The sequence below is a fragment of the Phocoena phocoena genome, chromosome 1, assembly GCF_963924675.1.
Source record: "Phocoena phocoena chromosome 1, mPhoPho1.1, whole genome shotgun sequence".
Lineage (NCBI taxonomy): Eukaryota > Metazoa > Chordata > Mammalia > Artiodactyla > Phocoenidae > Phocoena > Phocoena phocoena.
In genome coordinates this window covers 119151128-119223216 of record NC_089219.1, presented here as the reverse complement: position 1 = coordinate 119223216, position 72089 = coordinate 119151128, and the positions used below count along the sequence as shown (strand labels likewise).

At 39.4% G+C, this 72089-nt stretch overlaps 1 protein-coding gene across 1 annotated transcript; it reads left to right on the top strand.

The window, feature by feature from the left end:
* Nucleotides 1-23376: 23376 nt before the first annotated feature.
* Nucleotides 23377-71548, top strand: RGS5 (regulator of G protein signaling 5). Its single transcript, XM_065883469.1, has 5 exons — nucleotides 23377-23483; nucleotides 52124-52234; nucleotides 58732-58793; nucleotides 66793-66959; nucleotides 71131-71548. Exons 1-5 carry the CDS (start codon nucleotides 23440-23442, stop codon nucleotides 71290-71292), a joined length of 546 nt encoding a protein of 181 aa, XP_065739541.1. The 5' UTR covers nucleotides 23377-23439; the 3' UTR covers nucleotides 71293-71548.
* The last annotated feature ends 541 nt before the right edge of the window (nucleotides 71549-72089 follow it).

Genomic DNA, 72089 nt, shown 5'->3' with positions numbered 1-72089 from the left:
TCTAGTTTTTCATATTTATATTTTTGAGTGATACATGTCCATAATTTTCTCTTTTGTTCTGTCTTTATTACATTTAGATATCAATATTAAACATACTTCATATAAGGAATTGGAAAGTTTTCCTTCATTTTCAATGTGCTAGAACAATTTGTAGAGCATTGGGACTGTCTGGTTTTTGAAGATTTGGTTGAATTCCCCTGTGAAATAATCTGAACATTGTGCTTAATAACTTATGCCACATTTTTCTATGGAAATTGGACTGTTTAAGATTTCTAACTTAAATGGGGTTCATTTTAATAATCAGTGTTTCCATTGAAAATTATCCATTTCATCTAGGTTTTTAAGTTTATTTGTACAGAGGTCTAAAAAAGTCTCATTAAAAAAAATTTCTTCTCTTTCATTAGCTCTTTCCTCCTGTCAATTCTTAATTATTCATTTGTGATTTCTCCCTTTTTATTGATTAAGTTTTCTAGTTATTTGTCTTTCTTGTTCATTTGTGTTTTTTTTGTTTGTTTTTGTTTTGTTTTGTTTTGTTTCTGCTGTACGCAGTCCTCTCACCATTGTGGCCTCTCCCGTTGCGGAGCACAGGCTGCGGACATGCAGGCTCAGCGGCCATGGCTCATGGGCTTAGCTGCTCACAGCACGTGGGATCCTCCCAGACTGGGGCACGAACCCATGTCCCTTGCATCGGCAGGTGGACTCCCAACCACTGCGCCACCAGGCAAGCCCTGTTCTTTTGTTTTTAAAGCAGGAGTTTGTTTACAAATTGGGTTTACTACTTTTTCTCTCACCACCCCATTCTTCTGCTTTTATTTTTATTGTTTCCTTTTGAGCTTTTTATTTCTTTTATTGATCCTTTTTGTAGTTTTCTGAGCTGAGTATTTAATTAATTTTTTTCACTTTTTTCATTTTAACCATTAAAAGTATTTGGTGCTGTGATTTTTTCTCTGATCACTACTTTAAATGTATCTCAGTAATTAGAATAAGGTAGTGTTTTCAAATTATTACTTTTTAGACATTCTGTAATTTCAATTTGTGTAATTTCAATTTGTATTTCCCCTTTTCATTCAGAAGTGTTTTAATAGAAGGTTTTTAAATTTCCAGGTGGAAGGCCTGCCTCCTTTTTGTTAGTCACTTCTAATTTTATTTCATTGTGATCACAGTGTTGCAATATTTGTTTCTATTTAATAGAACTTATTAATTTTCTTTGTAAATTACTGTTTGCTTATTTTTTGGTGAAGATTCCATAGGAATTTGAGAAGAAGGAATATTCTCTGTCATCAGGATATAGAGTCTGATATATATTCATAAGAACTACCTTTTGTTTTTGTGGTTTTGGACTTTTATCTCCATATTTATTTTTTGCCCTTTCTTTTGTACTAAGATTAATGTGTTAGTCTCTGATTACTCATGTGTTTCTGTCTATCAGAAAGGTGGTTCCTGTGTTATTTGGTGCAGAAATATTCATATTTTTAAAATTTCCAGTAAGAGTTATGGTTTTTAAGCCTAAAAAGTATATATCTTTGTCATGTTTAATACTTTTTGACTTGAATTCCTTGTCTTATGTCAGAATTACTTCTCTTACTTTCTTGTTTTCATATGTCCATTATCCCCTTGTCCATCTCTTTATTTTTAACCTAAATAACTTTGTTTTAGGTGTGACCCTCATAGATAATATTGGGTCTTACTTTATAAGCCTAATGGGAACTTTTCTTTTAAGTGATGATTAATGCCTATTCACATTTTTGATATGACTTACATGTTTGGTCTCAACTCTATCAGAATATTGTATGATTAAGTGTATTTTGTAATATGTCCTATTTTGTGCTCTGTACACAATCTGTACAAAATCTGTATTCTTTAATCTACAATTTTTCTTTAATTTTGATACTTAGGAGGGTTTGTAGTTTTGTCCTTATGGTTACCTTTATCCTTATATGGTTCTTTTTTTTTTTTTTTTTTAATAAATGTATTTATTTATTTATTTATTTTTAGTTATGTTGGGTCTTTGCTACTGTGAGCGGGCTTTCTCTAGTTGTGACGAGTGGGGGCTGCTCTTCATTGCGGTGCATGGGCTTTAGGCATGCAGGCTTCAGTAGTTGTGGCACGTGAGCTCAATAGTTGTGGTGCACAGGCTTAGTTGCTGTGCAGCATGTGGGATCTTCTCAGACCAGGGCTCGAACCCATGTCCCCTGCATTGACAGATGGATTCTTTATCACTGCACCACCAGGGAATACCTTTATGTGGTTCTTAGTGCCTTTCATCTCCTGTTTCTTTTCTTTTTTTTTAAATAAAAAAAATCACTTTATTGAAGTATGATTGTCATTAAAAAGGACCGTACATAATTAATGTATACAACTTGATAAGTTTGGAGATAACTATACCCCTATGTAATCATTGCCACAATCTATGCCATAAATATATCCATTACCTCCAAAATTTTCTTCCCATCCTCTTCATCTATTATTATTACCATTATCATTCTGACTATCTCATGATGAGAACACTTAACATAAGATCTATCCTCTTAGCTATTTTTTTTTTTTTTTTTTTTTTTGCCGTATGCGGGCCTCTCACTGTTGTGGCCTCTCCCGTTGCGGAGCACAGGCTCTGGACGCGCAGGCTCAGCAGCCATGACTCACAGGCCTAGCTGCTCCATAGCATGTGGGATCGTCCCAGATCGGGACACGAACCCATGTCCCCTGCATCGGCAGGCAGACTCTCAACCACTGTGCCACCAGGGAAGCCCTTAGCTAATTTTTAAGTATACAATATAGTATTGTTAACGATATATAGGCACTGTGACCTATAGTAGTTCTGTAGAACTTACTCATCTTATAAATAAAACTTTGTATCCTTTGACTAATACCTCTCACCACACCATCATCTCCTAGCCACCACCATTCTACTTTGCTTCTAGGAGTTTGACTACTTTATTACTTTATTTATTTATTTAACATCTTTGTTGGAGTATAATTGCTTTACAATGGTGTGTTAGTTACTGCTGTATAACAAAGTGAATCACCTATATGTATACATATATCCCCATATCCCCTCCCTCCTTCTTCTCCCTCCGACCTTTCCTATCCCACCCCGCTAGGTGGTCACAAGGCAACGGAGCTGATCTCCCTGTGCTATGCAGCGACTTCCCACTAGCTATCTATTTAACATTTAGTACTGTATATATAAGTCCATGCCACTCTCTCACTTCGTCCCAGCTTACCCTTCCCCGTCCCGTGTCCTCAAGTCCATTCTCCACATCTGCATCTTTATTCCTGTACTGCCCCTAGGTTCTTCAGGACCATTTTTTTTTTATTCCATATATATGTGTTAACATACGGTATTTGTTTTTCTCTTTCTGACTTAACTCACTCTGCATGACAGTCTGTAGGTCCATCCACCTCACTACAAATAACTCAATTTCATTTCTTTTTATGCCAGACTAAAATTCCATTGTATATATGTGCCACATCTTCTTTATCCATTCATCTGTTGATGGACACTGAGGTTGCTTCCATGTCCTGGCTATTGTAAATAGACCTGCAATGAACATTGTAGTACATGACTCTTTTTAAGTTATGGTTTTCACAGGGTATATGCCAGTAGTAGGATTGCTGGGTCATATGGTAGTTCTATTTTTAGGTTTTTAAGGAGCCTCCAAACTTCTCCATAGTGGTTGTATCAATTTACATTCCCATTAACAGTGCAAGAGGGTTCCCTTTCCTCCACACCCTCTCCAGCATTTACTGTTTCTAGATTTTTTGATGATGGCCATTCTGACCTGTGTGAGGTGATACCTCATTGTGGTTTTGATTTGCATTTCTCTAATGATTAGTGATGTTGAGCATCCTTTCATGTGTTTGTTGGCCATCTGTATATCTTCTTTGGAGAAATGTCTATTTAGGTCTTCTGCCCATTTCTGGATTGAATTGTTTGTTTTTTTTGATATTGAGCTGCATGAGCTGCTTGTATACTTTGGACATTAATCCTTCTTCAGTTGCTTCATTTGCAAATATTTTCTCCCATTCTAAGGGTTGTCTTTTGGTCTTGGTTATGGTTTCCTTTGATGTGCAACACCTTTTAAGTTTCATTAGGTCCTATTTGTTTATTTTTTTTTTATATCCATTTATCTAGGAGGTGGGTCAAAAAGGATCTTGCTGTGATTTATGTCATAAAGTGTTCTGCCTATGTTTTCCTCTAAGCGTTTCGTAGTGTCTAGCCTTACATATACGTCTTTAATCCATTTTGAGTTTATTTTTGTGTATGGTGTTAGGAAGTGTCCTAATTTCACTCTTTTACATGTAGCTGTCCAGTTTTCCCAGCACCACTTATTGAAGAGGTTGTCTTTTCTAAATTGTACACTCTTGCCTCCTTTATCAATGATAAGGTGACCATATGTGCATGGGTTAATCTCTGGGATTTCTATCCTGTTTCCTTGATCAATATTTCTGTTTTTGTGCCAGTACCATACTGCCTTCATTACTATAGCTTTGTAGTATAGTCTGAAATCAGGGAGCCTGATTTCTCCAGCTCCGTTTTTCGTTCTCAAGATTGCTTTGGCTATTCTGGGTCTTTTGTATTACCATACAAATTGTGCAATTTTTTTTCTAGTTCTGTGAAAAATGCCATTGGTAGTTTGATAGGGATTGCATTGAATCTGTATATTGTTTTGGGTAATATAGTCATTATCACAATGTTGATTCTTCCAATCCAAGAACATGGTATATCTCTCCATCTCTTTGTATCATCTTTAATTTCTTTCATCAGTGTCTTACAGTTTTCTGCATACAGGTCTTTTGTCTCCTTAGGTCACTTTATTCCTAGGTATTGTATTTTTTGGTTGCAGTGGTAAATGGGAGTGTTTCCTTAATTTCTCTTTCAGATTTTTCATCATTAATGTATAGGAATTAAAGAGATTTTGTGCATTAATTTTGTCTCCTGCTACTTTACTAAAATCATTGATTAGCTCTAGTAGTTTTCTGGTAGCATCTTTAGGATTCTCTATGTATAGTATCATGTCATCTGCAAACAGTGACAGCTTTACTTCTTCTTTTCTGATTTGGATTCCTTTTATTTCTTTTTCTTCTCTGATTGCTGTGGCTAAAACTTCCAAAACTATGTGGAATAGTAGCGGTGAGAGTGGACAACCTTGTCTTGTACCTGATCTTAGTGCAAATGGTTTCAGCTTTTCACCGTTGAAGACGATGTTGGCTATGGGTTTGTCATATATGGCCTTTATTATGTTGAGGAAAGTTCCCTCTATGTCTACTTTCTGCAGGGTTTTTATCATAAATTGGTGTTGAATTTTGTCGAAAGCTTTCTCTGCATCTATTGAGATGATCATATGGTTTTTCTCCTTCAATTTGTTAATATGGTTTATCACATTGATTGATTTGCATATATTGAAGAATCCTTTCATTCCTGGGATAAACCCCACTTGATCATAGTGTATGATACTTTTAAGGGGCTGTTGGATTCTGTTTGCCAGTAATTTGTTGAGGATTTTTGCATCTATGTTCATCAGTGATATTGGTCTGTAGTTTTCTTTTTTTGTAACATCTTTCTCTGGTTTAGGTATCAGGGTGATGGTGGCCTTGTAGAATGAATTTGGGAATGTTCCTCCCTCTGCTATATTTTGGAAGAGTTTGAGAAGGATAGGTGTTAGCTCTTCTCTAAATGTTTGATAGAATTTGCCTGTGAAGCCATCTTGTCCTGGGTTTTTGTTTGTTGGAAGATTTTAAATCACAGTTTCAATTTCACTGCTTGTGGTTGGTCTGTCTGTATGTTCTATTTCTTCCTGGTTCAGTTTCGGAAGGTTGTGTTTTTCTAAGAATTTGTCCATTTCTTCCGGGTTGTCTGTTTTACTGGCATATAGTTGCTTGTAGTAATTTCTCACAATTTTTTGTATTTCTGCAGTGTCAGTTTTTACTTCTCCTTTTTCATTTCTAATTCTGTTGATCTGAGTCTTCTTCCTTTTTTTCTTGATGAGTCTGGCTAATGGTTTGTCAATTGTGTTTATCTTCTCAAAGAACCAGCTTCTAGTTTTATTGATCTTTGTTATTGTTTTCTTTCTTTTTCATTTATTTCTGATCTGATTTTAATGATTTATTTCCTTGTGCTAACTTTGGGGATTTTTTATTCTTCTTTCTCTACTTCTTTTAGGTGTAAGTTTAAATTGTTTATTTGAGATGTTTCTTGTTTCTTAAGGTAGGATTTTATTGCTATAAACTTCCCTCTTAGAACTGCTTTTGCTGCATCCCATAGGTTTTGGGTCATCGTGTTTTCATTGTCATTTGTTTCTAGGTATTTTTTTATTTCCTCTTTGATTTCTTCAAAGTGATCCCTTGATTATTTAGTAGTATATTGTTGAGCCTCCATGGGTTTGTATTTTTTACAGTTTTTTCCTGTAATTGATATCTAGTCTCATAGCATTGTGGTCAGAAACGATACTTGATATGATTTCATTTTTCTTAAATTTACCAATGCTTGATTTGTGACCCAAGATATGATCTATCCTGGAGAGTGTTCCATGAGCACTTGAGAAGGAAGTGTATTTGTTATTTTTGGATGGAATATCCTATAAATATCAATTAAGTCCATCTTGTTTAATGTGTTATTTAAAGCTTGTGTTTCCTTATTTATTTTCATTTTGGATGATCTGTCCATTGGTGAAAGTGGGGTGTTACCGTCCCCTACTATTATTGTGGTATTGTCAATTTCCCCTTTTATGGTTGTTAGCATATTCCTTATGTATTGAGCTGATCCTTTGTTAGGTGCATAAATATTTACAATTGTTATATCTTCTTCTTGGATTGCTCTCTTGATCAGTATGTAGTGTCCTTCTTTGTCTCTTATAATTGTCTTTATTTTAAAGTCTATTCTGTCTGATTTGAGAATTGCTACTCCAGCTTTCCTTTGATTTACATTTGCATGGAATATCTTTTTCTATCCCCTCACTTTCAGTCAGTATGTGTCCCTAGGTCTGAAGTTGGTCTCTTGTAGACAGCATATATATGGGTCTTGTTTTTGTATCCAATTAGCCAGTCTGTGTTTTTTGGTAAGAGCATTTAATCCATTACATTTAAGGAAATTATCAATATGTATGTTCCTATTAACATTTTCTTAATTGTTTTGAGTTTGTTATTGTGGGTCTTTTCCTTCTCTTGTGTTTCCTGCCTAGAGAAGTTCCTTTAGCATTTGTTGTAATACTGGTTTGGTGGTGCTGAATTCTCTTAACTTTTGCTTGTCTGTAAAGATTTTAATTTCTCCATCAAATCTGAATGAGATCCTTGCTGGTAGAGTAATCTTGGTTATAAGTTTTTCCCTTTCATCACTTTAAATATGTCCTGCCACTCCCTTGTGGCTTGCAGAGTTTCTGCTGAGAAATCAGCTTTAACCTTATGAGAATTTCCTTGTATGCTATTTTTTGCTTTTCCCTTGATGCTCTTAATATTTTTTCATTTTATTTAATTTTTGATAGTTTGATTAATATGTGTCTTGGCGAGTTTATCCTTGGATTTATCCTCTATGGGACTCTCTGCTTCCTGGACTTGATTGACTATTTCTTTTCCCATGTTAGGGAAGTTTTCAACTCTAATCTCTTCAAATATTTTCTCAGACCCTTTCTTTTTCTCTTCTTCTTCTGGGACCCCTATAACTTGAATGTTGGTGCATTCAATATTGTCCCTGAGGTCTCTCAGACTGTCCTAAATTCTTTTCATTCTTTTCACTTTATTCTGCTCAGCAGTAGTTATTTCCACTATTTTATCTTTCAGGTCACTTACCCCTTCTTCTGTCTCCGTTGTTCTGCTATTGATTCCTTCTAGAGAATTTTTAATTTCATTTATTGTGTTGTTCATCATTGTTTGTTTGCTCTTTAGTTCTTCTAGTTTCTTGTTAAATGTTTCTTGTGTTGTCTCCATTCTATTTCCAAGATTTTGGATCATCTTTACTATCATTACTCTGAATTCTTTTTCAGGTAGACTGCCTATTTCTTCTTCATTTGTTTGGTCTGGAGGTTTTTACTTTGCTCCAACATCTGTTGTGTATGTCTGTCTTCTCATTTTGCTTATCTTACTGTGTTTGGGGTCTCCTTTTTGCACACTGCAGGTTCATAGTTCCTGTTGTTTTTGATGTCTCCCACAGTGGGTAAATTTGCTTCACTGGGTTGTGTAGGCTTCCTGGTAAAGGGGACAGGTGCCTGTGTTCTGGTGACTAGGGCTGGATCTCGTCTTTCTGATGGGCAGGTCCACTTCCGGTGGTGTGTTTTGGGATGTCTGTGACCTTATTATGATTTTAGGCAGCCTCTCTGCTAATGGGTGGGGCTGTGTTCCTGTCTTGTTAGCTGTTTGGCATGGGGTGTCCAGCCCTGGAGCTTGCTGGTCGTTGAGTGAAGCTGGGTCTTAGTGTTGAGATGGAGATCTCTGGGAGAGCTTTTCTATTTGATATTACATGGAGCCAGGAGGTCTTTGGTGGACCAATGTCCTGAACTCGGCCCTCCCACCTCAAGGGCTCAGGCCTGACACCCGGCTGGAGTACAAATTCCCTGTAAGCCACACAGCTCAGAAGAAAAGGGAGGAAAAAAAGAAAAAAAGAAAGAAAAGTAAAATAAAGTTATTAAAATAAAAATTTTAAGATATTATTTAAAAAATTAAAAAGTAATTTTAAAAAAGAAAGAAAGAAGAGAACAATGAAACCAAAAGAAAATCTACCAATGTTAACAAGTGCTAAAAACTATATTTAAAAAAAAAAAATTGACAGACAGAACCCTAGGACAAATGGTGAAAGCAAAGCTATACAGACAAAATCACACAAAGAAGCATACACATACAAACTCACAAAAAGAGAAAAAGGAAAAAAAATATATGTATGTATAAAAGGAAGAGAGCAACCAAATCAATAAACAAATCTACCAGTGATAATAAGCTCTAAATACTAAACTAATATAAACCTAAAACCAGAAACAAATTAAATATAGAAAGCAAACCCGAAGTCTACAGGTGCTCTCAAAGTCCACCACCTCAATTTTGGGATGATTCATTGTCTATTCAGGTATTTTAGAGATGCAGGGTACATCAAGTTGACTGTGGAGATTTAATCCACTGCTCCTGAGGCTGCTGGGAGAAATTTCCCTTTCTCTTCTCTGTTTGCACAGCTCCTGGGGTTCAGTTTTGGATTTGGCCCCACTCTGTAGGTCAGTTACCCTCTGCCTTCTGTTCCTCGCCCAGACAAAAGGGGGTTAAAGGAGTCACTGATTAGGGGGCTTTGGATCACTCAGACTGGGGGGAGGGAGGGGCACAGAAAGCAGGGTGAGCCTGCGGTGGCGGAGGCCAGTGTAATGTTGCATCAGCCTGAAGCATGTCGTGTGTTCTCCCTGGGAAGTTGTCCCTGGATCACGGGACCCTGTCAGTGGCAGGCTGCACAGGTTCCTAGGAGGGGAGGTGTGGATAGTGACCTGTGCTTGTACACAGGATTCTTGGTGGCTGCAGCAGCAGCCTTAGAATTTCATGCCCGTCTCTGGGGTCCATGCTTATAGCCGTGGCTCACGCCAGTCTCTGGAGCTCGTTTAGGTGGTGCTCTGAACCCCCTCTCCTCGTGCACCTCAAAACAATGGTTTCTTGTCTCTTAGGCAGTTCCAGACTTTTTTCCCAGACTCCCTCTCAGCTAGCTGTGGTGCACTAGCCCCCTTCAGGCTGTGTTCTCATAGCCAACCCCAGTCCTCTCACTGGGGTCTGACCTCGGAAGCCTGAGCCTCAGCTGCGAGCCCCCGCCCACCCCGGCGGGTGAGCAGACAAGCCTCTCGGGCACTGATCCTCTGTGCAGGAATCTCTCCGCTTTACCCTCTGCACCCCTGTTGCTGCGCTCTCCTCTGTGGCTCTGAAGCTTCCCCGCTGCCACCCCCATCTCTGCCAGTGAAGGGGCTTCCTCATGTTTGGAAACTTTTCCTCCTTTACACTCCCTCCCAGATGTGCAGGTCCCATCCCTATTCTTTTGTCTCTGTTTTTTCTTTTGCCCTACCCAGGTACATGGGGATTTTCTTGCCTTTTGGGAAGTCTGAGGTCTTCTTCCAGCATTCAGTAGGTGTTCTGTAGGAGTTGTTCCACATGTAGATGTATTTCTGATGTATTTGTGGGGAGGAAGGTGATCTCCGCGTCTCACTCTTCTGCCATCTTGAAGGTCCCCCCCTCCTGTTTCTTATTTAACCTGTTGTTATCTGGCTTATCAGATTTTATTGGTCTCCTTTAACTCTAACCGATTGCCTATACAACAATCAATAATCTAATTCTACCTTTTTTCTTCCCCCTTATCCCATTTTTAGTTTTATTTTTTATATAAAGAATTATTGCACATCAATACTGAAAAGCTAAACAGCAAAATAGTAAGATTGTTTAATAAATGAGAATATACAACAAATGGAAGAAAAGAGCAGCTATGGCCAATACAAATATGAACAAAAGCTCGAATTCATCAGTGATCAGAAAGTCAAAAATCAAAATGATATATTTTTGCCTGGCAGTGGCAAAAATTAAAGCCTGGCAAATGTTGTGTATTGGTGAAAATGAGAAGAAAATGATGTAGTCATACATTTCTGTTGGGGGGACCTAAATTGGTCTGACCATTTTATAATTTTGTAGTATTATATCTCATGATCTAGCAATTGTGCTTTATGAAATACTTAGTAGATAAACTGCTCCAGAAGACATAAACAGTGACATTAATTGAAGTACTTTTGTGAGAAGTAAAAAATTGGGAATGACCTAAATGTTCAACAGCTGGTCTGTAGACAAATGCAATTATATATGTATATGATAAATTCTCTCCACCAATTAAAAAAGATACACCAGAGGTAGAGTGTAGGCTCCATACTTGCAGTGTTAATATCAACGCTTTTTAACTCTCAACAAGTTCATCTTTATTTAAAAGATCAAAGTGCTCCCTCATTTTTAAAATGATGATAACTACAACACTTATCTCATGGTTTTATTGTGAACATTAAATATACAAATGTATGAAAAGTGTTTTTTAAAGTTCCTAGTTCATAGAAAATGTTCCATAAGTGTTAGCTAACACTGCATGCTAAAAACAAAAACCAAGAATGCATAATTTTAAATAAAAAATTAAGATGGAGATTATATTACCATATATATAAATCAAAACATAAATTATTACTATATACTTTTTATGAATCCAATGTATGTGAAGGCATTAAAAAATGATCTGAAAGACAAACACATACCAAAATATTAATAGGGATTTTGTGTGTGAAAATGGGGAATAAATGGAAATAGGAATGGTCTTTTAAAAGTTTAGTTCTATCGTTGCTTAATTTAAAGAAGAAAAAAAAATGCCTGGAAGCAAATATCACAACTTGTTGACAGTGTTGACTTCTGGGTGGTGGAACTGAAAATTGACCTTGTATATAATTTTAAAAATTTATCAGAAAGAAAGAAAGAAATCAAGCAACATGTAATGTGTGCTCCTAGCTTGCCTGAGGGTGGAACTCAGCAGCAATAAGGGAGATGAATCAGTGGGTGGGTGATGCCTCTTCATCGTCCACCACACATCCTGGAGGTCACCAGATTGGACGTTCTCCTTGTGGTGCCATCACTGGCTGTAAAATGTGTCTCCATAAACATGTTGCTAATAATAGCTAAATAAATCAATACATGATTTAGCTAAGAAAATGAATTAGAAATGAATCAGAGCAGTTGTGTGTGGGGAGAGAGGTGTGTGGGCATGAGACCCTTTCATCTGATGAAAACTTTCAATTACTCCCACCATTTCCATCTCCTCAGCTAATTCCTGTCCCCTGTAGTATCTAGCATTTGGATCTGAACCCCTGTGGGGTTATTCCTGCAAGGCAAATGGATACCTTTTTTGGGGGTGTTCTCTGAATTCTTTCCCTTGTTTCTTTAGTTACTACTCCTAACCATCTTTCCTCCTCTGATAAAGAGATTGAAACCACTCAGAATGTGATGACCTGTTTCCCTTTCTCTATGTTATTATAGCTTTATACCTTTTTCATACATTTACTATCATTTTGAGAGGTGTTCAGGAAGGAAGAGGAGAAAAAAATGTTTGTTTTAAAAAGAACTACAAAGTTATTTTAGAGTGTGATGATTAATTTTTTTTAACATCTTTATTGGAGTATAATTGCTTTACATTGTTAGTTTCTGCTGTATAACAAAGTGAACAGCTATAAGTATACATATATCCCCATATCCCCTCCTTCTAGCGTCTCCCTCCTACTCTCTCTATCCCACCCCTCTAGGTGGTCACAAAGCACTGAGATATCTCCCTGGGCTATGCGGCTGCTTCCCACTAGCTCTCTATTTTACATTTGGTAGTGTATATATGTCAGTGCCACTCTCTCACTTCTTCCCAGCTTACCCTTCCCACTCTCTGTGTCCTCAAGTCCATTTTCTACATCTGCATCTTTATTGCTGCCCTGCCCCTAGGTTCCTCAGAACCATTTTTTTTTTTTTTTTAGATTCCATATATATGTGTTAGGATACGGTATTTGTTTTTCTCTTTCTGACTTACTTCACTCTGTATGACAGACTCTAGGTCCATCCACTTCACTACAAATAACTCGATTTTGTTTCTTTATATGGCTGAGTAATATTCCATTGTATATATGTGCCACTTTCACTTTTATTGGAGTATAGTTGATTTACAATATTGTTTTAGTTTCTACTACACAGAAAAGTGAATCAGTTATACATATACATATATCTACTCTTTTTTAGATTCTTTTCCCATATAGGTCCTTATAGGGCATTGAGTAGAGTTCCCTGTGATATACAATAGGTCCTTATTAGTTATCTATTTTATATGTAGTAGTGTATATATGTCAATCCCTGTCTCCTAATTTATCCCTCCCCTCCCCTTTCTCCCCTGGTAGCCATAACTTTGTTTTCTACATCTGTGACTCTATTTCTGTTTTGTAAGTAAGTTCACTTGTATGTGATGGTTAATTGTATGTGTCAAGTTGATTGGACCACCAGGCACCCAGATATTTGGTCAAGCATTATTCTGGGTGTGTCTTTGAGGGTGTTTCTGGATGAGATTAGCATTTGAATCAGAAGACTAAGTAAACCTGATTGCCCTCCCTAACATGGGTGAGCCTCATCCAATCCACTGAAGGTCTGAGTACAATATAAAGGCAGAGGAAGGGACAATTCATCCTTTCTCCCTGATTGTCTTTGCGGGGACATGGATCTTCTCCTGTCTTCAGACTGGAACTTATACCATCGGTTCCGCTTCTCAGGCCTTTGGACTAGGACCACAGACCATTGGCTCTCCTGAGTCTTCAGCTTGCTGACTGCATATCTTGGGACTTCTCAGCCTCCATAATCATGTGAGCCAGTTCCTTATAATAAATCTCTGCCAATTTCTCTGTAGAACCCTAATACAATGAGCAAGCTCTTTTATATCCCCTCTGGTTACCTCATCCTTATGATGTTTTTAAAACAAATATATGCTGGATTAATATTTATTTCTATTGAAGTTTGCTTTTTTTTTTTTTTTCTTTTTCATTTTGGGTTCTAGCCCATCCTAGTCCATCATTTACTATGATTGATAGAATCTTGATTTTTGAATAGTCCACCCAACACATGAACTCTTCTGGGATAGTCAGAAACCTGCTTTGATCCCCAGCCCTGGGCAAGGCATCACTCTCCAATGTTTTACATTAATTTTTTTTTCCATATTATTCTCTCCTCAAGGCCCCTTGGGTATCAAACAGTAATTTAGGCTCTAGCTCCAAGGAGTCTCCTCTGCTTGTTTTACACATATTCCCACTATGAGACTCAATAGTCAACAACAGGGTTTACATGTCTATGAAAACTGAGTGTTCCATCACTCAGATTAATTGATTTTCTGGTTTTAAGTAGCCAGTAACAGCAGAACTTGGACGGTTGCATTTAGTTCAAGCAATCTTTATAAATGTCTATGTGCCTGATGTTGTATGAAGTGCTTGGGGTACAGAGGTGAATACAATAGGGTTCCTTACTTTAAAAAATGTATAGTATAGGGGGACCTTGAAGATGGCGGAAGAGTAAGACGCGGAGATCACCTTCCTCCCCACAGATACACCAGAAATACATCTACACGTGGAACAACTCCTACAGAACACCTACTGAACGCTGGCAGAAGACCTCAGACTTCCCAAAAGGCAAGAAACTCCCCACGTACCTGGGTTCGGCAAAAGAAAAAAAGAAAAAACAGAGACAAAACAATAGGGACGGCACCTGCACCAGTGGGAGGGAGCTGCGAAGGAGGAAAAGTTTCCACACACTAGGAAGCCGCTTCCCGGGCGGAGACTGCGAGAGGCGGAGGGGGGAGCTTCGAAGCCGCGGAGGAGTGCACAGCAACAGGGGTGCGGAGGGCAAAGCGGGGAGATTCCCGCACAGAGGATCGGTGCCGACGGGCACTCACCACCGCAGAGGCTTGTCTGCTCACCCGCCGGGGCAGGCGGGGCTGCGAGCTGAGGCTCGGGTTTCTGTCGGAGCAGCGCAGGGAGGGGACTGGGGTTGGCGGCTTGAACGTAGCCTGAAGGGGTTAGTGCACCATAGCTAGCCGGAAGGGAGACCGGGGAAAAGTCTGCACCTACTGAAGAGGCAAGAGACTTTTTCTTCCCTCTTTGTTTCCTGGTGTGCGAGGAGAGGGGTTTAAGAGCGCTGCTTAAAGGAACTCCAGAGACGGGCGCGAGCCGCGGCTAAAAGCGCGGATCCCGGAGATGGGCGCGAGCCGCGGCTAAAAGCGCGGACCCCAGAGACTGGCGGGAGACGCTAAGGCTGCTGCTGCCGCCACCAAGGGGCCTGTGTGCGAGCACAGGTCACTCTCCACACCCCTCTTCCGCGGAGCCTGTGCAGCCCGCCACTGCCAGGTTCCCGGGATCCAGGGACAACTTCCCCGGGAGAACGCACGGCGGGCCTCAGGCTGGTGCAACGTCATGCTGGCCTCTGCCGCCGCAGGCCCGCTCCGCACGCAGTGCCCCTCCCTCCCCGCAGCCTGAGTGTGCCAGAGCCCCCGAATCAGCGGCTCCTTTAACCCCGTCCTGTCTGAGCAAAAAACAGACGCCCTCCAGCGACCTACACGCAGAGGCGGAGCCAAATCCAAAGCTGAGCCCCTGGGAGCTGTGAGAACAAAGAAGAGAAAGGGAAATCTCTCCCAGCAGCCTCAGAAACAGCGGATTAAAGCTCCACAATCAACTTGATGTACCCTGAATCTGTGGAATACATGAATAGACAACGAATCATCCCAAATTGAGGAGGTGGGCTTCGAGAGGAAGATCTATGATTTTTTTCCTCTTTTCCTCTTTTTGTGAATGTGTATGTGTATGCTTCTGTGTGAGATCTTGTCTGTATAGTTTTGCTTCCACCATTTGTCCTAGGGTTCTATCTGTCCATGGTTTTTTTAAAAAAATTTTTTTAATAATTAATTTTAATAACTTTATTATACTTTATCTTCTTTCTTTCTTTCTTTCTTTCTTTCTTTCCTTCCTTCCTTCCTTCCTTCCTTCCTTCCTTCCCTCCTTTAGACAACGAATCATCCCAAGTTGAGGAGGTGGTCTCTGAGAGCAAGATTTATGATTTTTTCCCCTTTACCTCTTTTTGTGAGGGTATATGTGTATGCTTCTGTGTAAGATTTTGTCTGTATAGCTTTGCTTCCAACATTTGTCCTAAGGTTCTATCCATCCCTTTTTTTTTTTCTAAATAATTATTTTTTTATTCAATAACTTTATGATACTTTATTTTATTTTACTGTATCTTCTTTCTTTCTGTCCTTTTTCCTTCCTTCCCTCCTTCCTTCCTTCCTCCCTCCCTCCCTCCCTCCTTTCTTTCTTTCTTGCCTTCTTTCCTTCTTTGCTTCTTTCTTTCTTTCTTTCTCCCTTCCTTCCTTCCTTCCCTCCTTTCTTTCTTTCTTTCTTTCTTCCTACTTCTACTAATTCTCTCTACTTTTTCTCCCTTTTATTCTGAGCCATGTGGATGAAAGGCTCTTGGTTCTCCAGCCAGGAGTCAGGGCTCTGCCTCTGAGGTGGGAGAGCCAACTTCAGGACACTGGTCCACAAGACACCTCCCAGCTCCACATAATATCAACTGGCGAAAATCTCCCAGAGACCCCCATCTTAACACCAGCACCCAGCTTCACTCAACGACCAGCAAGCTACAGTGTTGGACAACCTATGCCAAACAACTAGCAAAACAGGAACACAACCCCACCCATTAGCAGAGAGGCTGCCTAAAATCATAATAAGGCCACAGACACCCCAAAACACACCACCAGACGTGAACCTGCCCACTAGAGAGACAAGATCCAGCCTCATCCACCACAACACAGGCACTAGTCCCCTCCACCAGGAAGCCTACACAACCCACTGAGCCAACCTTAGCCACTGGAGACAGACATCAAATCAAAAACAGCAGCAACTACGAACCTGCAGCCTGCAAAAAGGAGACCCCAAACACAGTAAGATAAGCAAAACGAGAAGACAGAAAAACACACAGCAGATGAAGGAGCAAGATAAAAATGCACCAGACCTAACAAATGAAGAGGAAATAGGCAGTCTACCTGAAAAAGAATTCAGAATAATGATAGTAAAGATGATCCAAAATCTTGGAAATAGAATGGACAAAATGCAAGAAACAGTTAAGAAGGACCTAGAAGAAATAAAGATGAAACAAGCAACGATGAACAACACAATAAATGAAATTAAAAGTACTCTAGATGGGATCAATAGCAGATTAACTGAGGCAGAAGAACGGATAGGTGACCTGGAAGATAAAATAGTGGAAATAACTACTGCAGAGCAGAATAAAGAAAAAAGAATGAAAAGAACTGAGGACAGTCTCAGAGACCTCTGGGACAACATTAAATGCACCAACATTCGAATTATAGGGGCTCCAGAAGAAGAAGAGGAAAAGAAAGGGACTGAGAAAATATTTGGAGATTATAGTTGAAAACTTCCCTAATATGGGAAAGGAAATAGTTAATCAAGTCCAGGAAGCACAGAGAGTCCCATACAGGATAAATCCAAGGAGAAATACACCAAGACTGTCAAACTATCAAAAATTAAATACAAAGAAAGCATATTAAAAGCAGCAAGGGAAAAACAACAAATAACACACAAGGGAATCCCCATAAGGTTAACAGCTGATCTCTCAGCAGAAACCCTACAAGCCAGAAGGGAGTGGCAGGACATACTGAAAGTGATGAAGGAGAAAAACCTGCAACCAAGACTATTCTACCCAGCAAGGATCTCATTCAGATTTGATGGAGAAATTAAAACCTTTACAGACAAGCAAAAGCTGAGAGAATTCAGCACCACCAAACCAGCTTTACAACAAATGCTAAAGGAACTTCTCTAGACAAGAAACACAAGAGAAGGAAAAGACCTATAATAACAAACCCAAAACAATTTAGAAAATGGGAATAGGAACATACATATCGATAATTACCTTAAATGTAAACAGACTAAGAAAGAAAAAGACAAATACCGTATGCTAACACATATATATGGAATTTAAGGGAAAAAAATGTCATGAAGAACCTAGGGGTAAGATAGGAATAAAGACGCAGACCTACTGGAGAACGGACTTAAGGATATGGGGAGGGGGAAGGGTGAGTTTTGACAGGGCGAGAGAGAGTCATGGACATATACACACTAACAAACGTAGTAAGGTAGATAGCTGGGGGGAAGCAGCCGCAAGGCACAGGGATATTAGCTCGGTGCTTTGTGACAGCCTGGAAGGGTGGGATGGGGAGAGTGGGAGGGAGGGAGACGCAAGAGGGAAGACGTATGGGAACATATGTATAGCTGATTCACTTTGTTGTAAAGCAGAAACTAACACACCATTGTAAAGCAATTATACCCCAATAAAGATGTTAAAAAAAAAAAAAAAAATGTAAACAGACTAAATGCTCCCACCAAAAGACACAGATTGGCTGAATGGATACAAAAACAAGACCCTTATATATGCTGTCGACAAGAGGCCCACTTCAGACCTAGAGACACATACAGACTGAAAGTAAGGGGATGGAAAAAAATATTCCATGCAAATGGAAACCAAAAGAAAGCTGGAGTAGCAATTCTCATATCAGACAAAATAGACTTTAAAATAAAGACTATTAGAAGAGACAAAGAAGGACACTACATAATGATCAAGGGATCAATCCAAGAAGAAGATATAAGAATTGTAAATATTTATGCACCCAACATAGGAGCACCTCAATGCATAAGGCAAAAACTAACAGCCATAAAAGGGGAAATCGACAGTAACACATTCATAGTAGGGGACTTTAACACCCCACTTTCACCAATGGACAGATCATGCAGAATGAAAATAAATAAGGAAACACAAGCTTTAAAGGATACATTAAACAAGATGTACTTAATTGATATTTATAGGACACTCCATCCAAAAACAACAGAATACACATTTTTCTCAAGTGCTCATGGAACATTCTCCAGGATAGATCATATCTTAGGTCGCAAATCAAGTCTTGGTAAATTTAAGAAAATTGAAATTGTATCAAGTATCTTTTCCGACCACAACACCATGAGACTAGATATCAATTACAGGAAAAGATCTGTAAAAAATACAAACACATGGAGGCTAGACAATACACTACTTAATAATGAAGTGATCACTGAAGAAATCAAAGAGGAAATAAAAAAATACCTAGAAACAAACGACAATGGAGACACAATGACCCAAAACCTATGGGATGCAGCAAAAGCAGTTCTAAGGGGGAAGTTCATAGCAATACAAGCCCACCTTAAGAAGCAGGAAACATCTCGAATAAACAACCTAACCTTGCACCTCAAGCAATTAGAGAAAGAAGAACAAAAAAACCCCAAAGCTAGCAGAAGGAAAGAAATCATAAAAATCAGATCAGAAATAAATGAAAAAGAAATGAAGGAAACAATAGCAAAGATCAATAAAACTAAAAGCTGGTTCTTTAAGAAGATAAACAAAATAGATAAACCACTAGCCAGACTCATCAAGAAAAAAAGGGAGAAGACTCAAATCAGTAGAATTAGAAATGAAAAAGGAGAAGTAACAACTGACACTGCAGAAATAAAAAAAATCATGAGAGATTACTACAAGCAACTCTATGCCAATAAAACGGACAATCTGGAAGAAATGGACAAATTCTTAGAAATGCACAACCTGCCAAGACTGAATCAGGAAGAAATAGAAAATATGAACAGACCAATCACAAGCACTGAAATTGAAACTGTGATTAAAAATCTTCCAACAAACAAAAGCCCAGGACCAGATGGCTTCACAGTAGAATTCTATGAAACATTTAGAGAAGAGCTAACACCTATCCTTCTCAAACTCTTCCAAAATATAGCAGAGGGAGGAACACTCCCAAATTCCTTCTACGAGGCCACCATCATCTTGATACCAAAACCAGACAAGGATGTCACAAAGAAAGAAAACTACAGGCCAATATCACTGATGAACATAGATGCAAAAATTCTCAACAAAATACTAGCAAACAGAATCCAACAGCACATTAAAAGGATCATACACCATGATCAAGTGGGGTTTATCCCAGGAATGAAAGGATTCTTCAATATACGCAAATCTATCAATGTGATAAACCATATTAACAAATTGAAGGAGAAAAACCATATGATCATCTCAATAGATGCAGAGAAAGCTTTTGACAAAATTCAACACCCATTTATGATAAAAACCCTGCAGAAAGTAGACATAGAGGGAACTTTCCTCAACATAATAAAGGCCATATATGACAAGCCCACAGCAAACATCATCCTCAATGGTGAAAAACTGAAAGCATTTCCACTAAGATTAGGAACAAGACAAGGTTGCCCATTCTCACCACTCTTATTCAACATAGTTTTGGAAGTTTTAGCCACAGCAATCAGAGAAGAAAAGGAAATAAAAGGAATCCAAATCGGAAAAGAAGAAGTAAACTGTCACTGTTTGCAGATGACATGATACTATACATAGAGAATCCTAAAGATGCTACCAGAAAACTACTAGAGCTAATCAATGAATTTGGTAAAGTAGCAGGATACAAAATTAATGCACAGAAATCTCTGGCATTCCTATATACTAATGATGAAAAATCTGCAAGTGAAATCAAGAAAACACTCCCATTTACCATTGCAACAAAAAGAATAAAATATCTAGGAATAAACCTAGCTAAGGAGACAAAAGACCTGTATGCAGAAAATTATAAGACACTGATGAAAGAAATTAAAGATGATACAAATAGATGGAGAGATATACCATGTTCTTGGATTGGAAGAATCAACATTGTGAAAATGATTCTACTACCCAAAGCAATCTATAGATTCAATGCAATCCGTATCAAACTACCACTGGCATTTTTCACAGAACTAGAACAAAAAATTTCGCAATTTGTATGGAAACACAAAAGATCCCGAATAGCCAAAGCAATCTTGAGAACGTAAAAAGGAGCTGGAGGAATCAGGCTCCCTGACTTCAGACTATACTATAAAGCTACATTAATCAAGACAGTATGGTACTGGCACAAAAACAGAAAGATATATTAATGGAACGGGATAGAAAGCCCAGAGATAAACCCATGCACATATGGGCACCTTATCTTTGATAAAGGTGGCAGGAATGTACAGTGGAGAAAGGACAGCCTCTTCAATAAGTGGTGCTGGGAAAACTGGACAGGTACATGTAAAAGTATGAGATTAGATCACTCCCTAACACCATACAGAAAAATAAGCTCAAAATGGATTAAAGACCTAAATGTAAGGCCAGAAACTATCAAGCTCTTAGAGGAAAAGAGAGGCATAACACTCTGTGACATAAATCACAGCAAGATCCTTTTTGACCCACCTCCTAGAGTAATGGAAATAAAACAAAAATAAACAAATGGGACCTAATGAAGCTTCAAAGTTTTGCACAGCAAAGGAAACCATAAAGAAGACCAAAAGACAACTGTCAGAATGGGAGAAAATATTTGCAAATGAAGCAACTGACAAAGGATTAATCTCCAAAATTTACAAGCAGCTCATGCATCTCAATAACAAAAAAACATACAATCCAGTCGAAAAATGGGCAGAAGACCTAAATAGACATTTCTGCAAAGAAGATATACAGGTGGCCAACAAACACATGAAAGGAGGCTCAACATCATTAATCATTAGAGAAATGCAAATCAAAACTACAATGAGGTATCATCTCACACCAGTCAGAATGGCTATCATCAAAAAATCTAGAAACAATAAATGCTGGAGAGGGTGTGGAGAAAAGGGAACACTCTTGCACTGCTGGTGGGAATGTGAATTGGTTCAGCCACTATGGAGAACAGTACGGAGGTTCCTTAAAAAACTACAAATAGAACTACCATATGACCCAGCAATCCCACTACTGGGCATACACCCTGAGAAAACCATAATTCAAAGAGTCATGTACCAAAATGTTCATTGCAGCTCTATTTACAATAGCCCGGAGATGGAAACAACCTAAGTGCCCATCATCAGATGAATGGATAAAGAAGATGTGGCACATATATACAATGGAATATTACTCAGCCATAAAAAGAAACGAAATTGAGCTATTTGTAATGAGCTGGATAGACCTAGAGTCTTTCATACAGAGTGAAGTAAGTCAGAAAGAAAAAGACAAATACCGTATGCTAACACATATATGTGGACTTTAAGAAAAAAAAAATGTCATGAAGAACCTAGGGGTAAGACAGGAATAAAGACACAGACCTACTGGAGAATGGACTTGAGGATATGGGGAGGGGGAAGGGTGGGCTGTGACAGGGCGAGAGAGAGTCATGGACATATACACACTACCAAACGTAGTAAGGTAGATAGCTAGTGAGAAGCAGCCGCATAGCACAGGGAGATCAGCTCGGTGCTTTGTGACCGCCTGGAGGGGTGGGATAGGGAGGGTGGGAGGGAGGGAGATGCAAGAGGGAAGAGATATGGGAACATATATATATGTATAACTGATTCACTTTGTTATAAAGCAGAAACTAACACACCATTGTAAAGCAATTATACCCCCATAAAGATGTTTAAAAAAAATGTATAGTATAGAGCTATAGCTTTCAAGCCTTTTTGATTATGATTTATAGTTAGAAATACACTTTACCTAATGACCATGTTCACACACATATATGGATAATTAAAGCAAAAATTTCGGAAAACAATGTCTAACTTTCTTCATGCAATGTAATTAGATATTTGCCTATTATCTTCTATTTATTTAATTTAAAGCATGAGGTCATAATACACTATATTGACTTTACAGTTCCTGATCAACAGTTAAAACCGTTTAAAACAAATAATTTCAAATAAAAAGGAACTTTATGAGCATCATATTTAATTCCAAATTTAGAGCTTTTCTTACAGCTTATGTGATGTTCTTTATTTTTAGCTGGGATTCATGCCTACCCCTTAGGCATTTGCATTTACATATTAATTTATCAGCCCCTTGGGTCCTGAGAGGATGAAACACAAATAAAATTAATTTTGGTGAAAATAATCCTTGAATGGTGGGAAGCAGGAAAATGTTGAAGGGGAAAGCGTGACAAATCTAACCAAGGATGAGTGACTTGGTGGGGGTGGTGCTCCGAAGAATTACCTAACCTAGTCATCAAATAAAGATCAATCAGAATACCACTTATAGAATTAGGGGAACTTGGGGGGTAAAATCTAGTAGATAGAATCATGTAAGGTATTTTGTCTCTTTCATCACTCAGCTCAGGGGTTATTGCCTCCAAAAAAAATCTTCCCTTGTGGTGCTTGAAAACACAATATCCTGGACCTGCCTCTATTGCTCACTTATATCGTACTGATATGATGTTTGGGGATCTTGAGAGCAGAGAGTACCTTCTTCTTTGAACTCCTAGCATCCACCTGAGTGCCTGGCACATCATAGGGACCCATGTACATGTCCCCTGAACTTCTCTAACACTGTTTCCTCCACTGTGAAACAACGTTGGGCTATATGATCTGCAAAGGCCCTTACAGTCCTAACAATCTACGACTTTGACATATCTGAACTAGCCCAAGGCCCTCTGCTTCATAACAAAGCCCACATCTTTGGTGTGGTTCGTTCAAAATTATGTGTTAAAACATGAATGATTTGTGCACAGTTTAGGGACTCCTCTTGCCCTGGCAGAGTAAGTGTTCTGATAAGAGCAGTTGGAAGCCTAATGCAGCAGCGCCTGCAGCAGAGAAAAGATTCCAGCCTCCAACTCCCACACAATTGCTGCTGTTCTCCAGCCTGTAATTTCCTCTTAGGCTCTGGATTGGTCCACAGAGTGACAGAGGGCTGGGAAAGAGCCTCTATATATTCCTCAGAGAAAAAGGCAGTCCCAGACGGATTTGAAGTTTTCAAAGACTTGCTCTGCTGATAAGGACTTGTGCTCAAAGCTGAGGACCTAAGCCATTTGCCAAAATGTGCAAAGGACTTGCAGCCTTGCCCCACTCATGCCTGGAAAGGTGAGTTATTTTGACTTAAGAGGTGGAGATAAGGAGAATCTTCACTCAGGGGAGGATACTCAGAGGCAATAGAGGGCCACTGTAGTTTGTGGCAAAACAGGTGGTTGATTATAGACTGGGAATTGCCTCCTCTCTGTTAATGGCAAGGTTTTGAAAGATCTGAGCTAGCAGACTGATGCAATATGAGATATATCATACATCATTTATATCCAGAACATCATTTCCTCTGAGGAGATGCCTACTTTATAAGCTCTTGTTCAGACTCAGAAGTGTATGGTTAAGAGCATGGATTCCAACATCAGACTGCCTGGGTTTGAATCCTGGCTCCATTACTTACTATTTGTGTGGTGTTGGACAATTTATTTAAACTCTGTATCTCAGTTTCCTTACTGGTAAAAATGGATCTACTAAGTATCTTCCTCACTAGCTGGTTATGAGGATTGAATTACTGTATGTGAAATGCTCAGAACACTGTCTGGCACATATGAGAAATGTGTAAATGTTAACCTTTATTAATGTACATGGAATAAGAAAGGAAGACTGAGATTTGCAATGAGGCAGAGAGGACTTCTCATTTTTCTTTGTATCTGGATACCATCAGATAGAAGGAGCTGGATTGCTGGATAGAAGACAGCCCTTGGGACATAGAGATTATTTATTAGCTATCATTGTTCTTTAGATACAGAGGAGCACCTTTGAGGCTCTGTGGTTGTCCTCAGACTGGACAATGTTCTGGAGGGAATCCTAAGTATCTAGACTAAGTAAACAGGAGGAGAACAAATATCTGACTTGTTAGAAAATTTAACCCAGAAATCCTACCTGATGCAGAGAATTAGGGATATTTCTCCTCTTCTTAGTTCTTAAGAATGAATTTGATTAAATATTTTTTGATCCTACACTAAAGGAAATAAAGGTGATCCTTGTACAGCCTAACTTCATCCCTAAAGGCACTGTCAATGTTTGCCTAAGAAGGTTGTGTTGTTCAATGGATCTGTACTTCTGTCTCTTACAAGTTCAGGTTTTCTTTTTGATGACTTCGACCCTAGAAATAATCTCAAAATGATTTTTAAAGAGATAACATCCTAGCAAAGGAATTTGTCTCCAACAATACTGTCTAGTGACCAGAAATAAAGACCTCTTTCACTTTGTGCTGTCAAAAGCACAGATTATTTTTAAAAGATGTATATATTTTTTAAAAAAGTAAAGTAGGACTTAAGTAACTAGACTAGGACTAGATTGTAACTAGGTGGGCAATATTGGCCATTGGATCATCCTTGGGGGGGAGACAGGTTTCAGTGCTGGGTACTGTTTATCAGCCTATCTTTCCCCCTAGAGAAAGCATGAGAAACAGGGGGAATACAGGGGTGAAAGGCAATTCCTTGAACATGACGATGCATAATTTTTTCCATTTCCACTTTTACAACTCTGCAAATTGCAGATTTGACTTTTACAACAATTTTAACCCATGTCTTTAGCCCACTTATTGTTTGAAATCATGTACTTTCATGTAATGGGTAAATCTTAACCTTGTTAATTGGTGAACTATTGCCTCAGAATGATTGTTAACATCGGTCTGCTAGTCATTTTGTGATCCTATGACCCGCTGCTTGGCATTTAGTGAAAAAGCAAGAAATATTTGTTGAAAGTTTGGCATTGTTACTAATGTTGCCCGATTTGTTTTTGTAAATATGCATAATGTTTACTGAGGCACATGGATTGCACATTTCTTTCATTGATTCCTATAACTGTTTCATATCTGATTCACTAATTCACTACCAACATTGCTATTGATTCACTTTACAAATCTTTTAATTCACAGTAAATTCTTCTGCTCCAGGATATAACTAATGTTCACATAGTATATTATAGACTGACCAAGGAGCAAGCTCTTTTGCATAGATTGCCTGAAACTTTTAAGGCATATGGTAGAATCCTGTGATTATTGTGTCCTATTACATTTTTTTCATGATCTGTTACCATTGCAAATATAGTCATATTTCCAATGACTGTAACGAATGATTTGGAGAAGTGGAATTGTAGAGCTAGGGAGCTGTTAGCACACTCTCATGGAAAGAACCTAAAACTGTCCACTCCAAGGGAAAAATGATACTTGAATAAATCCTTCCAAACCTGCCTTCCTTGGCTCTATTCATAGTGGAAAGAATACTGGTTACGGAGTAAAGAACAGACTTCGTTTTGTCATTAATTAATTTGTGTCCATGAGCAAGTGATTTCACTGTCCTGGGATTTTATTTTATTTAGTAAATGAATGTTGGATTAGCTGTTCTCTAACATCCTTTCTAATCATAATATAGTTTAAATAAAGTGAAATACACCTGGTTTCAGTGACTAGCGAGAGATGCAAGTAAAGGAAAATTTTTCCTAATTTATTTCTCTCTAAAAGTTTGGGAGCCAATTAATGAAAATCATCAAGAATTCAACCCTGTGTTGAAATCATGGCTGTGGCAGAAGCAATATACTCAGTGAGAATCTGACTTCCAAGAAAACAACATTTACTTCATGTAACAGGAGCTTTGGAAAATAGTCCTTTCTCAATGTTTACGGAAGCATTAAGCCAGAGTCAACTTTGACGTATTTGTAGAAACTATTGTTTTACTATTTATTTATATTTTTAAGACTATTGCTAATTAAAACTCAAAGTTGACCTCACATTTTTTGTATATTTAAAGAGACCAATAATCCAAATATTTGGGCAATAAATGGCCCCCACCCCACAGTTTTTACCTTCTAGCCTATTGAAACCTGTGCTGTATGGGTGGGAATCTTAGAGTCAATGGAAAAGGAAAGAGTTGAGTCAATTGAAAGTCTTCTTTTTACCAGTGATTTTCCGCTATGAATTTTAGGCTTCTTTTTAAAAATTCATTTTATTTTAAGTGTCTTGAATTTCTCTGAACAAGTTTAATTTTTAAAGTAAATATTGCTCTTTGGAAAAAGATGGAAGTCTTCTGAAACAAAGAGTGTTATCATTGTGATTCCGCCAAAGCTGTCACCATTACATAAAGCAACCAGTGTGATTATTATTGTTTTTGTCCATCGGGGTTGACCACTCCTGATACCAAATTTACAGTCTCTACTAAACTAAAAACGGGGAGTAAAGGAGTAATGAAGACAGCTACCGACAAAGAATTTTCCCTGGGCTGTTAATAAAGTGTCACAAACTCTTCTACAGATATCTGACCTACATCTGATTTCTGTTTAAAATTATAAAGGCTGCTAGTTGTGGAATGTGTTTAATCCATAGTTCACACAGGGGCTTCTGGCCACCTCAAGTGTGTGGCCATGCTGGGAATTTCAGGAGCTATAGAAAGTAAATGGGGAAAGTGATGTTTTGTGTTGTTGTTTATTATCATTTTACTAAACATTCAATTTTTCCCCATCTTCTTCAATTTATGTGGGTCTAAGTATGGATAATTTAGAGTAGAAAAGTACCTAATCAACTAATCTTGTAAGGTTGTCAAGCCACACAGAAGCAACAAACAGAGTGGGTCAAGGCTCCTGAGTCCACAGGATTAAGTAAATACAGCTTTTTCCAAAGGCATGAGCACATCCTTGGACCAGTTATAGAGAAAAGATAAGCACCTAGTGAATTAAAGACTGTAGCAATGAACTTGAATAAATGATCAATGAATCAGAATGGACACAGGATCATCAAAGAAGCCTAAAGAGATAGTAGGATTTGGGATCATGCTTTCTGGGAACAAGTATGAATTTGAAGCTTTCTATTGCTGATAGAGAGTCTTGTGACATAATTGCAAATATTTCAGTGAAACCCTGCAATCTTAAGGAAGTGAATAAACTATTTAATAAAATAGCAAGGGGATGTTCCTAAGAAAAACCTTTGTTTCAATTCTTACTGATGAAACAATTTCTATTGTTTCTCTGGATTGCCTTTCCAACCTCCATACTTGCCTTAAGCATAAGGGTGAAAGAACTCGCAGGGAAATTTCAGTCCACGTAAGGAGATAAATAAGAAGAAAGTAGCCCTCCGTGTTGAGATCCACTATAGAGGAATAAATACACCAAGTGCTAAGAAACACAAAAGTGGGGGGAATGGGTGGGGAGCTCCTAGAGTTTTGGGTAGCTATGGAAAACTGTAAGAAGTCACAGGGGATGATGCCTAAGGTTTATGAACTAAGCCTGAAGGGACTGAGGAGTTGGTCAGGTCCAGAGAGGAAGAGGAAAGAGAAGGAAGTCATCCCAGGCCAAGGGGCACGTCTGCATGTGCAAAGGCTGGGAGGTGAGAGGGGATTGATGTTATGACATCTTTGTGCAGTCTGTATTGTCTCTCTCATGCAAGCAAGGAGGGAACTTTGGATTTCCAGCCACAGTTAACTTCCCATGCACCTCGTCCTGCATACTGTTTCCTTGGAACTTGTCCAGTGCCCATCTACTCCAGCTGTGAGGATTGAAAAGATCTGTTCATGAAAAAGATTTTCCCCCCTTTTGTCTAAAGACTTCAATTACTAAAAAGACAATCTGTACTTGGCACGTAGTAGGCACTTAAATACTTTGTCAAAAGAATGCACAAATATTTATTATAGCAAGTGGAGACAGACCTGCTTCCAGGTCGTCCTGGTGCTTTCTCTGCCTCCAAAGGGATTGAGAAGGACAAGGGCAGTGACTTTTATGCTACAATAGAATAAAGAGTGTATGTTGCAAAATAAAGAGGACTTCCTGTTTGGGGGGCAGAGTGGAAGAGACTGGGAGAGGAAGAAAGCTTTTCTATAATTTCATCAGGAAAACCCTGTTAAAGAGGTGAGTCTTCTTTTGCTTCTAATGCAAGATGAACCTCATGAAATTATATCACTTTGGCTATTTCTCATGCAGTACTGTCCCAGCTTCTTTAATGACTTACATTCTGTATTCTGTTGCCTCTTCCTATTATTTCTTTCATTTACTCTGAGCTATGTTGAAACACCAGATATCAATTCAAAACGCTTTTAGATCCCAGAATCTTAAGTTTGGAAAGCTAACCTGAAAGGTTATCTAATTTGTTTCTCCTTCTTTAACAAGGACTACACACTATTATGGGATAGATGCTATCTAGGGAGGGAGTTTATATTTCTGGGGTTGTGTGTTAATGGCTTTTGTCTGTCCTGCTGGCCAGAAAGCAAAGAAACTAAACTTTAATTAGTTCAGTCAGGATCAATCATTAGTAACAGGAACCAGAATATGGCTGGAGGCCAGAAGATAACAGGTTCCTATCTCTTTCTTCCTTTAAAGTTCATTTGAATGGAGTCTCAGATAACATTAAACCTGCCCTCTATTTTAAAGGCTGAGTCACCCAGAGGATAAAGACAGTGAAAGCCTGATTGTTTTTCACTGAGAAAGTAGCTCCTAAGATTACACATTTTAGAGATATTAAAGAAAACCCAGAGTAAGGAAGGATATAAGTTCACAGTCTATCCCCTGCCTTAACATCAGCAATGTGGTGCAGTGAAAAAAACATGGAGGTGGTAACTCCATCTCTATTACTTCCTTAGTTGTATAAACTCCAGAAACTAAACCTCTCTGGCTTTCATTCCTTATCCATAATTGAGGATATTTATCTTGTTGGGGAGAGATGCTATAAAAAATAAATGAAATAATGTATATAAGCTAACTAGTGTTTAGTAGGCAGACCCTTATTAAATACTTAATTTCCTTCCATCCTTCTTTCCTTCTTTATAGGTAGTCAGAAAAACAACATTTACATTTCAGTTATGTGCCACGGCTTTTTTTTCTCCCAGAGTATCAAATGATTTAATTACAGAACTTAAGCCACTTATTAATTATTCACCTTCTAAAAAACACAGACATGAGAATAAAATAAACACACCCAAGACTCACTAGCCCTTGTAGGATAGGAAGAAGCCTTGGACAGAGAGCCTGCAAATGTGTTTTCCGTACATCTAAGTCTACATTTTCTCATGCATTCTAAGGTCCCATGTTTTGACACCTTACAGGGGAGAGGAAATGGAAGATACAAAGAGTCATGCACAAGAGGGTCACAAAGATCTGAAAGCTATTTGCTGCTAATGACTTGTACAACTCTGAGAAAGAGTATCAAATAAGCATTGTCCAATGTTTACTCCTGGCGAACCTTTAGTGTCATTCTTTGAAATTGCATCTTTGGGACTGGTTATGTTCCTTCATTATAGCTTTTGCTTATCCCCACGCACAAACCCTAAAATTCACACACAGTTTCTAAGTTCAAGTACAAAGGTTCGTTTCAGGACAACCCCGAGTTGAGGTAGTGTTTCTTAATATATCTGTAGTGTCTACTGGGGGTCATCCCCTTGGACAGGCTGGCCAGACAGCAGCACGACGTGGGGCCCACATGGTCAACTTTCCTACTGGCCCACTTGCTCCCTAATTTATCTGGACACCGCCACACAGTCTACGTTGCATCTTGAAGCCAGTGATGACCTTGGCCTGTCTTCAATCTGAAGTTGTACTCTTATGTAACTGAATCCAATGCTTCACCGTTAATTCAATGGAGCTTCCAAAACGTGTCAGGTCTATTCTTAGGAAGCATCCTGGGATGGGGCTGGAGGGTCCTGGCTTTCAGGCTCTGGAGGGGGTGCTGGCACAGCTTCTTTTCTCTGGGCCGCCAGGAACTCATGAATTGCTCGTTCTGTCTGTGGCCTGAAGATGTGGTTTAGCTTGGGATCCACCATCTGGTAAATAATTCTGTCCACTCCAGCTTCCAGCATGCCTGACTATACCACACTCTGCCTCAGACCATTTCGCAATTGGTTTTTGTTCATCGTAGGATTCCATTCCTGCTTCTCCAGATGTGTTGACACAAAATTATCCACGTTCTGCCTCAGGTTTTGGTAAGCTGGCTTGGTGTCCACGTCTGCCAGGCAGTCCCGGCGAAATCTGTCAATCAGGCCCCGGTTCTTGAGCTGCTCCAGGGTGAGCGCTATGAGCTGCGGGTGTCCAGGAAGCAGTGAGGCCGGGTGGATGGGGCCGCCAACCACCATGCCGGTGCCTCCACCTCCCCCACTGTCTGTCATGGCTGCGCCCCGGGCCCGCGAGGGAGACCGAATACGGCTTCCTCTCAAGGACAGAGGGCCTGGGTCCTGTGGAGGTGGCAGAGAGGCCAGAGAAGGAGGCGGCGGCAGCAGCTGCAGCGGCGGCAAGTTCTGAGGCAGCAGAGGTGGTGGGAGAGGCGGTGGAAACCCTGTGCCACGGCTTTTGATAAAACTTATTTCTTTTCATCCTTCCTCATCATAGCCTCATTAAAAAAAAAAAAAATAATGATGATGAGTTTGTATAATAATACAGTATTTTTACAATTTTGCCCATAATTCTTTCAGCAAGTATCCCGTTTAAAAGCTCTTTACAAAACATTAAAAGACATTCAAAACCACGATTATACTGAAAGATGAACAATTCTTTAATATCCTTAAATATTCAGTAAGCATCCAAATATCTTCAATGACCTTTTTGCAGTTGGATTGTTTGACCCCTCAGGGTCCAAATGAGGGTCACACATTTTTTTTTGGACTACTGTTAAATTTTATTATTAGACTGATAAGAACATAACCAGTCCCAAAGACGCAATTTCTACTTCTTTCTACAATTAATTGGGTTCTAGTTATGGAAAACCACTTATTGCAAAAGCACTTTAAGGTCCCAGAGAGACTGAGAGACCAGTGTCTTCTATCTGGTGGGGGCACTTTAGCCGTCTTAATTTGGAGCTGCTTGGTAGAGTGTGGTGAGGCATCCACGGTTCATAAACAAGATGAACTGAGGGGTTTGTCTCCAGTGCCCTTTCACCCACCTTTCACATCCCTTAAGTGACTGCAGAACCACCGGCTCCTCCACATCAAATCATGTTTACTAAGATCCTACTGTGTGCAGTGCACACCATGCCTGGAGCTGGAAGCCGCTGGGGCACAGATCCTTCTTCTGCTTTTTTACTTCACAACAGTGAGGAGACTAAGCCGTCTTCCCTGAGGCGCTGTTGAACAGATTCACATGCAATCACCCTACTCTTTTAAAACTGAAAGAGTAGGGCTTCCCTGGTGGCGCAGTGGTTGAGAGTCCGCCTGCCGATGCAGGGGACACGGGTTCGTGCCCTGGTCCGGGAAGATCCCACATGCCGCGGCGCGGCTGGGCCCGTGAGCCATGGCCGCTGAGCCTGCGCATCCGGAGCCTGTGCTCCGCAACGGCAGAGGCCACAGCAGCGAGAGGCCCGCGTACCGCAAAAAAAAAAAAAAAAAAAAAACTGAAAGAGTAACCCCAAGTCACCACCCAGGCACCAACACCACATAAACCCCAAGGTCACACACTGCAATTGGTCCAGAGCCTCTTATATCTTTCCTAATCAATGGGCTTCCAGTCTTTTATTTCTTTTTTCCTTGCAATTTATTTGTAGAACACAGAATTTTTAGATTTAAGTATAAAAGGCTGTAACATGTGGAAAAGGTGCTGGGTGGGGAATCCAGGGTCCTGAGCTGTAAACTTGCTTCTACTAAATAGCAGAGGGTGAGTTATGAGTCACTTCCCTCCCCAGGCCTCATTACTGTATTTGTAAAAGGTGAGAAATTAATTATATGATCCTCTTCACTCCTTCTAGCTCCACTACTTCATTGTTCTTGATTTGGACACCGTGTACTCTGAAGAAAGATTGTATTTTTATTTTAATTTTCCAGCTCTTCCCAAGTCCTACAGGAAGGCCCAGAAACTAACTTCTGGATGTAGCTTGAAAGCAGTGATTAAAAGTGTGAAATATTCTTCCAGTCACTTAGGATCTCAATGGACTAAATTCAGTACCCTATACGTCTTTAAAATGCTTGTATGAAATTCAGAATAAACTCCCAGTTTGTGAAAAACATGTATTTATAAGTAGTGGAAGGTGACTCTTTTTATTTTGGCAAATTCCATGCAAGGAACAGATGGTTTCAGTTTCTTGTAAAATTCGAGGGTGAATTAGGTTCAAAGATCATGGATTATAACAGTCTATGATTCTTGTACAATTGACCCTTGAACAACTTGGGGCGTTGGGGGACCAACCCTCCTTGGAATGGAAAATCCACTGGCTCCTTCGTATCCATGGTTCTGCATCTGCTAAATGGTGTGGTACTGTAGTATTTACTATTGAAAGAATCCACATAGAAGTGGACCTGTGCCGGTCAAACCCCTGTTGTTGTTCAAGGGTCAATGTATTTTGTTTACAGTTAATTTAGTTCTCTCTTATCTCAAGAGTATAACTTCCTTGGAGGCAGGGAGGAAAAGTGAAATAAAGACACAGACATGCCTCACCTTGGGTGGGCAGTGCCCGCCTTGACTGCTTTCACACTAGGTCCCATGTTTCTTCAGTCGGTGGAAACTGTGGTCCCCTCATGCCCTTCTGAATGCTGCCCAGAAGGAGACTCATCCATCAACTTAACAGTGAAAGAGTTTCCATCCTTGAGGCTGGAATAAGAAGGGTGAATTGGGGTTTCTAGGCTTTTACATAATTAACCAATTTTCATCTACCAGTTGAGTAGATACTGGAGTATAGACAATTCTTCAAGTGGCATGAAGACTGCCTCTGACTACATGAATCCATGTCAGACACAAATATGCACAGTGACTGCAATTTCCGACTAGAATGAGGACATATAGCTTGCCTCTAGACCAGGCATTAGAAATTGGGTCTTTCCTAGAAAATCTGTAGATGTGGCCAGCCTAAATCATAGGATATATGCACCACCAACCCAACTAATGCACATGCAACTTCGAGCTTACTCACCCTGACCATCGTTCTCCTGGGAAGTCCAGACAAGGTATTTCTTTGCAAAGCATTCTATTCAGTTGCCATGCTGAGATAAAACACCTTGCCCTGACATTTTTTTTCTCCTTCAAAAAGGAACTATTTCAGGGTTGAAAAGATTCAGCTAAGCAGTCTTTGAACACTTTGGACAGTAGATACTTGATAATCAGCTGGCTTCACAAATAGCAAATAAGGCTAAGACCATTATTCTGTATTCTACATGCTTTCCTTTCTCTTTTCCAACTGCTTTCCCAGACACTTCTCAAGACAATTCCTAACCCATCTGGACAAAATGTCACTCAGATTCCTAAATTTTACCTTCTAGAAAGTTGTGGGAACTATCATATTAGAGTCTGAGGAAGATATGAAACATGAAGTAAAATACCTGAAAAACATGTGAAGTGCTCTTCTGTGTAAGTGCTCATTATTGGTACTGAAGTGTGTGGAGCTGTTTTTGTCAAGCTACTACTTTTTGATAGTTTTTTGTGCAAACCATCTGTTTCTCGATGAGGCACTTGTCTGTGGGGATTCAGGAAGTTTAGAAAGAATCAAGATGTCTCATTAACAAAGTAGTTTGTTGTATTTTGGTAACATTTTAAGTAATAGTTTACAAGAGATACCTGGGTCTACAGAAACATGGGACTGAATGACCTGTGCACTGTAGGGTAAGGTCAACAGTGCATGTCACACTGAAGACTTTCCCAGGAGAGCCCACTATCTAAGGTCTGGTGCTTTCTGGATAACAAGCCTTCAGAGTATTGGACTTTGTTTCTGAATCCCCCAAGTCTAAAACAGTATGTCACTTGAACAAACACACATGCATACATGTGCACATGTACACACACACACACCCCTGATATTTTTTATGACTTGGAAAAAAGATGGACTGTTTGTTGAAATCAGAGATTCACACGGACAGCTTGAAAGTGTCTGAGCTGGCTAGTAGGAAGCAATTTTTTTTCATATAGATGAATGTGGATCAATGGGGATTTTTTTCCTCCCTTCACAGGTTGAATTTTACACTTTTCCTTTAGCAGGCAACAGTGAAGAAAAGAACTTTCTGTAAGTTGAGATTTTCTCAAAATTGTAATTTGATAGTTCAAAAAGCCTTTAAAAAAGTTTTAATTGCCCTCTAACATTTATCTTCCAGATCCTCTAAGAATAACTTAACCTTTGTCTCCCTTCCTGGTTCAGACAGGGCCCTGATGTTTGCAATTATGCTGAAATGTGAGTGCAGATGGCTGGGCTGCAGCTGAGGGAAAGGAATATGTAACTCTCATTAGCTACTTATTTTAATATTTTATTAAATGGATACCAGTTTAAGAGCATGAAAAAGACAAGATTAGCAAAGACAATTGACAATTGTGACAGTGTAGAATTGAGTACCTAGCACAATTCTGGTCACACGCATACACACGATAAAGGTCTGGTGACTCGAAATCATAGATTCTGTCCCTTGAGATAGGATGTGATTTTTTTTTCCCCTTCTCTAAGGTGACCAGCTTAGAATCACAGAATGAGAACAGGATCAGTGTCACAGACAAATTCCTTCTCTTATAGATGAGAAAACATGTCCAAACTGTTTGGTGACTTGTCCAAGACCACATAGCTGGTTAGAGTTGGAGATAATTCAAGGTCTCTGGATTTCCATATCACCTTCATTTTATTTTACCTGGTGATCTTTAATTTATGAATTTTGTGTCTTCGCTTTTAAGATATTTATTTTTCCATAGACACCATCTTTCAAAAGGTTTTGATTAGGAAACAAACAGTAGTCTTTAAGGAAAAGAATGATTTTGAACAAAATTTCTATTTACCAGATGCCTGCAACTGCCAATTACAACATCTGAACACATGAGAGAGGTGTTGCATAGTAATTAAGAGCTCAGGAGCTGAAGTGAGATTGGGTGTGACTCCTACCACTGTCATTTACTGGATGATTTTTGGGCAAATCACCTAATTTCTCTGTGACTCAGTTTTCCCATCTGCAAATGAGAATAACATTTATACCTCCCTCAGGGTTGTTATAAACACTAAATAGGGTTATGCATTATATGGGTTGAGTAAACCATTTAGTTAGCTGGAGAACATGTACCTTTTCTAAGTGTGTGATGTTTCTTAGTTATTTTCATGTTGGGATACCCTTGCAGCCATGTCTCAGAATGGGGCCAGAGCAGGAAACTGGAAAGCATCCCAAACTACCTTCATCTCCCTACAGAGCTAAACAAGACATATGGAAATGAGACTCAAATGGAAGGGCCCATTGCGTGGAACATTAGAAAGCAAATGAGAAAAATAGGTGACAGGAAGCAGGAGAGAAGGGGGATCACAGATAACCCCTCTGAGCCTGGGTGTTGACAGAATAAATGGACTATTGACAGAATTTGGTAGCCTAACGGGGATATTCTTTTTAGGAGTAGGTAATGAGTTTTTTCCTCTGAACTCAGGTCTTCTCCTTTAGGAATTCTTAGGTAATGTCAAGTCAGAACACCTTATCCTGACTTTCCTGATAGTTTTATAGTTACTAAATTAATTTTATTTCAAAAAAAAAAACCCAACTGTAACTGCGAAATGCAAGAGTCTAGGGAATAACTCCTAGCTAGCTATGCCATGAAACCGAAGCCTATAGGATGCTGTGTCTGGTTTGAGCTCCTGGGGCTAGGAGAGAAGGAGAAAGATTAGAAAAGAATAGCTGGTCTAGGGAGGAAATTCAGAAAGCTAAATGCTGAAATATAGACCATTCAGTAAAGTTGAAAAGAATTGAGATTAGCTGTCAACTGAAAATAGAAAAGTAGAATGGGGATGAGAAGACAGTCTGACTGCCTTAAGTCTATTTTCCGTAGTGAATCAAGGCTGAAAAACAGAAGCTAAGAGAGGATATATTTGGTTCCGGTTGCTGCTGTAACAACTGCCAGAAGCTTAGTGGCTTAAAACAATGCACATTTATTCTCATATAGTTCCGGAAAGTAGAAGTCTAAAATGGGTCCTAGGGCTACATTCTTTCTGGCGGGTCTAGGGAAGGAGTCATTTTCTTGCTTGGTCTAACATCTGGAAGACAGCTACATTCCTTGTCTTATGGTTCCATCCTTGATCTTCAAAGCCGGCAGTGTAGCTTCTTCCAATATCTCTCAGTCTGCTTCCATTGACACATTGCTTTCAGACTCTGACCCTCTTGCCTTCCCCTTACAAGGACCCTTGCAATTACATTGGGCCCACCCAGATAATCCAGAATAATCTCTCTACCTAAAGATCCTTAACTTTATCACATCTGCAAAATTCCTTTTGCCACATAAGGCAACATATCCACATGTCCCAGGGATTAGAATGTGGACATCTTGGGGAGCTATTATTTAGCCTACCACTAATGGAGACATGAGAATGTAACTTCTGTCATGTGACTCGCTCCCCCTCTCCTCCTCTGCCTGTTTCTATGCTCTGCAGACCATTCTTCTGTCATCTTAATTGAAAATTTCTCAGGTGCAGGCTACACCTCAAAGGGTTAACTAGATACTTTCCCTATAGAAGGCATTGTTCTTCCCTTCTTTTTTCTGTGGGACTTCCCTAGCAGGCTCTCTGGGCCTGCTTCCCCAAATTCTCGGGTCTTTTTTCTCTTGTTGCATTTTATAGCTGATGGTCTCCTATCAGCTGTGATTTGCATCTGCAATACATAAAGTTACATTTGCATTTGTCTAAGATTGCTATGTGTTCAATCTAGAGGAGAGAGCTCAGTTCAAAGACAGCTGCTTTGCATCTTTCTTGCAGCACAGCAGCTAGGTGACCATCTGCTTGGTTCTTGGACCCTGTCCCCACCCAGAACCCAGACTTCTAACTTAGTAACTCCTATCCCAATAACCACACAATTGGAAGAATCCCTGTTCACCAAGCCTTGATGTGTGAGTGCCACAGGTCAGAATTCATTGCTCATTGGGAGAAAAATGAGAGAATGCTATAAGAATGCTGGAGAGAAGTTTCCAGCATTGCATGGAATGCAATGACATATGTATTGACCTGTGACATATGCATGGACCTTGAAAGCATCTTTGGAATTTTTAGAAAAACATATTAGGAAGATGGGGACTTCCATATTAAACTTTTGGAAGGATCCCTGGGGAGCTGGGAGAAAGACAGGAAGAGAACAGCTGCTTTGGGATCCAACCAATACCCTCTCCTCCCTGCTCACACAGGATTCCAACCAAATCATACATCCCCAAATCTCAACCCTTCTGAGAAGCTTTCTCTTTTCTCTTTCATGGAGAAGCTAACAATCCATCCCTTGAACTCTCACAGAACTTTTTCATCGTCCCTGTGTTTCTTAACACTTCTTAACCAACTTCCCTCAGATTCAACTTTGGTTAGGTATTTGGCATTATCTAATTTAATTCTTAGTCTAACCCTGCAAGGTAGATGTTTTCAACATTACTATTTTACCAATAAAGAAGCACAGATAAGTTAAATATCCAGCCCAAGGTCAGACAATACACTCCACATGCCTGAGTTCTGGGGTGCCAGTTTCAAACCTGGGACTCATTCTATCTGTCATAGCTGCATCCAAATAAAACTATGTGTGTAGTTGGCCCGTCATCCCTGGGGGTTCTGCAGATTCAACCAACCAGGGATCAAAGGCATGCGAAAAAAAATCAAGAAAGCTCCAAAAAGCAAAACTTGGATCTGCTAAGGGCTGGCAACTATTTTGATAACATTTACATTGTATTTACAACTATTTACATGGCATGCATATTGTATTAGGTAGTATACATAATCTAGAGATGATTTAAAGTACATAGGAGGATGTGTGTAGTTATATGCAAGTACTACACCATTTTATATGAAAATAAAATGTTTGAGCATTTGCACGTTTTTATATCCGTGGGCAGTAGGGGTCCTGGAACCAATCTTCTGAGTATACGGAGTGACAACTGTACATATATCTTCTTTATAAAATGGGAACTACTTGAGGTCTGGAACAATCGCTTATTAATTTTGTAAAGCACTCCCCATACTATCTGGTACAGTGCCTGACAGTGGTTGCTCTATTAGAGTCTGATAAGTGAATGGATAAGTGAATTTATGAAGCAATCAATAGATAATTCTTGAAAATAGAAATCTTGAGAATAATAAGGTATTGTTACATTATGTTAAGGGAGGGAGAGAAGAAATGGTTTGAAATATAATTCTGTACTTCAGACAAGTAAAGCTCCTCTTATTCTTCATCGTTATGTCATTATTTTGCTCAGCACATAATAATCTGGCAAAGATAAATGTTGACCAAGTGTTCTGATTATTCAAGGCAACGAACTGGTATCTATTACATAAATTCATTGCCAGCGGACACGTTAAGTTTTGGCAACTGTAGTTTTATTAAGTGATGTAATATATGTTCACGTTGATTAAGATTTAGGTAAATTTTACTTTACTACTCTTTCTTTCCCTCTTTTCTGATACCCTTTATTGCCACTTTTATTTCTTGCTTTTATATGATATAAAACAACTAGAGTCCATGTACAACTAGAAACTTCATTCTAGAAAGTCCTTCTTGATAATTTAAAACAGAATGAGATGGAGATGTTCAAAGGCTATGGGTCACACCAGTGTTCAGAGAGGCTCTCATGGGAATGCCTTCTGACCTCTCCACCTTTGGAGCTCAAAATAAACCACAAATTTCTGTCTTCCTCAGCTTGAAGACCAGTTTCCCACTGTTCATTATCTGGCTTCCAAATGAATTACAGAAAGTCCAGAAATCCTGCCAATAATATTTTGAATAAGACACAGAATTTAAGGTCAAAGGGAAAAAAAGACTTCTACCCTGTCTGTCTTGTTCCTCCACTGTCTCTTTCCTTACTCCTAATAACCTACTCCGAGTGATGACTATGTAAGAGACAGGCCATAAAAGCATGAGAATTATCTCAATTTCCATGGGAATCCTTGAGTAGGGAGTAGCCAGTGCTTGGGAAAAACAATACTTTTTATTTTTTCATTTTAAAATAGCAGCACAAGGCTGGTGATATTATAATGTAACTCTGAGCTGAGCTAGGTAGCAGCAGAGGTCTCCAAATTTGCTTTCTTTGTCTCTCTGTAGGAGTGCTGTCCAGAAATGTATATCCTCTATGCTTTCAGAATTAGTTGCATTATTTCAAGGTGGAGACTTTCTGAAAGGAGCTTATCTCCCATGTCAGTCAAAAAGATCTTTGTTGAGTTCTATTCTATTCTATTTATGCAATAAACACTACCCAACACCCATGTGCAAGATGCTGTGATAGGATAGTAGGACAAATACAGTAGAACAGTAATAATAATAGGTAACTTTTAAGGAATATTTACTGTGTGCTAATTGCTCTTCTAAACACTTTAATGCCATAACGTATTTAGCTCCATAATATATATGTGAGGTAGGAACTATATTGTCACTATTTTACATAGACAATTGGAAGCTTAGAATTTAAGTAACTTGCCCAAAGTCACTCCACTAGTAAGTAAGAGTTGGAATATAAATGAAAGCAGTGTAGAACTGTACTTTTATCCTCTATACAATCCTAGGAGTTAAAGCAACTTTAAAGTTATTTTCTAGATTCTCTGGGAGATCAAAGAAGTAAAATATGGTACCCACCCTCAATGGGCTCGTTATCTCACTGGGAGTACATACACATGGAAGTCTTAGACACGCATTCACGAGAAAGTAGAGTAATTGGGTGAAAATGTGCTGTCCATAACTATAGCAGAAGGAAAGCATTCTATCCCTTGCTCTGCAACTTACTAGAAATCTAAGAATAACATCGTATGAGATCTTCGAAAAATATTTTAATTTACACAAACCTCAATTTTTCTACTTTTAAAATAAGGGTAGGGCAAATTAAAAGCTCTGTAAGGTCCATTAAATATGATCACAAAACAGAGGATCTTATGTTAGAGGAGAGAGAAAGCACTCTAGGCTTTTGCAGTTACAGAGGTTTCAGGAAAAAAAGTGAGATTGTTCTGGTCCTAGAGCATTAGAATAGTTTTTTTTTTTTTTTTTTTTTTTGCGGTACGCGGGCTTCTCACTGTTGTGGCCTCTCCCATCGCGGAGCACAGACTCCGGACGCGCAGGCTCAGCGGCCATGGCTCACGGGCCCAGCCACTCCGCGGCACGCGGGACCCTCCCAGACCGGGGCACGAACCCGCGTCCCCTGCATCGGCAGGCAGACTCCCAACCACTGCGCCACCAGGGAAGCCCTAGAATAGTTTTAATTGTCATATGGGTGGCAGTCAGGAGGCAGGTTAAGGAGGAAGCCAATGGGACTAGGTATACAAGTAGTTATGGGTAGCCAAGGGAAATAAGCTGAGAAGTGGAGGACTTTGGAAGCAAGAAAGTGATGTTTGAAACTGAATCAGTTGATCAGCAGTTCTCAGAAGTGTGGTCCTGGGACCAGAGATATAAATTCTCCGGTCCCGCTTCCGACCTCTTGAATGAGAAACTCTGGGATGGGGCTGAGAAATCTGTGTTTTAACCAGACCTTCTGGTGATTGGGGTATATATTCAAGTTTGAGAAACTTCATGGTAAATAATAGAAAGCCATTACAAGCAAGTAGGAAAGTGTACTCTAGTAGTGAGTGCAGGATGTATTCAAGTAGGAAGAAGGAAATGGTAAGGTGGGATGTCCTAGTAACTCAGGCCTGGAGAAAGGTGCTAAATTTAGATATGGAGAGGAAAAGCCACATTTAAAAGAATTTTCTAGGAAGAAAGAACAACATTTGTGATAGATTATCTACAGGGAATGAAGAAGACAAACAGTTTAATGTGAATCAGAGAGTTTATAAATTATGGGAAGGAGAATATTGTAATTTCAGATAAACGTGGGATGTTGGGAAGGGGGACGGAATAGAAAAGGAATCTGTGGTACTATTTACAAGTCGTTTCACAGCTCAGGTCCTCGCTTTCTCATTTATTTTCTCGAGATGTTGACTGTGATGATCTTGAAGTCTTAGTTTATAATAGCTAGAGAAGATATTAGAGCTTTTCTCACTAAAGTTATTTCCTTCCTTCCTCCCTCCCTTCCTTCCTTCCTTCCATCTTTCCTTCCTCTCTCTCTTTTCTTATTTTTCACTGAAGACAAGAGAACTCAAATAACTTTCTTAAGATCACCAAGCAAATTAGTGACTGAGCTGAAAATAGGGTTTAGTTAAGGGCAAATGTTACCATGTTTACTGTTTCTTTCCTAAATTTCCTTCCTACTGTTACATAATATGTTATTGGCTTTTTTGTGTGTAAATGTTCCTTCATTGGCACAGGATTTTCTGTAAGATAATAATAATTAATAATAATAGTAAATAATACACCCTGTCATTTATGGAGTGCGTTGTCAATGTGCTAGGCATTACTGTAAGTGCTTCACATATAATAACTAATTTCATCATCATAAGAACCTTTTGAGGTAGGTACCATTATCATCTCTAATTTACAGATGAGAAAACTGAGGCTTAGAAATTTGCCAAAAGTCACACATGTAGTAAGATAAATCTGGTTACTTTGACTTCAACATTCATGCCCTTAACCACTGTGCTATACTGTCTATTGCCTTTTAGGAAAAATTGCTTAGTTTTGGCATTAGCTACATTCTCTGGGGAATACCTCAATGTTTCACTTCGCTTTCTCTCTGGGAACAGCCTCTTTGACCCGAATCCTACTTGCTTTGCAAACTCTTCCAGTTATATAACCTGAGACGGGAGTTTTGCCACACTTAGGAGTTGGACATTTTCTCTGCCAAGGTCGGGGAGAGATTGAACACAATCCAGCATGCTGCTTGTGACTATAATAATGGACTCAAGATCTGGAAAGTATCTTATGAAATCATCTGGACAGATGCAGATGTCATATGACTTAGCTGTTATTCAAAACAGCTGGTTTTGTCTTTTCTTGATGAATTTTCTTCAGCAATGGAAAGTTGGCCACATTTAGTTCACTATTTCCATGGTTTTATCACCATACGGTTAGTAAGTTCTCCTGAACCCTCCTGTGTTTTTTTTGTGAGGGCTTTTTCACTCTTAGAGGTGGCTGGCTTTTGAACAATTTTTAAATGGATATATCATTATTTATATCTTTCTTGTCTGAAACATCACAGTGCCTTAAAGTCATTCCAGGAACTCTTGCTTGGGTCTGGGTATCAGCTTGGGTGAAGCTGGGAGCTCTGGGGCTAAGGGCAAAGTCTCATTATGGGCAGCATATAACTATCCCCCTCTGTGATCCTCCCACCTCCCTGGAGTCCCACAAAGGTGTGTGTGACAGGGGAGAGTGGGGTGTCAATTAGTTAGAGAACCCTAAACAACAGTCTTCTGACCTTGTCGTAGGGATTCCCTATTTTCCCTCTCTGTTTTTTCTGCCTCTTCCTTTACCACTCACTCATCAAAAGCAATCCTTCTCTTTCGGATGAAGCCAGCATATCTCCCCAATGAGTTTAGGGTCTTGGAAAACAAAGGCCAGAAATGGGATACCATCTTCCATCAATATCTGCTTTCGGCCTCACAACACAACTCCCTCAGAGGTAAGAAAGCACAAATGCCTAGCTACCTTCTTTTTTTTTTTTTTAAAGAAGATGTTGGGGGTAGGAGTTTATTTACTTATTTATTTTTGCTGTGTTGGGTCTTCCTTTCTGTGCGAGGGCTTTCTCTAGTTGCGGCGAGTGGGGGCCACTCTTCATCTCAGTGCGCGGGCCTCTCACTGTTGTGGCCTCTCTTGTTGCAGAGCACAGGCTCCTGACGCGCAGGCTCAGCAACTGTGGCTCATGGGCCCAGCTGCCCCACGGCATGCGGGGTCCTCCCGGACCAGGGCTCAAACCCGTGTCCCCTGCATTAAGCAGGCAGACTCCCAACCACTGTGCCACCAGGGAAGCCCCTAGCTACCTTCTTGAAAGTCAGAAGAAAAACTATAAGTAGAGGAAAACATGAATTAACACCTCAATACCTTAATATTTTATATGTTATTATTATTACTTTTAATAGTTGTTACAGGCCATCTGTTTTCTGCCTGTGTGCCGTGAGGAGTGAACTCTTGCCCACAGCTGGCGTGCTTGCACCTAGATTCAGGGATCCTGTGATTAAAATGAAGGTCCAGTGACCTCACATGGTCTTCAACACTTGGAAATATCAGGGATGTGGGGAGACAGAGTGTGTTTCTCCCCCAGGTGATAGAGGAAGAGGCTACATCATCAAGTAGGGCCAGCCTCTATTAACTTGCCTACATCCAGCCTGCATTTGACTGACAGGGAGCAAACAAAGATGCTGCGAAGATAGACTTTTCCCCACTGCTTCTAAGTGAGTCAGGGTCTCGCTTTCTTTTTACGTCATTGCTTTGAAGCCCAGTACCTTCCTGGCTTTTAACATGTAGTTTTCCTCCTATCTTCCCCCGTACAGAGTCACCAGAAATTGCTTCTGGCTTTTCGCCAGGCAAGTACTGTTTAAGGCATATAATTCACTCAACCCAGTGAGAGAAAATGAGCTTAATGCAATGAAATATTAATACGCCAGAAGTTAAGGGAAACTGCTACAAACTGTAACACCAAATGGTATAAGATAGTATTAAATAAGTAGATATGATGATGATGGTGACCATGTATGACATGCTATTTACGTGCCAGACACCGGGCTAACTTTTACATGCATCACCTCATGCACTCCACCCAGAAACTTTTTACAGCAGGAACTAATGTTATCTTCATTTTACAAATGATGGAACTGAGGCCAAGGGACATTAGATAGCTTGCATAAGGTCCCATAGATTGGAAGTGGTTATTGAAAACTAGCCTAAACCAATTTATTCATATCCAACTCTTAGGTTCTTTTTGGTAGATAACTGTAGTTATTACTGGTTTGTGGTGGGTGATGGTTAGTTATTTCTCCACAACTTCACTACCAGCTAGTGAAAGCAAGACCACCATATATATAATGAAACCCAATTGTTCCGTACTTACTTAGGCAGGTAGTTACTAACAAGTTGGTGCAAAATATTTATACATCTGGCTCTGTCATCTCAATAAAGGCACAATTCTTTGTGCTCCGACTATAACGTGTAGGAAAATTTTACTCTGACACTAATATTCTGAGGTTGGATTCTAATACCTTTGTAGCTGGTATCAGGCAACAAGAGATCTCTGTATCAAGGCCTAGATATGGGACTACTTAGGGATCGAGCCACAGGTGGCATCTCTAAGAGTAAAGAACTATTTACATTCTTACAACCTTTCTGTGGAGTGGGTGTGAGTTTACACAATAGTGTCTCTAGCACAAATGACTTGAATATCATTATTATGACTGGAGAGAGCCCATTCCCTATTGAACAAACCTACATGTAAAAACTCACTTCTAACATGCTCTGCTAATTGACAAAGCAACTGATGCTGCTCTCTATAAAGACAGCTGAGGCACTCAACAGCAGCCACCTCTGGAGTGGGGCCTTTTTCACAAGCCTGCTGACTGCCACTGTGGTTACAGCAAGTAGCTGAAGCTAACGCTTACCCGGTGTCACACTGCAGCAATTACAAGCAGCTGAAATTTTTCATTTCATTGTTTGGATTCCTTATTTTGTGTTTGTCTTGCCCAACTGAAATATAAACTCCACGAGAGGATCTTGTCTTTTTGTTTCACTGGGGATTTAAAAACATGTAATAGTCTACGGCACATGGCAAGCATTTAATAAGCATACTTTTAATTTATTGAAAAAATAAGTGAGCAAGAGGAGAAGCTATTGAGGCCAGTCTTTTCCATCTCAACTGTGATCCTATGAAACCAAGTCAGTAAACTTGTAGACGGAATCTTTAGTCTTTTACAGCAGGTTGCCTGTGAGGGGCCCTGGTGATGAATCAACCTGGGGTAGTTGAGGTAAGAGCTTGAACATAATGAAAATAGCTATCATGAAGAGAACTTACTTAAAGAAGAGGTTAGAAAATACTGTGTTGGAAGGTTAAAATAGACAAAAGTGACTTCTATGCACACATTTGACACAACTGACATTGTCAATTCCATTTTTTTAAAATGAATTTATTTTTATTTTTGGCTGCGTTGGATCTTCATTGCTGCATGCAGTTTTCTCTAGTTGCAGCGAGCGGGGGCTACTCTTCGTTGCGGTATGCGGGCTTCTCATCGCGGTGGCTTCTCTTGTTGTGGAGCATGGGCTCTAGGCACGCGGGCTTCAGTAGTTGTGGCACGTGGGCTCAGTAGTTGTGGCGCACGGGCTTAGTCGCTCCGTGACATGTGCTATCTTCCTGGCCCAGGGATCGAACCTGTGTCCCCTGCACTGGCAGGTGGATTCTTAACCACTGCACCACCAGGGAAGTCCTCATCAATTCCATTTTTTTCAGCCATCTTACAGTTTGACATGGCTTGTTATTTAATTCATGATTAATATAAGTGAAAACCTAAAGCTCTACCAGGGAATGATTCAATTGTGTTTGGAAACAGAGCTGTCATTTCTGGCGTTATATCCTAATGCATGAATAATAATAATACCGTATATTCTTTAGCATTTTCTTCATCTTTCTATCATTTGGACCACTGAGGAATATTTCATATTAACTAACCTAGAGTCATTTTCCATAATGTATCATATATTAATATGTGTCAGATAAAAAAATACAGACTTTAACATGGTAGCACATCGCATTAGTAAACTACTTTTTCATTTTCTGCTAAAACATAAGCAATGGGTGGACTTTCTTTAGTTCAAATAGAGGTAGGTTAATTCAGGAAAATGGTAGATGCCAGACTCATATATTCTCTCTCCACCAAAATGACCCTGGAGGGGCTTCCCCTGCACTTGAGAGTCAATCTTGATTTTAAGGGGCCATGTATGGAGGATCCTGGGGAGTTGAGAATTTCAGTTCTAGAATTGACCTGATTTTCCACAGATGTTTCCTTATATTCTACTAAGGGTTTTCACGATCACCCCTGTGTCTCATGAGCCATCTAGCGATGGCTCCATCGATCTCCATCGCTCTCAAGTTTTCAATGAGCAGTCAACAAGAAGGATTTTCCACTCTTGAACCAAATGAATCTCTCTAGATGGGTCCAGCACAGTGGACATAAGTCTTCTGGGCTCCCTTCTCTCTATGAGCGTCTGCTGGGGTTCTGTCTACGTGACTCAGATCTTGGCTGAAAGAACTTAGAAAGCTCATTTCTTCCTCTGCTTTTCAGATCCGGCTGTAGTACTCTCCAGGTGTGGAATCTTGTTGCTAACAAGTGTTTTAGGAACTTTTATTCATCTTTAATGAGTATTTATCACATTTTTTGGAGCCAAGAAAAGACATGTCTTTTTTGCTCCTGTAGAAACAAGGTTTGTGGTATTTCTTCAGAAGGCAGCAGCCTGGAACAGATGTGCTCTTTCTCACTGATGCTCACAATTTCCCATGTCCAGCAGGGGGCATCTGCAACACAGATTTAAGTTGGATTGGATTTAAATTGGATGTCCTTGACAGGGGACAGGTTGGAACACCTCTTTCAGAAATGTGTCCTAAATCCCCTGTCCTACACTTCCCAATTTTTCTCCAACCTGTCTTCCTTCCTGGCCATTCCCGACATATGTCCAATCTCAGAACTAGTCTGTGCCTCAGGAATACTTTTGTTTAAGTAAATCCTGATAAATTTTGGTCTCATGATGGATTCTGATTAGACTGAGTGATTGTAATTGCCCTCCCTGCCTCCTCTCATCAGAGTGTGTCCTATCTGGTGTGAGGGACTGAAGGGCACACTCCGTTTCAGCCCCCATTCATCTATTTCCAACTTCTCTAACAGACAGAAATCGAGTTCAGTTAGAGTCCTTGCAGTCATTTAATTACACTACCTCTCTGCAGTTAACCAAATCAGAGACATCTAAGTCCTCGATGGCTTATTTTGTGCTACACCCCAATATTTCACCCACCCACCCAAAAATGCAGTTTTACTATAACCTAGCAATTCAATTCATTCATTCGTTTGCTGATTCATCAATTTATATAGTAAATATTTATTGCATGTCTGTTAAGTGCCAGGCCCTGGGCTAAGTGCTGAGACTGGAGCTGTGAACAAAACAGATATTGATCCTGATCTTGGGGACCTGACATTCTAATGGGAGAGACAGACAGGACTCAAATAAATACACAGAGACATAATGCAAATTGATAAGGACCATGAAGGAAAAATACAGAGGCCTCTGAGAATATAGTAGGGGCAGCTGTTAAAGCATGTGTCTCCTATTACACTATCTTCATGTTATCACATTTGAACTCCTTGAGGCTAGGGTCTATGTTCTTTTATTAATATATCCCCTCCACTTTTATCAATGAGTAGAAAAATATCTAGCATATAGTTTACATGTATATGTCCTACATTCCCTTGTTCCACGTGTCTCTGAAGCAAGGAACACCTTTGTAATTCTTGAAACACCTAGCACAGGACTTTATATATAGCTGGTTACTGATAAATTTTACTTGAATATAATTGTATTTTTAAAAATTCTGCTATGTTTTTGTTTTAGTGATTGCTTGTACTGTTTTCCACACTTATACACCCTAAGGTAATAATTTTCACTCAATTCACCAATTAGTTGGAAGGACAGATGTGGTCCAGGGCCTTTTGAAAGCATACCCACACAGGGCACAGATTTAAAATTGCACAACCCTACAATTATTCAAACTCTTTTCAGTTTGAAATCACTAATGTAAGCCATCTAGTGAAAGGATTATCTTCCTCTGAACCCTTAATTAAAATTTCACCCAGGCATTTCCAATGATTTTATTTCAAAACAAGTTTTTCTTTGTAAAACCAAAGGATAACAGGGTTGGGGGTGTGATGAGAAGAGATACGAATCATTTCTTGTTAACAGGCATTAATGTAATATAGCCAGGAAAACTGCCTGGTGGGTGGTCAAACAGAGCCAAGGACTGAGTCGAAATCATAAACACATTAAAAAGTTTTCTTCTCTGGATGGGTTTGTTTTTGACATTAAATGGATGCCAGATACATTCAAGCTTATTTTTAAAGGAGAAAATAAAATGGAAGCTTTGAGCTTTTGTTTTGCTTGATTTTCCATTTGTCGTTTTTTTTTTTTCATTCCCATATTTGGATATGTCCGTATGGTGGGGAGGAAAGGGAGAGGGGGGAATGAAATATTCCAGGAACTCTTAAGGAGAAAAACAAACGTAGTAACACAGTTTATTCCTACAGAAAGAATTAAATGTTTCAAGTAGTTTCAATCTCAGCACTGGTCAACTTTTCAGCTTTTAAACATTCACTGTTTTATAAGAGAGACAATAATGTTATTCACTCCCTATATGCTGTCAAACTCCTAATTCAACCGAATGGTCTTCCCGACATGTGCGTTAACATTTTAACGTCCTATGTTTGAGCCTATACTAAACCATAGAGGGAAGTATTTTCTGAAGCACTGCATTTCCTTTCTCCCTTACATCCCCAGGGCAAGTATGAGGAAAAGAGTAATCTGGTGTTCTGGCATGTTTCTCTACTTTGAGGAAGTGAAATCTGATTTTCTATGGGCAGTGTTATAAATGGTTGATTTCTAGATTATCCCACAAAAAGACAATTTAAATAGTGATATAGATAAAATTATACGAGGATTCTGGTTCATTCTGGTTTTAAAAGTCTTTTGTGGGATGTCTTGGAGAATTTAACCACCATGTATAGACAGTGTTTTCATGGGAAAATGCATCCTGAAAGAATTAGCAAAAGAAAAATTTGAAATAGATTTGTAAGACAGGATGCCACTTCTTCATGTAGAGACAGTCTTTGAAGGCACCTTTCAATAGTTTTACCTTTTTTTGGTTTTCATACCAAATTTGCTGAAGGCTGCATACTATACAGAGGTCCTCCATCATCCACCCTTCCATCAGGAAGGGGAGGCAGAGTAAGCAGTCTTCATCTAACATGGCATTCTTCTCTCTCCAGTCACACTTTACACTCAGGCAACGCAGAACCACTTTTGCATCCCTTCAAATGATATACACATTATCCTCTTCCTACCCGGAAGTCCCAGCCTTTTCTTGTCTACCTGGCTAACTGCTATTCTACCCCTGCCTCTTCTGAGAAGCCCCACTGACTCACCCTTGTGGACACTGGGGTCCTCCCCCAGTGCTCTGCTGTTCACCTTTGTGGACACTGGATGCCCAGAGAGATGCTGCTTTCTGGGCATCTTCTTCTTTAATACCTGCCTGTGATTGCTCACAAGCTTGAGACTTCAGTAGGCTATAAGTACCCTGCAGGCAAAGACAAAACCCTGTGAGTGTTTGTCTGTTTACTGTGTACTGATGACACAGTAACATGATCAAGGAGTAAAGTAATATGAATAAATGAAATGTTAAAATGCTCAACCCCTTCATTCTAATAACCTGTTCATGTCCAACTTACTCTTTCACTAGGCAATCAAACACAAATATCTCTCCGCCTTTTACAAAAGCAAATGGCTCAAATGGAGCAAAAGAGGAAAAGAAAAAAGAAACAGAAGTTGAGATGGGGAAAAAAAATGCAAAACGAAAATCTAAAGAACCAGCCAAACTACCAAGTACAGGAGAAACATTCATTAGACACTCATTAGATAATCTTTAGCTAAATATTGGTGAGTGAACTATTGGGTCAAGTGAAACTCAAACAGTTGCTTCACGACTTCCCCTTATGGGCAGGAACTGAGGGGCATGTAGAGCAAGCAAAAGAGGTATTATGGATGGAGTTCTTCAAGTTCTGGGTGGGATCGCGTGTCTTGATGGAAAAGATGAACCTGCTGCTTCTGGCTGTAGTACTATACACTGGCCAGCAGAGGGTAGCCACATGTATTGCATGCATTTTTCCCCCCAAATACTGTTTTCTTCATCCTTCAGATAAATAAATATAAAGTTGGCAGTTCTTGTCTCCAGAGGTAGAATATGGGAGGCAGTGGGTGTATTAATTCTTAGTAACATGTGGGAAATTTCTGAATGTTTTAATTTGGTAGTCAAAGCTAGGGAACATGGCTTGAGTTTGGCTGGAAAAAAATTATTATGCAGTTAGAACTAACTTGGAAGAAGCCGTATTATATGCCAACTGCTGCTTTACGTGATTCACGTGCATTAACATATTTAATCGTCACAAAAATTGTATAAGTATGTACTGTTTTATCAGTCCCACTTTCTAGGTGAGAAAACTTAACATGAGATAGTTGAAGCAAATTGCAGAGCCTGGAATCAAAGTACATTTATTCTTATTCTCATGTTTTATATAAGCTCCCTCAGCAGAACATTCTGTTTCAGCTGTAATGTGCTCAGCGGTGCTTGATCTGCTGTAATGGGGTACCTGAGTTGTCTTAAGCTGGAGAGCGGGCCCTAGGGAGAGAACAGAGGCAGGAAGAAACGAAAAGGAAAAGACATTGTGGAGGTTACTAATTCTAAATCAGAGTTTCAAAATAACATTTACTATACTAAAGGAACCTATGATATGATTGAATATTTATGTTTTTTTAAGTTATACAGTATATGTCCTTAACTTTTTCTCCCTAATATCCATAATTGCTAACGTCACACATTTTATTTATTTAAATTGTCTCATCACTGTCTTCGTGTGAATGGATGAGGAAAGTGTGTTTACAGTAACAAAACTCTATCTGGCAACGGCATGATATCCTAATCCCGACACAGCTCTGTAAGGCTTCGGTTATGATCAGCATTGACTGGGAAATAAATGTCGGCAGATTTGTGAGGAACAAAAATCAAGATATTTTTAGTTCACTTTGGCAAATATTTTTGAATATTGACTATGCTTCCAAGCTTTGTGCTATGCACAGGGTTGAAAAGGTATTTAAGACTCAATTCCCACCTGTAAAAAGTTCTTATATCCAGCTTGGAAAACAGACACATAAATCAGTGACCATAATGCAGTGTGATAAGCCCTATCTTAAAAGTATGTATGAAGTGCCAAGGGGACAGTGAAAGGACAGCTTTTTGGGTCTCTCAGTATACAATGGCTTGTCTTATGGATTAATGCTTAAGATTTGCTTGGTGTTTTTGAATTCAGATTTGTGATAAAATGATGGGTAACTTAGGAGATTAGTTCTGAAATGGGCATGAAAACAGTTGCATTCTAGGGTGGAGAAGTGCCCAGAATTCTGACCATGTCTGTTCACTAAAATGTTGAAGATAGAAAGGAGTAATACGATTCTGTCAGTCTGTTGGTAATTAATACTCATCTATTGAAGGCTTACTGCGTGTAAGATACTACAATAGCCATTGTGGAACAATGGGCAAGGGGTTGGAAAAAAGTCAAATCTGTATAAAAGAAGAACAGTTTATAGAGAAGTCATCATCAAGAAGAATAATTTAATTTTATAGGTGCAAGTGGCTGAAAAAAACATCTAGGTTAACTCTGTCATCTTACAGATGAGGGAACGGAGGTCTGGCAATAAAACATGATTATTTTTTCAAACGTTATATGTCTAATTAACGGCAGAGCTGGGGCCAGAGCCCTCAGAAGACTGGTAGGCAATACAGTGAGTTCCACCTGTGAACTTCAAGTCAGACAGCTTGGGGTCAAGTCCATTTCCATCACATACTGGCTGAGTTACCTTAATTAAGTTATTTGAATTCTCTGTCATTAGTTTCTTCACCTGTAAAATAGGACTACTATAGTATCTGCCATATATAACATGAAAGAATACATATAAAACAATAATTAAGATTAAAATGAGATAATGTATATTAGCCAGGGACATGTTAAGAGCTTGATAAATGTTATTAGAACTCACGTGTCCCAATTTCTACATTAGTATTCTTTCTGCCACAACAGTGAAATGGGGTTTTGCTCATTTTTGTTTCTTTGACACAGAACGAAATCCCTTTTTTAGATCTTTATGCTAATATGCTGTCCATTTCCCCTCATACATCTCTTCTTTCAGGGCCAAGGAGATTAAGATCAAGTTGGGAATTCTCCTCCAGAAGCCGGAGTCTGCTGCTGACCTTGTCATTCCATACACTGAGAAGGCGGAGAAATCAGCCAAGACCCAGAAGTGAGTCATGATTATGGATTCCACTCTTTTCCTCCAGAGGATGGCTATTCTTCAAATGTATAGCGCCATCCCTCCTCTGTAGAACTCTCCCCCTTCAGTGACTCATTGAAGATCATAAGAGTACTCAGAGACTTGGTTTGTGAATAGGATTTTTTTTCACTCTCTTGTGTATGGAGCATAATATTGCTTACTGGCAGGATGCTTAAAAAATGAAGATAAGGCCACGTATTGGGACATCATTGGAGAAACAGGCCGTGTCTTATAAAATGGCACCAGCCACCTCATCACACAGAAGTGTGGTTAAAAATACCTGCTCACTTGCTGTCCTAGGGTCAGGTGAGCATTGCTGATCCAATTAATTATGATCCCTGGATGCTCACCTGCTCAGGAAATATCTTGAGGGTTACTTCCTCAGCAGGGAGATACAAGTGGTGACATCTCCCTCAAGAAGAGGCTAAGTTCAAGGCAGACTATTAAGCCTAAAGGTTTCTTCTCCAAGGTATTGTCCCTTCAAGGTCTAAAAGAGGAGCAGAGGACTGTTCCCTGGTGGAGGAATGAATACTTGACCAGATACTCCTATTTAATGCACGTCAAGCAATTTTTCCCCAGTCCATAAATTAATAGCCCTGACAGGACTTCTGCAGTCCCTAACTACGCACCAACATACTTCTATCAATTTAGGCATGGAGGGAAGCTATAATTCTGAATATTCACGATGTTATGGCAGTGAACATAGCCCACAATTTCATTGGCATTACTCTAACTTAATAACACTACTCACAGCATTCACGGTGTTTACCGTTGTTCCACTAGCTACACAGCCCGACATTGACTAGACAGATACACTCCATCTTCCTTTTAAAACAGAGACACCACTAAAATCAAGAAAGGAAAGTGGGAAGAAGAAAAGCCAAATGTATTCAAACCCCTTCACTCTACTACCTAAAAGCTTTGAAGAGATCACAGAAGTGTGGTAAAAATATAGGAATCCCTTTTAACCTCCATTTCTTTTAAAATTTAATATTTGTATAAATTGGCCAATCTTTTCTCCAAATGACCTTCAAATTAATATAGCTGGATTGGTTGGGGGATAGAGAGACAGGTTATTCCTTTAAAATTTTTTTCATCCATCTAAGTGGATGTTTCCACTCTCCTTATATTACTTCAGAGTGATCCCAAACCAGAAATGAGGCATAATTGAGTTTTCTGCGCTTAGAAAAGGGAAGTTAATTCAATGTGGAGTGGCAGGCACCAGGCACTGGGAGAGAATAAGAACCACGTTTCATAATAGCAAAAGATCAAAAAGTCTATTTTGAAATAAGCATTGTGGTGGTTATTGATCCGTTGGAATTAACTTTTAAAAAATAAATACAGTACTACATTTCCTCCTTTGATTCTCTGCCTTAATATCCCACACAGACACTTGAACTATTTGGCTTAACAAGGATTTGGAGAGAAGCAGTTTTGGAAGATAACTTGGGGCTGACACTCATTGGATTATTTTCTTCTCTTGTCTTCTAGCCCCCTTTTCCATCCAGAAGTTTGAATTGTTTTGGAAAAATCTTTCTTATCCCTAGAGAATATTTGTGCGTCTCTACTACATTTTTAACAGTGACCATTACAAATCTTTCCTATCCTCTTCCAAACTCGTAAACCCCATTTCACTCATATTTGGCAAATTTCCATGCTTTTTAACAAGCAGGAGAAGACTGTGTTCTGCAGGAACTCAGCTGATCTCGCTTCTCCTCACTTAAAAGTTTCTCTGTATTTTTTTTTACCCACATTCTTCTCAAGGAGAAGAAAATAAATCTCAGAGGAGAAAATAGACCTTCTCCGGATGGAAGGTATTTTTAACTCCTCTCATCTTTTTAAAAAAAGCAATCCCTTTTTAAAAAAGCATTTTCTCTTTTTTAAATATATTTTTATTCTTCTCGTTAGGAAAAAAATTGAACCATTTAAAAAAGTAGAAAAACGTTGCCTATATCCCTACCACCCAAGGCCAGCCTCTGTTACCATTTTAGTATTCTTAACTGTTCTTTTTCCCTCTAGACCCTCTTCCACTAGAACAAACAAGTACCATATTCCACTCTGAAAAACACCCTCCCAGCCCCTCACCCCTTCTACTCATATCTCTTCCTCTTGCTTACGCTGGAAAACTCTAGAAATGGAAAGTCACTGCTTTCAATTTCTGCTTTAACTCCTTTTGTCAGGTCTAAACCTTACTACCTAACTGAAACCATCATCACCAAGGGCTAACTCCTGACTCGTGGACAGCATTTGACTCTGCTCACCAGTTGGCCACCTTAAAACTCTCCACCTTAACTTCTAATTTTGAATTCTCCTACTGCCTTCTCTCTCTCTAAGGGCTCTCACTTTTGCCCACCCTCTATATGTGAGCATTCCCTAAGGCTCTGCTATAGGTCCTCATAATGAAAAATAAAGATGTTACAAGACCATGTAAATTTAGTTTACAGTAACTATTATCATAGCTCATAATATAATCAATTGCAAAATACTCAAGAGCTGGTATAGATATTTTTATAGTTTATTTTATATTCTAGATGTTCATTTACTCTCTGTTGATGTCACTAATTTTAACTATCTTTTGTTGTTGCTGTTGTTTTGCCACTTTATAACTCTGGAATGACCTCCACACATAAACAGTCCCTAGCCTGTGCACGGGGGAGAACCACTACAAACTGTCGTCCTGCATACACTCTGGCCTGGTAAACTGCAGAGTGAGCCTTACTGTGCAGATTAAAGATGGATGCACAATGTTTGGCCCATGGATAGACATCAAAAAGTGGCTGGTGGGAATGTGAATTGGTACAGCCACTATGGAGAACAGTATGGAGGTTCCTTAAAAAACTACAAATAGAACTACCATATGACCCAGTAATCCCACTACTGGGCATATACCCTGAGAAAACCATAAATCAAAAAGAGTCATGTACCAAAATGTTCATGGCAGCTCTATTTACAATAGCCCGGAGATGGAAACAACCTAAGTGCCCATCATCGGATGAATGGATAAAGAAGATGTGGCACATATATACAATGGAATATTACTCAGCCATAAAAAGAAAGGAAATTGAGTTATTTGTAGTGAGGTGGATAGAGCCTGTCATACAGAGTGAAGTAAGTCAGAAATTGAGTTATTTGTAGTGAGGACCTAGAGTCTGTCATACAGAGTGAAGTAAGTCAGAAAGAGAAAGACAAATACCGTATGCTAACACATATATATGGAATTTAAGAAAAAAAATGTCATGAAGAACGTAGGGGTAAGACAGGAATAAAGACACAGACCTACTAGAGAATGGACTTGAGGATATGGGGAGGGGGAAGGGTAAGCTGTGACAAAGCGAGAGAGAGGCATGGACATATATACACTACCAAACGTACGGTAGATAGCTAGTGGGAAGCAGCCGCATAGCACAGGGAGATCAGCTCGGTGCTTTGTGACCACCTGGAGGGATGGGATAGGGAGGGTGGGAAGGAGGGAGACGCAAGAGGGAAGAGATATGGGAACATATGTATATGTATAACTGATTCACTTTGTTATAAAGCAGAAACTAACACACCATTGTAAAGCAATTATACCCCAATAAAGATGTTAAAACAAAAACAAAAAAAGTGGCAGGTGTATTTATCTGCATTCCCATCCATGGTGCCCAAGTCACTGTTGGCCCTGAGGGGAGGGCTCAATAAATGTCCATGAACTTGAGACTGGACATGAGCAGACACGTTGCAGGAAGGAAGGGAGAACTGAACAGGCACTTAAGTGCCAATAAATAACTTGGATTTCACTTTCCTTGTCAAGGGCGAGAGCACGTGAAAACATTATCAGGAGTGTTTAAATGTATGCCAGGGACTGTGTAGATATTTTTAAAAAGGAAGAAAACAAAAAAGAAAACCACCAGTGCTTAGAGAGGTTAAAATAATCTCCCAAGGTGAGAGCTAGTAAATGCCAGAGTTGCTTATAGCTGTAGTCCTGGTTCATGGGGCTAAAACTTCTGTACTCTAAGTGTTGGATTATTTGTGGCTTTCGTCAACCAGACTAACTCTGAGCAAACTGAACCGTTATTAATTTACACATTAATCTGACATGCATATTGCTGGGTAGATGAATGCTGCAGGGAATGCACTGTCGGACAGGGTAGAATGGGAAAAGTTCTCCATGGCTGACAAGCTATACCTCCAGGCAGTGAGTGCATCATTGCCTTGTAGGAGATTCAAGATGTAAATGTGGTAAGAGTATAGTAAAGAGGGAGAGAACACTTCCAGCTGAGATCATTACTTCCTGGACCAAATGGCATTTACACTGGCCATTATAAAACAGTTAATCATCTCCATAAATGTTTATTTTGCCTTTCATTTGAACTGGGTTCCTCTTTCCCTCCACACCCACACACAGAAACTCCATGCCCACTCCCTGTGGGCAGCTATGACCTTGCAAACCAGGACACTTATTGGTCATTTAGATCTGCATCTATCTCATTTCAAAGAATTCAGACTTAATGGCAGATTCTGAGAATCAGGACAGGATGAACCTGTGGCACCTCCTAGGCTGGGAATCAGAATACTGGGCTTCGAGGTGTGGAGGATGTGTTCTGCTTGATTGTGTCCTTGAAACAATTTGGACTAATATTACCCCCAAGCGGGTTCTGCACGTATCCTTTTCAGGAATTTAATCTTGGCTGTGAGGCACTGCTGATTTTGACCATTAGTCTGGTTCTAACAAGACCATTTGGGACAGCTTGGATCTGGTAACATGCTTAAGTTCGGTGCACCTGCTCTTGCCATTTCTTCTTCCTGTGCCCCTCCATACTAGCCAGAGGAAACGGAAGGCAGGAAGGTGATTTCATTTTACGAGGGGTATTTACAAAATCAGAAGGCAATTCAGCCTTCCCCTTGCTCTGTTTCTTTTGTTCAATTATTTAATGTCTTCTTGTTTCTGTCAACAATAAAGACTTGGCAGGTGTCATATGTACAACATGGAACCCACTATAGTGAAGAAATTAAGATTCATAAGACTGTGCTAAAAATGTTGGTACAAAATAATATATACATAGGAAAAATTCTCAGCATGAAGTAATATAGAAGAGCCAAAAGGAGTTATTGACCTCTAGAAAATAGCTCTTTTTCTTGTTAGAAATAAAATGAGGCAGAAAAATATATGGGCATGCTTGTAATTCCTTCCTCATGTCATTTCTCCTCCCTGTGTTCCTTTACACTAGCCAGAAGAAAACGGGAGGAGAGAAAGTAGTTCACTCATTAAAAATAAATTTCCAAGGAATTAGTGTTGAGTTTTTGATCTATGATACATATGTTTCTAGCCAGGAAAATGAAGCCATTTAAGATTATTCCACCAGGTTTGTTACTCTCAGTATTGGCATGTTTTAACCTTCAAATAGTAAAAGCGTAAAACTTTATGGAAAGTCGTATGATTAAGACTCAAAATCTGCACATGCTCCACAATGAGGAATAGAGAATGGAAGGAATTAGTCACAGCATTTTAGCCAAAAAATCTACTGCCATCCTGCACTCCTTACATAGGTAAAGTGAGGCTGACTCTGAGCCTCAAGAGGAAAGCGAAAAGGAGAATCAGCAACAGTCTTATCAATCTCACTGATAACCTAAAGGATTAAAGCCCTAAGATATTATTTTTTTTAAAGCCAGAAGCAGGAATTTTCCTGGGTTGTCTGAAGAGCTGATCAACAAGTTAAGAGCTAAGGAAATTCCAATTTAGGAAAAACACCTTCATTGGCCTTAATGTTCTAATAAATGCCTTGTTAGTCTGTTTTGATTTGACAACGAAGAACTCACATTGTAACACAAGAGTGAGAGCTGGGGCTGAGCGGGGAGCCCTGGGAGAGCACAGTCAGCCGTTTTCCCCAGACAGTACCAGCCCGCCTTGACACAATTCTGCTGTGAAAGAAAAATCGGTAGTTAAAACGAAAGAGCTGCAGGGTTTCTGCATATATAAACGTTAAAATGAAAACAGCCTACGGAGGAATTATGTGTCGACTAGTACCTTCAGCGTCCTGAGCATTTGTGTACAACATTCCTTTGCACGGTGTCTAACCACTTCTCTTCTCAGAAAGAGTAAATCTTAAAAAAAAAAAAAGCCCTATAATGGGACAACTGGATTTTATTCAGTTACTTTTGGAAAAAAAGAACACAATTGGAGGCACTGTTATGGGATACACAAGAATATCAAGACGTGGCTTCATGACAAATAGACTCTGCTTCTGAAAAGGGAGAGGCTTAACCCAATTGTTCAACAAGAGATGAAAATATGCAAGATAGATGTAGGCAAGCAAACCCAGCTCATCATAGCCACTTGTTCAGAATAAAACAGCTCTAACTCCCTTGTCCTGAGAATGGGTCATCAATTGTAACATTTCAAAGAAAAGCAAATCCAAGTCATTGTTGCTGTATGTGATTAACTCCCTTCTTATGGCTGTCTCCTTTTTGTTTCTTAATACTTGATTTAGACCCTCATTGGACAAGGCCCTGCTGTGGCATGATTCCCTGGACAAGCTCTTGCAGAACAACCGTAAGTCTGAATTATCTTTATAAAGGTCAGGGGAAGGACAGAGGGAAAAAAAAGCGCTTTAGGCTGCCCATGTCCTTCTTCCCCAGTTTTGACGTTTCTTCAATTTTGGAAGAATGCCAGGGGAGTGTGGTTATCTAGCTCATGGTAGGAGAATGTGCAAATAAGGTGTCCTGAGGACTCCTGAGTGCAGGTTGTATTCCCATCTGTCCTGCTTACTTGTGTGAGCGGAGCTAGTGGCTTGATCTGTGTAGTTCTTAAAATTTTCATCAGTAAAATAGAAATACTGCCTCTTCCAGCTTGGCTTCATAATAGCTTGCTGTGGATTCGGTGTAGCAGGGTACATATCACTGTACTATGAGGAATGGATTGGGTGTATGTCCCAGTTCAAAGTGCTATTAATTGCTTTTGTAACCTGCCATGGGTTGTTAACCTCCCCTAACCACAGTTTCCTCTTCTGGCAGCAGGCCTTTTATATCTCCATTCAAGACATGAAAAAAGTGCCAGCAAGAACTCCTCTCCAAGCTAATACCAATATACCTGAGCACCGTTTGCCTTTCCCCAATACAAAATCCTTACTGATTCCCAGCCCTAAAGTATCAAGTTCAAATTTCCAACGTTTAGGATTCTCCATAATAGTGATGATATGGCTGGCTGGTCTGCAGTCAAATTGAACTGTTCTCCCCTCCATATAGGATTTCTACATGCATTCCCTTTGGCTGGAATACTTTGTATTCATATCTCTGTCTGTTGAAATTCTCCTCTCCTATAAAAGTGAATCTAAATACTAAATGCCTAGTCTTCCTTGACCGTCCGGAATGATTTATCTTCCCTCTGAGGTTCCAGTGCAATTCGTCTGCACATTTTTATGCCGCTGTTACTTGCTCCATTGTACTCTGATCATAGCCGTCTCCCTCCTATGACAGATTATAAGCTCATTGACAGCCAGCATTTAGTCTTTTTCTTCTGGATAATTTCACAACAGGAAGTGCACAGTAATAGGAAAACAAGTATTTGTTGAATCGTTCACTCTAAAAATAGGATTCAATGTAAGATCTCTAACCCATATTTTTCCATTTTCATCACAAGATAGAATATGAAACTTTATTAAATGCTTTGCAAAAATAAGAATTTAAAAAATATTTCCCACAGGACCATCAAGATTAATAGACACAGGCCACATAGCAAAGAATGTATGTTGAATTGTATACAAACGTTTTTTATTTCTTGTTTTTGGTGAGGTAATCTGCTTACCTGTGACAGAATCAATATCTTATATTTGGAGGCAGAACACCAAAGCCTCTGATTTGGAACTTTCTCAATATTATGCATTTTTAATTTTCTTTTTTATTTCTTGTGTTAAACAGAGTACCCAGTCCTGATACATATAAAGTGTTCCACGAATGCTTATTGAATAACTGGGTTAATGAATGACTTCATTATTCTTCTAGGACACAGAAGTTCCATGAAGACAACTAGGAGAAAAATATTTATGTTTATCAGTTGACTTACTTATTGTGTTACACAGTGGTTTTAGGGCCAGTAGCAACCTGACAGATGACATATTATATATTATGAATTCTAAGTACCCTGGGTACAGGTATTTTTTGCTACTGTCAACAAACCTGAGAATTAGCAGAACCATTTCCATGCTTTTAAAACCATTAAAGAGAAGGATATATATTTATGCGGCCATATAAAATCCTTTTCAGTCATACTAATCCTTAGGGCCACATGTTCACATATTTCAGGCATTCAGGAGAACTTAACTATAAGTTAGCCAGAGGCAGTTGGTGTTAACACCTTAGCATTTGTTGAGGGACTGAAGTTCTTCAGCTTGCAAATAGATGATTTTCATGATGTGAGCTTGAGGCCGGAGAGTCTCACAATAATATTTTCTGCTTCTTAGAGGGGAAATATGTATATGCATGGGTGTGTAAATATATATAAAATTCACAATGTTTTATTTAATTAGATATATTTTAAAATTATATATACTATATATGTTATATATATAGTATATGTCTGTGTATATATATGTGTGTTCTTAAGTTCCACATCATTATCCTCTTAAGTAATTAACACTTTTAAGACTTGGGTGATTTCCCCAAGCAACAAAAGGAAAAGCATTTGATAACTGTTCTAGTCAAAATTCTTTCCTTGAGAATATATCTATCCATTCAAGCTAGCATGAATGAAAAAGAGGGTTTCTGGTATGGATACAGAGATCTCACAGAAACAAAAGAGTGCCATGCTCTATGGGAGGTGATTCCATGAGCGAATAAGACAGCTTCTCCCTCCCTCTGCCTCTGTTTCTCTGTTCTGTGTCTCTGTCTCTTCCTCTCTTTCCATTTTGCCCTCTATCTCTGCTTCTATGACTCTCCCTTTTGCTGTGTCTGTCTCTTGCCACTTTGTCTCTGCTGCCCTCTGTCCAGCTATTTCTAGAAGAGGACTAGTGGAATGACAGGCATGCCCAAGTAATTCTACCCCAACACCGTCAACCTAAAGAAACAATTTTTTTTTTTTTTTTTTTTGCGGTACGCGGGCCTGTCACTGTTGTGGCCTCTCCCGTTGCAGAGCACAGGCTCCAGATGCGCAGGCCCAGCGGCCATGGCTCACGGGCCCAGCCGCTCCGCGGCATGTGGGATCCTCCCGGACCGGGGCACGAACCCGTGTCCCCTGCATCGGCAGGCCGACTCCCAACCACTGCGCCACCAGGGAATCCCTAAAGAAACAATTTTTGACCTATTTCCCCAAACACCAGCTTTCGTGCACCGTGAATAACTTTTAAGCCAAACTTTGGCAGCTCAGTTCTTATGAGATACTCTTATTTGAATCTGCAAAAACTAACGGTCTATAACCAGAACTATGATAGTTCTGACATTAGCTGTGATTGATGCAGAATAGGTAATGAAGAAAGATACATTAGAAAAATGCGTATTTAAAACTTCACAATCCCCTCTTCCATGTTTGATTTGATAAATTAAATCATTTAACCTCAAGGAATGGCATATTTGCTGATTTATGAGGAACATTTGGCATTCTCTTGTGCTAATGTAAGGTATTGATTCAGTTCCCCAAGCATTTCTTAAATCCACATTTTTCTTAAATTTTCTTGAGTGGAAATGAAATCAATTGGTACCAAACCTCTTAAAAAAAGGACAGTTAAGCTGCTACTCAATCTCTTCCCTTCCACAAGATTCCTCTCTTCCTTTCCTCAGTTTTTAAAAATCTTTTTTTTATTGAAATATAGTTGCTTTACAATACTGCATTGTGTACAGAATGATTCATTTTGTACAGATTATATTCTGTTATAGGCTATTACAAGATAATCACCTATTAAACCTATTAAAACCTAATAGGCATTACCTAATGAACCTATGAAAAATAGTTTTTAATAGCCCAGTGTATTCGACTCTGTTCTGAAAGAACAGCAGTTGTTCTTACGTTCTTGTCTTCAGTTTTATATATGGCACCATCTGTTTGCTTTTTGAAGGTCCATGGGGCACATAACTGGTGTATTGCTTTTTAAACACAAAAACAGATTGCACGTGGGAGTTTAAATAAGACAGTGACATTAAACTCTTCCACACGACTGTCTTTAGGAGCAGACGAAGAATGAAATACAGTCCAGTAGTAGCAAAGTTTTTATGTGAATCTTTTTGCCCCAGGAGTTCCAAAATGTCAGAACATTTCCTTGAGACACGCTTGAGATTTGGACTCTTGCATGGGGAATGGAATAGCCTGGCTCCTGGCTCCTCTTTTTGTTTCCGTCTTTGCATTCTCCTTCTGCTTCTCTTCTTTTGTTTCCAATTTTCTCCCTTCTCTTTTCTGGCTCATATTTATCATCATCTTACTCACTGGTAACCACAATTCCCTTTAAAGCAACAATTATAACAATAAAAGCAATAGCTTGCATTTATTATTCACCATGTGCCAGGCACTGCCCTATGCACTTTGCATTTATTAGTTTATCTAACGATTTCAATAATTTTAGGACTTACGTACAAAAACAATCCGTATTTTTTTCAAAAAAGGGAACTGAGACATAGAGAGCTTAGGTAACTTGCTATTTGCTACAGCAATAGCAAAATCAGTCATTTTATTTTTCCTTAATGTTTGTATTTTTCAGTTTTGACGCTTGAGAGGAAACTTTTGTCTCAATGGGTCTTATTTTATTCAGCGTGAACCTCTATTAAATGTTAGGCCCACAGATTTAGACTAGGAGGTGGGATGCTTTCAAAAGAAGGGCAAAGATAAATGAAACTCAAACCTTGAACTCAAATCGTCAACAGCCTCCTGGGAAAGATAGCCATAGAAGCAAATATTCCCAACCAAAACCGAGAAAGTGATCTCTCCTCTTATGATGCTAAAAATCCTCAACAGCAAGTTGGAGGTACTGGGTAAAGACTACCTTGTATATGAGGCAACATTTGAGTTGGGTTTTGAATGGTGATAAAGATTACTTTTAAATTGGGCATGAATAATAATGATGAAAGTCAGCATTTATTGAGCTATCATTATGTTCAACATCATGTAAGAGCTTTCCATGAATTATTTAACCCTTATAACCACCCTGTCAGGTAGTTTCCATTAGTACCCCACTTACCAGATGTGGCAACTGAGGCTTGGAGAGGTTAGATTACTTGCCCAAGTTACTGTAGTAGTGTGGTTTGCGAGCATCAACCTCCAGGCACTCTTAGGTCTAGAGTCCATGCTTTGAAAGTAAACTATGAAATGGTATTTATCAACTATCAGTAACGTTTCACTATTTTTCCTCTAGGAGAAGAGATTTGTGCTAATCTACTTTTCAGCAATTTTTTCCTTTATAACAGTTGGACTTGGATTTGTCTTATACTCTTTTTATTTTTAAAGTGGTTTTATAGGTGGTTTCATTTTGTTCTTTGGCAGGGTTGTTATTTTATTTTACAGGCACGTCAAAAGTGACATCACTCATTAGGGCCAGCTCTGGGATTATAATGTGGGTCACAACCCAGAGTGTTGCCACCAGACCAGAAGATCAGGTGGGCTTCATCTACTTCTTAGGAAAAGGATGCCCGAAGATGTGTGTGGAATGGTATTTTGAGGCTCTGTGTGGGCTCAGCAAGGAATAATGTAGGGATTTTTCAGGGCTGTGTACTGAGGACTCTACTGGGGTGTGGAGTGGGCAGGGGAATAATGTGAGGCAAAGAAGACATGTGTGTTCCTCGCAGAATAGAGACTTTGGCCTAGAGTAGATTTGACTCTGACCCAAGAGGACTTCCTCAGGGGTAATGGGAATTCCTCAGGGTCTCTGAGGAATGGACCAGTAGAAAACCAGAGGTTAAGGAGGAGAAATCATCTGGGGAGTGGCGTTAGAGGGTCCTAGGAGGGGACCCTCTAGAGAATCCTCAAAATCCAGATGAGAGAAAGAATAGCTTTAATCATCTCCCAGACCAATAAATAAATAATAAATCCACTTTACGAGTCTTGATCGAGAGTGCGTACATTGACAAAAAGCCTTGAGATAACATCATGGGATTCAAGAGAATGATGAAACCAGTACCCAGGAAATGGACTCAATACACTGGAAAGTTATTTTCCAAGTGCATTTTCTGTATCGGACGACTTGGTAAATGTATGGTAAATGTTAACATTGCTGTGGAATCCTGGAATGTATCCTCAGGTCATAAATAACAATGTTTCTGAGGACTAGAATTTTATCTCTACCTTTTTCAAAGATGTGGAGAGGGTGATTCAGAGTGCCTGAATCACCATGTTGTGGGGACATGGGACTAATGAGAATAAATTGGCCCAGACTTATTCTGTGAAGTTATTGCTTTGTCTACAATCTTAGACCTGATTGTGTGGGCGCTCATAAGACTTCATTCCTATCGTCATTTCCCGGTAGCTAGAAAGTGCCTGGGAATTTTCTCATTTCAACAAAGATTACCTGACACCTTTTGTTTAAGAAACAATGAAAACTTTAAGAATGATAGAGAGAGAATTCGGGGGTTATTTCTTCTTTCAGCATGTACCATTGACTCCAGTGCCACTAAATGATAACAAATAGTGCCGGAAATATGGTGGGAAATATGGGCAGAGAGAGAGGGAAAATACATCTGATGTTAACGAGGTAAACATTATCAAGTGGTTTCAAAGTAATTCTTCTAGCTGGGTTTCTAGAGAAAATTGTTTATCATACCTACCATCACTTCCCAATATATTTTTAGGTGTTGATCAATAAAAAATGGTTTTAGGTTAAGTACAGGGAGAGGGGATTAAAATGCAAAGTGTCTTGTTTGGATTCAGAATCACTGGTGACCCTAATCCAATTAATTATAACTTAGTCATTCTGTTTCTTTAGAACTGAACACAGTTTCAGGGAACTGTGAGGGGTATGAAGACAATAAAAATGCACAGAAGGAAAATTGAAAAAAGACAACCATATATTTCAGGCTTAATCATCACATTTTGTGCATATTGTATGAAATCGATGTATTAAGCAATGACTAATGAATGATAATTTAGAGTCCATAAAAAGGAGTAGGGAGAAATACTCAAGGGGAAGGGAAATAGATAGAAATTAGGTCAAAGGAAATGAATTCAGTACATGAATATGTCTGCAAGTAAAACTAATGAATTGAAGAAGTGTCTCCTGATGGGGAACAAGTTGGAAAGGTGGACCCTGATGTACTGATTATAGTCAGTCCAACCTTCTGCCCTGAGAGGCATGTCTGTAATTGTGATACAGTCTGTGGAAAACTAGAATTTTCTCTCCTTCCTTTAGAAATCTACTTTCCCTACATAGTAAATGGACATGGATTCTCTCTCAGTACATATGCATTTGTTAGAATTTGGGTTTAAAAAAAAGCATATATATGTATATATATATATATATATATATATATATACATATATAAAGAGAGAGAGAGAGAGACAGCTTTAAAAGGAAGAAAATATTGAAGATAAAGAGTGATTTTTCCTTTGTTCCTCTCCAGTGCCTTCCTAAATCCTGACCTTGCCTTCTACTTATCTACCACTTTGGAGGTTAGAGCTGGAGGGATAGGAAAGAAAAAGAAAACAAAAGGATCAGGCCCAAGAATCTCTAATAGATAGATAGATAGATAGATAGATAGATAGATAGATAGATATTCATATATAGATGTACATATATTTAAATTATAAGCTGAAATATATTCTACAGGAACAACAGTGCACTGAAAACAGAATCACAGTAGTTATAATTATACTGAATTTAATATGTTTATAGACTGATGTATAATTGACGGACATAGTAACTACTCTGCAAGTGGTGACTTCATTGGGCCCCTTCCCACTCCTCCTTCAGGTCTCAAATGAAATGTCACTTTCTCATGGAGGCTTTCCCTAAACCTAAAACGAGGTTAGGACCCCTTCTGTTACTATCTTTCGTATGGTTTTCTTTTGCTGTGTACATTTATTTGTGTGTGTTTCTTCATTTTCTTTTCTACCTCCCCCAGGATCTATAAACATCATTAGGGCCGGAACCATGTCTATCTTACTTACCATAATTCCCAGAACATGATATTTGCTCAAAAATCATCTGTAGAAAAACAGAAAGACTGCAAGTAGTCCATACACGAGAATCAACATTAATGTTACTTACACTACCAAATCAAGTTTTAAATGTATTTTTTTCCTTTTGGTAAGTGATAAGTATCCAGAATGGCATTAGTGTTCACAGTGTCCCTGGATGTTGTATACAGGTAAACCTTCATCACCTAAGTATAGACTGTCTGCATCTGAATCCCAGCTCTGCCACTTACCAGCTGGTTAACTAAGGGCAAGTTACTTGATCTCTCTGACTTCACTTGTAAAATAGATTCGTAATGAGGAGCAAATGAGTTAACTTTTGTAAGGTTATGGCATAAATGACAGGAATATATAGTAAATAAACCTAGGCTACAACGTGAGATATAGTGTTAGATAGATAGATAGATAGGGTGAATACATTTCCTCAAATAACCTTTTTCCTTGCTAGACGGACTTGCCAGTTTCAAAAGTTTCCTGAGGTCTGAATTTAGTGAGGAAAACCTTGAGTTCTGGATGGCCTGTGAGGATTACAAGAAGATCAAGTCCCCTGTCAAGATGGCTGAGAAGGCAAAGAAAATTTATGAAGAATTCATCCAAGCGGAGGCTCCTAAAGAGGTTGGTCCTGATGGGAAGGTGGGTGAGTGTGGTCAGCTCAACAACTTCCCAGGAAGGATTCCCGACTGCGGTACACTTTCCAGCCACAGGCTATTCCTATTTGAGAGTGGGCCACCTTTCGTAAGCGCCTACTGAGTGGAAAGGCAGAGCAATGCCGTCGAGCAGGTATGAACTTGAACTCTGTTTAGGTCACTTTCTAAGCAATCATGGGTCTCTTTTCAGTAGTATGTAATCGCAAGTCAGAATGATACCAGTTGTATGATCTTAGATAAATTATTGAGTCTGTCTGAACTTGGTTTCTTTCTTTGGGAAAAATGAGGGTAATGAAGACTATTTCTGCAGGATTGTTGTGAGGATGAAATTAAAGAGCGGACGTGAAAATGTATATCTCAGCATTTGAACTGATGAATGCTTACTGAATGTTTCTACCACTTAATTTCTTCTCTCTTCCTCTTCCCCTTCTCCTCCCTTCCCTTTCTTTTTTTATGAAAACTCTCTCTTTTCTCTTCTATTCTCTCCCATCCCGTTGTTTCCCCCAGGCCTTTTCCATTTACACTCTAGTCAGGGGAAACAGGGTTTCTACTTACAAAAATCAAATGATTACAAGATAATAGTGAGAGATGTCAGAAGACAATGTACCATTAACTGACTGCTAAAGACAAGATGTGTGTTGATTTCAAAGAGGATTTGGGGTAGTTTATCTGCCCTTTGCTGTTTATGAAACTGAATTGAAAAGGCTTTCTGTGGAATTCAGGATGGCCTCAGCAAGACCTGTTCATCGTGTTTTGGTCAGGTCACTAATTTCACATTGCACCCCATAATCCAATCTGGGCATCAAGCATTTCATCAAGATTTTGGGTCAATCACAGGGGTGATCTGAGCAAACCCTCTAGGTAGGCAGTAATTAACTTCAGATTATTTGAGAGGGGAAAACCCCAATACCCTTTTTCTCTCTCAGGTGCTCTAGACTCTTGAGGTCCCACCATTTGGTATTTATTCCTTTGGTAATGCATTATTCATCACTGATCCTTTTTGAAAGATAAATATGTTTGAATGGATGGACAAATTATATACCTAATACCAAGAGATGAGCTCCCTCCATGACACAGGACGTGGAGGTCAGGAGCATGAGAGTATAGAGCACCATGGGTCAAGGTGGAGAAACTGAGAGTCCTAAGATGGAACTGGACTTAGCCTTGCTGTGGAATCTTATCCAGATCTCCTGCTCTACTCCTCAGGCTCCCACCCTATGCATATATGTTAACTTCCCCTACTTCTGATGCCTTTTGTGCTGGGACATTATTCTTCTACCCACGTGGAATCTCTATTTGTGATGTTACCAAGGAGATTGGTATTAAATTTGACACCCATTTCCTGACTTCAACTGATCTTCCATTTCCAGCCTATCTTCCTACCAACATCATTCCTATTTACAGAAGTCTAGGATTTGTTGCAATGTCTGCACATCGTGGAGACCCATCTGGACTATTGCTTTGAGCTCCAGGAAAACTTTGTTCTCGAGGTTCCTTACTAGAACATTGGTGTTTATCATGAAAATATGAGACATTAAAAATGAAGTTTCAAGGGCTTCCCTGGTGGCGCAGTGGTTGAGAGTCCGCCTGCTGAGGCAGGGGTCACGGGTTCGTGCCCCGGTCCAGGAAGATCCCACATGTCGCGGAGGGGCTGGGCCCGTGAGCCATGGCCGCTGAGCCTGCGCGTCCGGAGCCTGCACTCCGCAACGGGAGAGGTCACAACAGTGAGAGGCCTGCGTACTGCAAAAAAAAAAAAAAAAAATGAAGTTTCAAAATAAACAAAACCCTGGCTGAGTTACTAGAACACACAAATGGTGACCCTCATTATGAGGGCCTGTGAGCTCAAAATAAAATAGCCTTGGCCTCCAGTCTCTGAGCTGGGCATCAGAGAGAATGTGAATCTCACTCCTGACACATAATAAACATTCAGTGAATATTTGTGAGATGAATGGGTGCAGATGTCCCAACCCAGACCTTTCTCAATGTGTACCTTTGGGCAAGTTTCTCACTAAAGCTCTCTAATTCTCAGTTACCTTAACCGCAATCATCTCACATATATGTATGTGTACCTAGAGGATGTTTAATAAATTGTAGCTGTTATTTTTAAAATTCTCCAACTCTTGTATTTTGACCCCCAAATTTACTATTTCATTTTGGTGACCAGCAGATTGACCTATAAAACAAATTGACCCAGGCAAATAGTAATCTAAATTTTCTTTCTCTGAATGTTCACCTCAGTTCTTTAAGATAAGGAACTGAAGGAGAGATACAGTTGTAAAAAAATTGGAACTAAGATTAAAAAAAGAGAAGTGACCCTGCATAGTTCAATAAGTAGAAAACTCGTATACTGCAGATTGTCAACTGTCCATATTTTAAATTAATGAAAAATATTTTCTTGGCTCTCTAGTAAACGGATGAGTATATATCAAAATGATTCATTAGAGGAGCCCATGCACATAAAACTTATAAGATAAATAGCTGTTTTTGCTGGTGTATACAATGTGTTAGAAAGTTTTAAATACATCACTTCTTTAAAAAATAGGATTAAGGGATAATTCTATAATTTTTAGAAATGCAACTATTTGAGTAAGGCTGCCCACCTAGCTCAGCATATATTTAAAAGAAGGAAGAAACATTGCTTTCGCGTGGCGAGAAGAATAACAGACTGAGAATAGAGAAATATACATGATAGCCTCACTTCTGTCCCTCACTAGCTGTTTGTGGGCCTGTAACGACCTCTCTGGGTCTCGGAGTCTTCACCCGTGAAGACAGGAGTCAGACTACCTCACCTCCGAGGCTGTTTCCAGTGCCTCCTGTATAGTCTTCTGCCATTCCTGCATAAAGCACACAGGCCCCTTTCGTCTGTGGAAAACATGTCATAGCCTCAACTCACTTCATCCTGGACCTCCAGTCACAGTCACTCCTGTGTGTTCTGACCTGGTACTCCCCAATCATGTCTTTGTCCCTGACTCTGACCTAAAGCTGCTTCATAATTCTCTGAGCCCAAATAGCTTTTCTCAGTATCAAGAACTTCTAGCAGCCCAGGAGAGACCTAAAACATTTTCTCATGTTCCAATTCAAAATTATTGGTTGATTTGTTTCTCTTTTACATGCAGACTCCTTAAGAGTCATTGAAATATACAACGTGATTTCTCTCAAATCATACTCAGACAAGCCCAGGCACGTTGTACACTGTACAACTCCAGGGGCCATTTACGCAGACCCTAACGTGAATGGTGTCCCTGGGAATGGCTCGATGTAGTAGCCCTGCATTCAGGACAAATACGTCATAATGCCTTCCAACACTGCAGTCTACTGGGTAAAAGCAACATTGCTGGGCTTTTGAGTTTTCTCCCTACCACTTATGATCTTGGGCAAGTCACTTAACATTTCTGTCCCTCGGGTGTCAAATGTAGGTGTCAGTATTGCCTTCTAGAGTTGTAAGATTCAACGAATTCATAGCACAGTGCCTGTAAAAGTTAAGCTCTCCTCACTCATTAAGTATTAGCTGCTATTGTTATTATTGTTGCGTTAGAACCATTGTTTCCCACTCAGTTTCAGGAAAAGACCAAATTTCTTTGTTCTTCGAGAACCACACAAAAGGTCTTGGATTCCTGGTCAGAAGTTCTTTCTCTCTCTTCATTCTCCCCACTAGGTGTGAAACCAAATGCTGTGGTAGGAGGATTGTGGGATTAGGCATCAGGATACTTGGATTCAAATTCAGAGTCTCTGCATTCAAATACATTTATTAGTTCTGTGATCTTGAAGAAGTCTCTACCTATATCTATCTATCTATCTATCTATCTATCTATCTATCTATCTATCTATCTTTCCCCTACAAAAGGAAAGACTCATTCTTAGGGTTATTGTGAGGATTATATGAGGTCTGCATGTGTTGGCTGCTTGTTTCTAACAGTGGGTGTCTAACACTGGTTGATCTTAATCTGAGTCATGCATTTGTTGAAGCATTTGTTGAAGTTGCCTTACCCCACTGCATATAAAATAGAAATGATATTTCTCACTTGCTATGACTCTCTTCCCCTCGTGTGTTATACTGGTGAGAAATTCCACTTCTCTCCCAACCCCTCCTCAAATCCCACAACCTGTCTGCCTCAGTGACCCTGTTTCCTGTCTCATAGGTGAATATTGATCATTTCACGAAGGACATCACAGTGAAGAACCTGGAGGAACCTTCCCCAAGCAGCTTTGATGTGGCCCAGAAAAGAATCCATGCCCTGATGGAAAAGGATTCACTGCCTCGCTTTGTGCGCTCTGGGTTTTATCAGGAGTTCATCAAGTAGCAATGTAGTTGGTCTGTGAGAATCATCCTGACAGTTATTTCCTCCACAATAACCCTGCACTTTCCAGCAACCCACATATTTTCCTATAGCAGCTTTTGCTCAAAGACTCTCAAACGGAAAACGCCAGAGAGTGTTGCTTCCTCCTTTGCCCACATTGTTTTGGATGTTTATCTATTGCCCAAATGCCTTCCTTTTCCAATTTCCTCTTCCTGCCCCCAATCTTAATTAAGCTCTACTCTTGTATGTTGTTGTGAAACTCAATCAGAATGACAGAAAAAAAATCTATCAAAGGAAATATAAGATAAGAATATGATATCATTGAATGTAGGTCCATTTGGTTTAGGTAATGGATCTCCCCCTAAATTGGTATGAAGAAGAATGTGGATGTGGAAAGACCAGTTTCAACTGAAACTAATGGATCTCATTTTTAAAAAAATTCTGATCCATGAGGGGGTCACCCCTCTCATTATTTCTGAACTTGGTTAGTAAAAGTTGCTAAGAATTTTATGAGGCAGAGCCACTATTGGATTTTTTAAGCAAATACGTTGTTAAAAAATATTGATCTTCTGAGAGCATCTTTGTGTTAGATAGAGATTATAAACAAGAGATATAGATACATAAATATGCTGTGTTTATATAAAATCGATCTGAACGCCATCCATATAACTTCTTTCCCTATACTTCCCTCATACCTTCCCATGCATAACGTTACGAAATTCTGTATTAAATCAATGACCTGAGATTGACAAGGGACTACTTTATACATGTATCTATGCCTCTAGTATGTAGGCACAAAG

Bases quoted from the DNA above. Each gene is read 5' to 3' on its own strand.
- RGS5 (XM_065883469.1), top strand. From the start codon at position 23,440: ATGTGCAAAGGACTTGCAGCCTTGCCCCACTCATGCCTGGAAAG. The intron at 23,484-52,123 runs GTGAGTTATTTT...CTCTTCTTTCAG, and splicing joins CCCCACTCATGCCTGGAAAG to GGCCAAGGAGATTAAGATCA. The intron at 58,794-66,792 runs GTAAGTCTGAAT...TTTCCTTGCTAG, and splicing joins CAAGCTCTTGCAGAACAACC to ACGGACTTGCCAGTTTCAAA.